This window comes from Scomber scombrus, chromosome 16 (genome assembly GCF_963691925.1).
Source record: "Scomber scombrus chromosome 16, fScoSco1.1, whole genome shotgun sequence".
Lineage (NCBI taxonomy): Eukaryota > Metazoa > Chordata > Actinopteri > Scombriformes > Scombridae > Scomber > Scomber scombrus.
This window is the reverse complement of record NC_084985.1, coordinates 12,475,472-12,543,523: the sequence shown is the minus strand read 5'-3', so window position 1 is coordinate 12,543,523 and position 68,052 is coordinate 12,475,472. Positions and strand designations below refer to the sequence as shown.

General features: G+C 38.6%; 4 protein-coding genes across 6 annotated transcripts; 1 reads left to right on the top strand and 3 right to left on the bottom strand.

Annotated features, from left to right (window-relative positions):
- Positions 1-1,229: 1,229 nt before the first annotated feature.
- LOC133996995 (14-3-3 protein beta/alpha-like) lies at positions 1,230-10,661 on the bottom strand. The gene is made up of 6 exons (XM_062436526.1): positions 10,568-10,661; positions 7,893-8,200; positions 6,015-6,138; positions 4,684-4,847; positions 4,125-4,220; positions 1,230-2,783 (listed from the first exon to the last, which is right to left on the bottom strand). Exons 2-6 carry the CDS (start codon positions 8,184-8,186, stop codon positions 2,709-2,711), a joined length of 753 nt encoding a protein of 250 aa, XP_062292510.1. The 5' UTR covers positions 8,187-8,200; positions 10,568-10,661; the 3' UTR covers positions 1,230-2,708.
- Positions 10,662-15,479: 4,818 nt separating this feature from the next.
- znf706 (zinc finger protein 706) lies at positions 15,480-18,916 on the bottom strand. The gene is made up of 3 exons (XM_062436320.1): positions 18,832-18,916; positions 16,576-16,721; positions 15,480-16,438 (listed from the first exon to the last, which is right to left on the bottom strand). The coding sequence occupies exons 2-3, from the start codon at positions 16,708-16,710 to the stop codon at positions 16,343-16,345; spliced, it is 231 nt and encodes a 76-aa protein (XP_062292304.1). The 5' UTR covers positions 16,711-16,721; positions 18,832-18,916; the 3' UTR covers positions 15,480-16,342.
- An 11,502-nt stretch (positions 18,917-30,418) lies between these two features.
- grhl2b (grainyhead-like transcription factor 2b) lies at positions 30,419-48,681 on the top strand. Its single transcript, XM_062435414.1, has 16 exons — positions 30,419-30,438; positions 32,761-32,950; positions 33,486-33,577; positions 34,519-34,873; positions 35,866-35,924; positions 36,462-36,618; positions 37,667-37,778; positions 41,525-41,619; positions 43,554-43,712; positions 45,087-45,162; positions 45,290-45,429; positions 45,711-45,748; positions 45,929-46,020; positions 47,390-47,475; positions 47,560-47,624; positions 48,567-48,681. The coding sequence occupies exons 1-16, from the start codon at positions 30,419-30,421 to the stop codon at positions 48,679-48,681; spliced, it is 1,851 nt and encodes a 616-aa protein (XP_062291398.1).
- Positions 48,682-50,060: 1,379 nt separating this feature from the next.
- Positions 50,061-67,690, bottom strand: LOC133996380 (neurocalcin-delta B). Of its 3 annotated transcripts, none has more exons than XM_062435937.1 (4): positions 67,448-67,690; positions 54,611-55,047; positions 52,898-53,003; positions 50,061-52,267 (listed from the first exon to the last, which is right to left on the bottom strand). In XM_062435937.1, the coding sequence occupies exons 2-4, from the start codon at positions 54,986-54,988 to the stop codon at positions 52,173-52,175; spliced, it is 579 nt and encodes a 192-aa protein (XP_062291921.1). In that variant the 5' UTR covers positions 54,989-55,047; positions 67,448-67,690; the 3' UTR covers positions 50,061-52,172. The 3 variants fall into 3 exon arrangements, with proteins under 3 accessions (XP_062291921.1, XP_062291922.1, XP_062291923.1); XM_062435938.1 differs by having other exon boundaries at positions 54,611-55,044; XM_062435939.1 differs by lacking the exon at positions 67,448-67,690 and adding an exon at positions 66,867-66,902.
- Positions 67,691-68,052: the final 362 nt, after the last annotated feature.

Here is a 68,052-nt window from a genome sequence, read left to right as displayed (position 1 = left end):
CAGTGGTTAGGATCCAAATGCATGAGCCAATAATCACTCAACCAACCCAACTACTTATATAGCCTACAGTGTTGGGACTGTCATGGGTTAGTCATTCCTTGACATTTACTGTAACACGTGTGACATTTCTCATTTAATAAGAGTAGGGCCATTCAGCATCACATACACAAGACTGCACACATTGAATTTTCCCCCATATTTTTTCCTAAGTGTAGTGCTTAGCCTTTATGCTGATTAACATTGAAGGGCCTCATCAGCTGTTATCATAGAGAGAATGAACGACAGAGCCTTTCAATGGCCACTGATCAAAGCTGAAGTGCCATTGAAATCAGCAAATGATTGCAGAGCGACCCCTTTGACATAAAACTGCAGTGTAATGTGATGGGACTCACTATTGCTCACAAGTATTAGGCTAACAGTGTGCTCATGATCTGCATGGCTGAGGAATAGATTAGGATTTGACATGTATGCAAAAATTCAATCAAGAGACTTTGTGCTTTGACAGTGCTCATATGAGTTAAATTTGGTTTTAACAGCCAAGGGTAGGACAAATAATTTGTACGTTTATGTAGAGACAGTTATCTGTGAAGCACCAGATAATCTGTAATGGGTTCACTAATGCACACCACAGGTTAAATTAGATGTAATGATTTTTTTGTTGTTGCAATGTCTCACTGTATAAATTCAGCATGGCCTTTCCTAGCCATTACCATCTGCAGAGGGCAGTGTTGTCAGTGAAATTCATGGTTCCCAACTGATCAACTATGCAGTGCTGACACTTTTAATTCAACAAAACCAAGACATATCATGGAAATAACCATTTATGTGAAGCAGTAACATTTTATCATACTCAAGCATCTCTGCAACTACTGGAAGTCAATCTCACCCCAGGATTGTACTTTTAAGATTTGAGTTTTTGATTCAGAACAGGTTTAAAGTCATGAGGGTGCAGAGGGAATTTATGCCTCAATAACAATACACCAACATAAACAAACTGTCCTTTCATTTCTGTTATAAATCAAAGTTTGGGTCCCATGTACCAATCTAGATTTAAAGATTAAACCAACCGTACCTTTAAACGAGTCATTGTTGGGGTTCTTGATGGCCTTTCTTTGCTTCTCAGTGACAACAGTGTACCCATTTCCCGCCTCGTATGCGTTTAACATTGTCAAGGTGTCATTGCACATGTGCAGAGAATAAACATACACAGTAAGCACAGCACACTTGATTTTAATGTTTTAATTCCACTTACATGAAAGCACATAACCAAATAACGTACTCAGAGTGTAACTTGCAAATTCCGAATCCTGCATCCAATCTTTTTTTTCTCTTTAAAACCAAGATACTGTAATTATATGAAACTGGCACTACTTTGTGTCTACTAAATGGTCGTAACGCAGCTCTCTACCAAGTTACTTTTATAATCAGTTTATATTTTAGCATTGTTTTAGTTCATCTTTTCACAATGTACTTTCAAGGAAGGTAAATGTTACTGTAAACCACCTGGTTCAAGCTAAATCCTAAGCAAAAACTGCCAGTTTCGAAGCACGCCTAACCCTCACACCATACTACTGAGAACCACATACATTCCAGGAGTCAAAAATCAAGAGTCAAAGGGAATAAAGTACACAAAAGAAAATACAAAAACACCTGAATAGAAAAAGAGTAGAAAGCCACATAAAAGCACATGGCAAAAGTATCCTCTGCACTGCTGAAAAGATAAAATATCAAAAGTTACAGTATTGAGCCGTTTTGTCAAGTTGTTCACTTTATCTTAGGCTGTCTATACCTTGTCATATGGTATGGAAAATTGCAGGAAATTATAGTCTACACACATTTCACAAAGAGTGAGAAGATGTCTGTAAAATGGAATGTGATGCTCTCAACAAAACTATCCAACCAAAAAGTTTGACTAGTTTTCGCAGGTGGCCAGAAAACCTTTCCTACGCCTGAATGCACATAGAACCCACTGAGCCATGAAACATGTACCATCCATAAAAACACTACCTGCTACACTTGACACACCGACACAGCAGGATGGATACAAGCAATATGGTTATAGATCTTTACCAAGGTAAAATTCTGCCATCTATATGATCACCGCTGTTGTCAGATGGAGCCTAAAATTTCGTGAGACAGCCTCGGATTCAGACTGCTGTGACCTTTTTTTTTATTTTACTTTTTATGGTTTACATGCTTCAAAGGTGTTTTGTGGACTCAAGTGTCACAAAGGTTGTAAATGTTCAAGTAAAAACATACAAATCATCAAAATACAGTTAGAGGTTTTTTGTTTAGTTTTTTTTTTTTTCTGCAACCACCGCAGTTTGCTACAGTGAACAAGGTTAAAGAGCATGGGGGCTGATTTGGATCTAAAGGAGGGATTTCATCAGGACTAAACGATGGACAAAAAACAAACAAACCAAAAAAAAAAGAAAAATCCACTGGTTCACACAATGAGTAATGTTCAATAATAAAAATAAAAAAAACAGATCTATTCCATTCTTTTCTCTGTGGAGGTGCTCATACAATTAACACACACACTTCAATGTATCTGCACACACATACTGTACTTTACACATTGTGAGTGGAGTGTAAACATACATATCTGTACATGTATGTGCACACACAACCACACACACAACTTAGGCTGGTGAGAGGTAAAAAATGTGTGTTTTTGTTTTGTTCTGTTTTTTTTTCTCTCTGAAGTTTCAGTTCTTCTCGGCTGCCTGCTCCGTCTCCTCTCCCTCGCCCTCGCCCTCACCCTGGGCTTCTGACATCCACAGCTGCGATAAAGCACAGGATACCAGTATTAATACACACTCAGAAGCACCAGGGGGAAAAAACACCCTTGTCAGAATAGGCAACATTCATTTATATAAGGGAAACATCATCAATGTTACACATCAAAGTCCGGTTGCAGGTCTTGGGGAGTGCTACTGCATGTGTGTAAAAAGCTTTTTGTGGTTCAGATAAAATGCCTCGCTCCTCATTTCTGCTTGAGGCTAGCAGCTCGAGGCTAAGCCAGCCGCTACGAGCATAAATCTGACCAAACTATTGGCAAGTGAGTAGAAAAGGAACAAGAATGTACAGCAAAAGAAAGTGATCTCTGTGGTCCTGCTGCAATGATTTTTTTTTTTTTTTAAAGAAACAATCCATCGTGAGTCCAACCATGTTACAGGAGTGCAAAATCAGTTGAGTACTTTTTTTAAATGATGACTTTCTAACAGTTAGACATCAGTGGCATTACTTAACAGGACCTTTACTGAAAGAGCCTTAAACCTTTTTTATTTGGCACCTGGTGCACAAGAGGGAGCAGTGGCAACACTAGAGAACAGCAGTTAGTTGAGGAGCAATGACAGTTAAGGAAGAAGAGAAGTGCCCTTAGGATGCTTGATCACCCCTTTTCTCATTTAAATACATAATACTTTTATCTCATCAATTTTATCATTTGACATGATTTGATAGCAAATTCTGTTCCTGGTTTTATAATGTTCGACAATGAACAAACAAAAGCTGTTAAATTGGGACCATAGATTAATTTGTATTTGCTTTACAAGCTTTTGAGGATATTTATCTATTCATCCATGTAGCTGACATGGTTGAAAGTATAGAGAGGAAATGCTGGTCTCATTACTATTGCAGTTGTAAGAGGCTTATTTGGGGGTTCTTTTAACTTCTTCTGCCTCACTGCGAGGGGTAAAATGATTTTCACAGACCGATCTAACATGATAAGAATCACTTCAACAATGTAAAATTGGCTCATTCACATCTACTGATTTTATTTTTTTTTTGAAGATATAATTCCCCATCATAAGGAAGTAAGGCAGGCTTTTAATTTCTATTTGTGCGTATTTAATCCTTTGCTGCTGCTGCATTCATGACAATCATTCGTTTCAGATTTGTGCTATGATGGATGTTTTACAGAAATGTTACAGGTCCGACCTAGTAAGATGGCCTTATTAGACTTGACATACTTTCTACAATGAGGTGCGTTTCGGAAAGGGGCTTCAGTTAAGTCAAACAAGTACTGTGAATCTCAAAGAGACCGGAAATGAAGCAGAGCAAAAAAAGTGAGAGTATAAGACAGAAGCTGACATGCAGGAAGACGAAGATAAAACACTCACTGTCAGATTGTCACGGAGAAGCTGCATGATCAAGGTGCTGTCTTTGTAGGAGTCACTGTTGAGGGAGTCCAGCATGGCAATGGCTTCGTCAAAGGCCTGGAGGAGGGAAAGACAGCCATAATTACTTTTAAAACCAGTGTGAGGATTTCCAAAAGTGACTGAAAACACCAACATTAAATAGATTAAAATAAATAATGTCTTGCTTTTTTTTAAAAAAATTTAAAACATCATCAAGCAGCCCTTCATAGGGGTCATGTGTATAATGGTACATTTATGCTGTGCTTGACAGGCATAGATTTGGGTAAGTATGTAGTAGCGTGCTTAATGTGCAGTACGTCATAAAAAAACTGAACGAACAGCTCCAAATTCATTTAACAGACCACCACAATCAATTTAACCTCATATTGTACTATTCAGGGAAAATAAAGGAACAGAAAAAACGGACACAAGCCAAATAAGAATGAAGCAAAGCCAGTGAGAAACGGATGTTAAGATAAGAGAAGAGGAAGTGAGTCGATGTAAAGAGAAGCTCGAATGTGAGAAGAGGAAGTGTTCTTACCGTCTTGGCCAGTTGGCAGGCCTTCTCAGGTGAGTTGACGATCTCGTAGTAGAAGACGGAGAAGTTAAGAGCGAGGCCGAGGCGGATGGGATGAGTAGGCTGCATTTCGTTGTAGCTGATTTCCAAGGCCTTCTGGTAGGCTTCTTGTGAGTTGTTGATAATGGCTTAGGACAGAACAAGCAGAAAGAAGACGTTTAAATGGAAGCAATAAGATTTCACGAGGTTTGTTCACAGCTTTGTAATTGCTTTGGGCAGGACAACAATCACAGCCATCCATGCCAAGATTTACACATATTAAAAGTTTAAAAAAACAGAAATTTAACAGACTGCATACAGATCAACTCCTACAAACATGAGTTAGTTTAAAGCAGTCTGAACAAGCTGTATACCAAGACTCTTTTTAGGTTTGGACCAGGATGTTACAAAACATCATAAAAACCTTTGAATCAAGTTATTCCAGCAACATGACCCATGAACAGCAAACAATAAAACTGCAATGAATAAGTAGGAACAAAAACAGGATTCAATTGAGAAAAATTATTCTCAAAACCAAAATTTGTTCAGATGTGATTTTAAAAAAATGTTCCTTTTTGTCTATTAACAGCCAAACATCAGACTAACTAAACTAAAGGCTCACAAGCATAGGCAAAAAAAACATTAAAAAAGGAGGTTATTATGAATTTCCCATGGGAATAAAAACTTGTGCTCTAAATTCTTTCAGATTTTTATGGCAGATCTGCTGAAAGTCACAACACGACCTATAACACAACCAGCGATTAAAGAGAAAAAGGGAAAAAAAAACATCATCCAGACAGTTTGGGTTGCCACAGCCACCGAAGAAACTCTAAAAAATGCCTCCAGGCAACCAGTAGCAGCCAACACCCTGGTGCTGCTCCTGTTGCCATGACAACATGGCAGCAGCCCTAGCCTGCATTTAGGCTGACAGTACTAGGTCAAGGACTAGTAGCATGTCAGTATTCTGGCCACAAACAAAAACCTGAAGCGAGCATGGTCTCCTCAACCTAAAGAGGATTTTAAGGACCATTCATCTCATCCTCCAGCAGATGTGCGATAGGCCATCGCCATAGAAACATGAACATGAAGCGACTGATCTCACAGCACAGCAGCTATGTGTTTTTTAGCGTTGAGGGGCAACTTTCACATGTGTTTCAAGTGTTCTGCGCTCTGCTCATGAACCCTGGGTATAATAACCCCATTGTCTGTTCTGATTTGCTTGAGTGATTGCACGAGAGATGGACAGGTTATTATCGATGTACGATTATGGGGGGGGGTTAGGCTTCACAGGAGACAAAGAGTTCTGTTTTACTCACCCTCTTTGTCCTCTCCAATGGCCACCTCAGCCAGGTAGCGGAAGTAGTCTCCCTTCATCTTCAGGTAGAAGACTTTACTGTCAGCGGGCGTAGCGTTGGGAATCAGATGTTTGTCGAGCAGGTCCTGCAGGTGAGAGCGTGCACAAGATTGAAATGTGTGGAACTCGACCACGCAAATAATTACACCTCTGAATTACATAACACTGACAACAGTCTGCTGAGTATGCAACCTAAACCCTGCAACATAATAGCTAACATACTTTAAGAACAACGCCATCGTCAATGTCAGTGACGGAGTGACAATGTGATTCCAGCGAGCATCAGATTTTTTAAATTCAGATAAAATATATCATAAATTAGTTTCCCCCTTCATATTCATCATGTACAAATTGATATGAAACAGTCAGCAGAGGAGATGGCCTCTTGTTAATAAATTTGTCTCTGAATGGGAGTGAATGAGCCCAACAGATTAATTTACATAGTGGAGCAAAAAGACAAAAAATACACTAAGTAGTTGTAATTTAAGTGCACCAGTTTTCTTCTTTCTGGCTGGCAGTGAATGTGTGAATACAGGATGTATCCAAGTTATCCTCTAATGTTTATCTGCAGAATATTCAAACATCTGTTGGGTCAGGAAGGCTTCATTTGCATAACGGATAGCTTCTCTACATGGCATGATGACTGTAGACCTGAGGCTTTAGTCTCAGACATGTTAATATCAGTTATTACAACGGCACAGACGATGGATTTTCTCAGTGAGTTGAATTATCTGTGACGCACACAAAGCTAGACAACATTTGAATTGTACTCTTACTTATTCTTCCTCCATTTTTTAAGGTGATCCAACACACCACACACTACAGTCCTCTTGATTTGCTGGGTGGGTGTCGACTGTAACACCGCCACCCTCAAATCTCTAACCCGTTCACGTTGGACACACAACCAACTAATAGGTGACAGTCATGATCCCTCACTGGCTTCCCACTGACCATTGTGTGGTTGCAGCTTATCGATTTGAGTACGGGACACCACACTACTGATGACACACATTTATTTGAAGTTTTTTTTTTTTTAAATTACTCGTCTTTCTTCCTGGTTTATTTCTGCACATGCGCATTAGTGTTTCTCTCGCTGGCCCCGCCTGCTTAGACCAGCTTGTCCCATAGACTTTACACTGGGATGACATCATGCACATCCAAAATAGCTTTTATATGTTCTCCATAGTTTTACAAACACAAAACCTTCATAGTTTAAAAATTCATAACACAAGGTATTGACTGACCTTGTCTACAAGTTTGAGAAGTCCTTTTAACAGATTTAAAGACGTCTCCTTTATGATAGCGGTCTATAGGAAAAATTCTTTTTGGGCCACATTGGATTTTTTTGTTGCTGCAGTATTGCGGTTCGCCACCGGGGCAAACAGCCAGCAGGGCTGACTGGCCAGTGGCCACAACATATCCAGCTCTCTTAATACATCCATGTCTCTGCCAGGCCAGAGGCACTGCAGTCAGGGACTGAACACAAGTTGCCGCAGTGGCTCTGTACTTTTCTTCTTTGCCACATGGCACTGAGAGAAAAAAATTCAGCAAGCAAAGATATTTGGAAGTGTTTTCAGATGAGAATCACTTCTTGGTTCTGCTATATAACTGAGTATAGCTATGTAACGATAGTTTGCTGTGTGGATTTCCACATAAAAACATTTGTAAAATTATAAAAGATTATAAAATCATTGCCAATTATTGTTATTTTAAAATCAACTAATCATTTTAGTTCTAATGTTACACCGCTCATTTGTTTTTTCACCCATCTATCTCGATTCAAGCATTTACTCTCCTTCCTTCCACCAGTCCCCCCCTCTCCAACGCCTCTGCTCCTTACCAGCACTTCCTTGCAGATGTCATTCAGCTCCTTTTCGATCTTCTCTCTATACTCCTTGGCCAGTGTGGTCTTCCCACTGTCATCAGATTTCTGCTCCATGCTGGAGACCACCCTCCAGGAGGACCTCCGAGCCCCCACCACGTTCTTATAAGCTACAGAAAGCAGGTTGCGCTCCTCATTGCTGAGCTCCGAGCCCTCCTCCGTGACAGCCTTCATGGCTGCGGCCATGTCATCGTAGCGCTCGGCCTGCTCAGCCAGTTTGGCTTTCTGTACCTGCTCCTCCTTGTCTGCCATGGCTCCTGTGTGGGCTGCGGAAGGAAGGAAGGACGGAAGAGAGGGAGTCGGGAAGGACAAAACAAAGGGGACAGGAGACGGATTAGGAAGACAGAGGAAAGAGAAAGAGAGAGAGAGAGCCAGAGAGTTGGGGGAGGGCAGGAACAAGGAGAGAGGAGCAACATGATGGGGAAGGGGGGAGGGATATGATTATTTCACTTGGACGAAAGAGAACTACAATGCATGTAAACGCCCTGTCCTTCCTGCGTAACCTGAAATCTCTGAAGCGGTTTCTTGTGTGTATGTGTTGACTCTCGAACACTTTACATTATATTCTGACATAAATTTGATGACACAAAAAATAGCAATCAGTGAGTCCGCAGGGAGAAAATCTGAGTTAATGGACAGAAAGTCCAAGTCACATAAAACATTTGGTACATTGGTCAGTTTCATTATTTTCTGCTGTAATCCAAGCAGCGTTACGGTCTCTCGCAAAGCTTGGGAACATTTCTGAATTGTAAGCCTGTCGTCGGTGTGTATGCACCAGCCTCTTTGAAGTGTTTTTGGATTTCAACCAAATTGGCTCATCTTAACTCTGGCACAGACTTGAAATACCGATGACTTAAGTTACTTGAAATCTAAGTCATTAGAAATACGACTAGAGAAAGTGGTTGTTTGTGCAGACAAGTTTTAATTCACAAATAATTGTGTATATGGAAATATTAATCGGCATCATAATGGAAACAGCATGATGAATTAAACACTGTCAGCAGAGTGTGGCTGTATAAGACTGATTGTTCAGGCTGCTTTAGGGCCACAATATTAAAATAGGAACTTACATTATGGATGCAATTAATGATGATTTTAATTATTTATCAATATGCTAATTATATTCTCAAATGTTTTGTTAAAATTCAGGCAAATAATGAATATCCAAGGTGACTTGTTTAAGACTTTTCATTTGTCCAACCAAAACCCAAAGATATTCATTTCTCATGTGTCATATGAGCTATAAAGTGTTAGATAATCAATCATAAGAAAGCAAATCACAATTTCCCAGAGTCCAAAGTGACATCTTGTCATTGCTTGTTATTGATGACCAACAGTCCAGCTCAGTTAACCATCATATGTGACACAAAAAAGCAAGAAATTCATATGTCTGTCTAATTTAAGACTAGGGCTGCAACCAATTATTATTTTGAGTATCAATTAACAGTCGATTGTTTTCTTGATTCAATAAATTAGTTGTTTGGTCCATAAAATATCAGAAAATGATGAAAAATTGCATACTGTTGTTTCCCAAAGCCCAAGGTGAAATCCTCATATGTCTGATTTTGTCCACAAATATATCTAGTGTACTGTCATTAAAGATTATATTCGCATTTGAAGAATTTTGAATTTTTTTTCTTAACCAATGACTCCAAACAATCAATCGATTATCAGAATAGTTGACAACTAATCGATTAAATCTAAGACAAACATATATTTAATGGCAGGACAGAAAGTCTGCTGCATTTCGACTGATACAAGCATGATAATCAGTATAGTATTGTTATTATTCTGATCAGACGCCTGCAGGCTTCATTTTTACAATTTTCTTGCTTTAAGGATGGCTGCACGATTATTGCAATGCATGAACAATAACATCATAAAATTCATTTGCAGATCGTGGCTTACCGGCTGTCTTGTTTAAACGAAGAAACACCAAATCTAAGAGACCAGAATTTACCAAAAAAAAAAGGAGAAAAAAAAAATCACACGATCAGTGAGTCAGATCTGCAGACACCTGCACCCTTCAGAGGAATGTCGGCCACCCAGTTTCACGTCACACACACACCTGCCCGCACACAGACAAGGACATAAAACCGCCCAAAAATAGCCTTCCTGGACAATTTGGCTTAAAAGCTTTTAAATATTTAGAGTGAAAATGCTTTCATAACGCGGGATAAGGAGCGGTAAGAGCTGCTAATAGAGTCACCGGCTCAGTAAAGCTGCAATGAAAGGAGACTAGCTTAGTACAGTCCACAGTGAACGCCCTTTTTCGTTTCCCGGAAAGCAGACCAGAGCTGTCGGTTTTTGCGAGCATTAAGCATTAATTTTACGTTGCTCCATTTACAAAGGCTTACTCGGTACGTCCAAAATCTGCCCTCCAAACGGAGCGAGCGAAAGAAACGGATGGGTGAACGCTAAAGAGCAGCAGCGCTTCCCCATTCAACGAGCGCCGAACAATGACTGAGCAGCGGAGCATCACTGGTTTCAACTGCACGGTCCCCCCCAACCACCTCACCAAAAGGAAGCGGCGATTCGCGCTGGATTAAAAGCGTCCTCGAAACACACAGAGCAATTTAACGATTCACCGTCGAAAATAACACCGAGTATCAGTTAAATAAAGGAGAACTGACCTGTGAGCGTCGTAAAACGATGTTGTTCCTGATTCCCGGCAGCACAGCTGATGATCTATCCCGCTCATCCACGGGGTTTCCCTCCAATCAAAGACACAGCAGCAGGGTCGCACCGGGACGGGTGACGTCACGATCGGGTTGCTAGGGTAACAAAATCGAAAGGCAAATTTTTTTTTCTTCTTTTACCGCCACTTAATGCAACTTTTAAAGATACTTCCCGTTTTATAAAACAGAATATTTTAACTAGCAACTTAAACATTGTATCCATGTTTCTCTCTAAATGAAGTAAATAGTGCGTACAGAACACACTATTTCTTCAATGTTCATTTTCTGAGAGCTTCAAACTGTTAAAATGTGCAAAGTTTTACTCTCGTATGAAAGTAAAACAATACGTTTCGCCCGCAAAGACTCACGGGAGATGTAGTTTTTGTATTCAATCTTCAGTATGACAAGGGGTTCGTATTTTACCACTTGATCTCGAAAATAGATACTAATTCTTTGGCCAGGAAATCCCATCACACGTTTTATCTTTGTATCTTTTTATTTTTTTAATGAGGTAATCTAGGAAAACGTAAATTAACCTGGAAGTGGGGCGTGACTAATCGTTTTCTTTCCCTTCCTCTACTGTGCAATTAATTATGTTACTTGTACAGAAGGTAAACTATGTTTTACCTCGTTGTATTACAATTAGTTACTGCATAACTGTGTTTAATCTACTTGTACATACCTGCCGAACAAGTAAAGTACAAGTTAAATAGGTTGGTAGCTAATGGTTGCTATGGAAATTATATTTCTGTCAGGGGGTAAACTAATATATATTTTAATTCAGTTCATTACATATAGAAAAACTGTCATTATTTCATTTCCAGTCAGAGCTCCATACACACAAGTGCACAGGCAGAAATATTAAGTTTATCTACATAATGAAGAGATTACATGAATTAACAATCCAAATTAATACATTTGTCTGTAATAATTCAGTTGTTTCCTCTTAATATGTGTAAGTTACCATGTCATGCCATTTAAATGCAGTAATTAAAATTCTGTCAATGTATATGCCCTTGTAGGCTAATATAACAGCAATACAGCTGGAGAGATCAATGGCCCAACAGTATAGTTACAGACTGACATACAATAAATGTATTATAAACATTACTGATGTTCAGTGTGTACAAGAGCATGCAGTGGTGGAAGAGTATGCAGATCCTTTCCTTTATAAAAAAAAAAGTAGCAATGCCACAATGTAGAATACTCCAATATCATATCCAACTTAAGTAAAAGTACATAAGCATTATCCACTAAATTTACTTTAAGTGTTAAAAGTAGTTTTGTAGAAAATCGGGAACAGTGACTGAAATATTAAACACATTAAGTACATTAGTAATACTGAGCATGTATAAACAGCATTTAACTGTTGTATCTGCTTGACGTGGAGCTAGTTTGAACTACTTTATATACTTTTAAATAGTTTAATGCTGTTAACTCCCACATAGGCCCCCTCCATATGGTCTAAAGCTGTAAGATGTAGTGTAAAAAGTACAATATTACCCTCTGAAATGCAGTGAAGTAGAAGTAGAAAGTAGCTTTAAAATTGAAATAATCAAGTACACGTACCTTAAAATTGTACCTGAATAGAGCACTTGAGTAAATGTACGTTGTGATGTTCCACCTCTAATATTAAATTATTTTTAGACCCACTGTCAGGCCTTTCGGTGACTTTGTGGTCATAAATCTAATAAGGCTTCTTTCTGTAATTCTGACCAAACTTACTTTTAAACTGTCTTCCTTGTCCAAGCAAAGAGCTGATACTGAGCTGCTTAATCAGGCTTTATCTCCACAATGTATCTGCTTAGGTTGCATTACATTGGCTGGCCTCACTGGTTTGATGGGCCCTTCAGTTGTCCAGTCACTGCCCCTGTTTATCGAGTTCCACTAGTTCTACAAATAAACACTATCTGGCAAACCCACCGGTATCAGACACCATGCATTCTCTGATATATTGTTAATTTAAACCACCTTTGAATCCAACCCTGACAAAGAGAGGACATTCAGTTGGGTAAACAGTTCTTACATATACAGCATGTTGTGTCTGCTTTAGCTTGAGGCTACAATAGTTGATACCACTGGCCTGATAGGCAGTATCACCTGAAAGTCACAGCCCAGTCTTACAGACAGCCACTCATTATCATAAACCTTTCCACACTGTTGAGCCTTCTCTATGTCGTGAGCTCAATCCAACAGCATACCAGTTATTGAGAGATGACTCACTTACACTGAGCTTCAAGATGAAGCGATTTTCCCTTTTTTTCCTCAAATAAAGCAGGTCAAAGAACATGATTTATGTGCTCAAATGTTTCTGTTGCATAGGCCCTGAAGGCTCCATCAAGTGTCTACCTTCAAATACACCATCAAGAAATAAAATTACAAGATTTAAAGACACGACTGGAATAATCAGCTATTAACATGTTGGAGAAAATGTGCTCAGTTATCAGGTTTTCAACAGGGTTTGCCTTAGTGCCAGTGACTTGTGGGTGTGGTTTTAAGTTGTTCTGAGGTCAGCCAGCAGATGGCAACGGATTTCTGTGCTGACCGTAGACTGAAAAAAATAGTAGTGACTTTGAAAAAAAAGACAGTTTTGGTACCAGACCAGAGACAGACATGATACTGCATTATCATTTACCATAGTGACCGGTATGATACCATACATTGTTTTTGATGATAATAGTTTATATTATTGCTGACAAAAATGTAGATTTTAGCTGTCAGTGTGAACAACAACTTGAGTTTCTTTATATTTTGTTCTAAATTAATCTTAGACGTTCATGAGAGCTGAGAAGCCACAGTATGAGCAGCTATTTTCATCTCTTCAAACTGAGATGTGTGTCTGGAAATAGATGATCTATAGCCTGTGGGAATCAATTAAGTCCTTCACCTAATTAAGATGACTCATTTCTTCCTTCTTTTCTTTTCTTTTCTTTTTTGCTATTGCTTTTTCCTGTCCGTCATGTGCTTGAATTCAAACAGAAAAAGGAGAACTAGGAGATGTGTGTGTGTGTGTGTGTGTGTGTGTGTGTGTGTGTGTGTGTGTGTGTGTGTGTGTGTGTGTGTGTGTGTGTGTGTCTGTTAGTATGAATGAATGAGCGTATCTTGTGGTTTTTCATTCACACGTTTACACATGGGAAGGAAGAGGTGGATTGTGAAGAGAAAGAGAAACAATAGGCTTGGCTATGACTCATTCATAGCTGAGCCTGTTGTTCCTCTTTCTGCTATAGACCTATAACAGCATTTTACAGCCTGTTGATACCATTATACATTTTTTTTAAAAGCAGCATGGCAGCAGCTCTGTTTTTTCTGCTCCTCTGAGTGCCTTATTCCCTCTCAATTATGACACATTTTGTGACCTTCTTTGGCCTGTATTCTTAAGTGAATACACAGCGAGGAGCTTGTAACATCAGTAAAAGCAGTGCTCGTCCACTCACTGAATCTGAGCTAAGCTGATGTGTCTCTGTCACAGCTGGGAAAATGGGTTCAGATAGGATTAATTGCTTTAATTGACTGGAGAAACACTGTGCTGTGTTTTTCTGTTGTTTGCTTCAAGTCGTGATTTCCACTTGCAATAATTTTCCCTTTCCCATTCCTCACAGATTTGTGTGAAAGATTTTTAAAGCAATGGAACACAAAATCCAGAATCTTGAGTTGATCTCTTATGTAAAATTATTCATTTTTTAAATCTAGAACATTGTTGGTACTTTTAAAATAATATCTTTTCCCAATTCAGCCTTGGTTTAACCACGATTTTCTCCAAAAGGCAAAAGAACAAAGAGTTACCAAAAAAAGGTAATTCTGTATTTAATTTAAATTTTATTTTATGATCATATCCAAAACCTTTTCTGAGTAATTTGTTAGTATTTTACAGTTAACTTTAGGACATTTTACAGAGAGGGTGGTGCAATTTGGTCCAAAAAATGTCAAGCTGTTAAGTTTTCAGTGTGTGTCAAACTACATATTGAATTAGACTGTTTCTTAAAACTCCATAATGAGCACATTTCCAATATAAATACCAAATTACATAACCACTTCAAAGAAATTAAATACACAGAGGCTACTTTTAGGAAATTATTGAAGAAACCTAATGTGCCAATATATTGTTTGGCACACAAAACTACACATTGAAAACTTAAGGAGTACGGTTTAAACCTGCTCTATGTGTAAAGTGCCTTGAGATTACTTTTGTTGTGATTTGGCGCTATATAAATAAAGATTGATTGAAAACTTCTGTCAGTTAAAGAGCTGTCAGGATTTTTGCAAATGAATAACTAAGTATGAACCCAAACATATTGAATGGGCTCTTACCAACATAACCCTTTTTTTCCTTTTCTTACAATTTGTACCAAACTGAACCACCATTTCTATGAAATGACCCAAAAATGAACCATTAAATAACTTCAAGTTACTCAAAAATGTCAAGAAAATGAGTGTAAAATCAAGCTGTACCTAAAAAAAAGACCAGCTGACATTCAGGTGCACACCTCCAAGTGCAGTAAATGTACGAGCTAGTTTCTGTGAAGCGTGTGTATATTTAGTTTGATCAAAGTGGCTGGAGATTAATTTATTTATATCAAAATGTCAAGGATTATTAACGAGGCCTCCTGGGATGATTTCAAACTCAGCTGTCAACTACTCTCTGTGAATCTACCCCTTTCTCCCCTTCAGCCACATATTCATGTTTCCGAGTGGCAAAATGCATCACTGTGTCTAAAAAGTCATTATTCATTAGTTATTACACATTTATAAAGCTAAGTAACAGCTGATGTCTACAAGAAGATTTACACTCACATTATGTGATAAGAGAAGTGATGAGAAGTAAATTTGGGCAACACTTTGAAAGAAAAAGGGGGGAAAAAAGCAGCCATACCACAAAGTAAAGTTTAATAAAATGCTATAATACATCATTGGAGCATACATTCATGTTCCTGTCAAGCTCCGCTAAAATTTTATTAACTTGCATTTCAATGTAGCAGCTTGGCAATAGCTGGCAAAATTTCACATTTCGATGACCCCAACATGAAATTATGATTAACTAATGATGAAAAGATTACAGTACAAACCAGGCAGACAGCACTGTGGTGGAATTTCATACTGAACGACGATGATATGACACCCAAAAAAAATTATAAAATAAAACAATGTCACAGACTCCTTTTGATTCAACGCTCAGCATTCAAAGAAATTAAATTTAATTACTACTAAAAAAATAGATGAGGTCACATTTGTCATTGCCCTGATTGCAACAAACTAAAAAAAAAAAAATATTAAAACTTCTTCCTTTTTTGTCTCCCACCAATGCCGAATCCCTGCTTTGTAAAGGATGCACTTTTGTGTTATAACAATTTAATCAGACAATCAATCCATAAGAGATTCAGATGAAGGCGTGTAAGTGATAGTAGCAAGAATTATTCCTATGTGCAGAACACATCAGGGCAGTGAGGAGTCTGTTTCATTCACTACTTGGATTGTTCATGGATCATACAGGTCTTTAGCGGCCTTCAAATAAAAAAAACAGGCCTTCGGGGGTTTATTTACATACACAGACGAGCGCCAGGACTGGATGGGAGGAAGCATTGTGTGTGTCAAAGGCAACCGGGCCTGTTAAAGCCTAAATTAAGGAAAATGCCTTCATGTTGGTTACATCAATCCAATGCTGTCAGACTGAGACAAGTGCAGAGTTGGTGCAGGGCCTTGAGGAAGTCGGTTTGGTTATCCAGGAGCAGCCGTTTATGCCTCCACTCCCTCTAGTTCGGGGGGCATAGGGGATTTGGGATGCTTGCTCTCAAAGTGTTGCTTAAAAGTTTTGGGGTCAGGCATCTGGGACTGCAGGAGGAGACAACACATACAACATGTTAGAATTTATAGCTTTGGATTTGGTTGAAAAGTACGACTCATCAGTATATATTTTTTCTGTCCTCAACTCTGTCTGTGGGTTGTCAGAGTTGAGGACTGATACTCACCCTGCACACAGCGCAGGTGAACACTAGCGCTGCCTTGGCCGCCGTCTTCTGATCGTGACCCTTCGCCTTCTTCATCTCGGCCTGTTTCTTGGCATTCTTCTGCTGGGACTGAAGCTTCTGATGCCCGCGTGCCATGTTGGTGAAGCCTAGAGGCGCGGACACAAAAACAAAGGGCTTAGAATGATGAGATTTTTTATTATTGCTGATACACACCCACCACCAATAAGTCAGTCAGTAAAAGCCCAATAATTTTTTTTAATGCCTGCTGATAAGGGTTGAATCATAACATGTTTACTGTGAGACCAAAGATAAAGTAGTGCTGTATGAGAGGCAGCGTTGTCCTTACTGTATGTTCCATCAGTCTTTTAAAAAAGGGGCCAACACTAAGCCTTTCTTACCAGCAGATAAATGTTTAACGAGTATTAAAACCATACAAAAAGGAAGCAAAGAACTAATAAGTGCCAGCCATCCAAGGTCGGGCAGAGTAAACAAGATAAAGCTCCAGTCTGACTTCACAGAAAGGTGCTTCAGGTAAAAACGCAGACAGGAGGCCGACCCATAAAACCTTGATTTTACATAAAAGGTAAAGTACTTTCATGAGAGGCACTCAGGATGACAAAACTAAAACAGTAGAAATGCACAACTTAGTGACTGTGTAGCAGCTTTTTTTGTTTCTTTTTAATTTCAATAAGAAAATCATTGCATTATCTAGATAATTTTGCTGAATTAATCCTGCAACCACCACCATAAAAAACCTGATTCTAAAACAGGACCAAAAGCTAAAAAACATGTCCTTTAAATGAAGAGGATGTAAGCTTTTGTAAGCAATTGTGTGACATAAGTCACATTATAACAATACTTTTTTACTACTGAAACAAGTGTTCAGATTAAATGTTATTCAGAATACATTAATATATAAGGATGGTATTTTCTAATTGGTTTTAAGCTTAGACCTGTCCAAAGCTGTATAACATGTATAATATAAATAACATGCTAGATTGATAGTAATTAGTCATGTATATTCTAAATATCTGGTACAAACTGGAAAGTGTACGAGTAAAATCCTTGCAGAAAGAGTATTCATTATTCAAAATGTATTTCACACTTTAGTTTGTAGAGAGGGACATTAGCATTGGGTTACTTAATGATTACAAAATGCCAAAAAAATACAGAAAATTGAAGAAATATGTTTTCTATTACAGAGATGTTTGCAAGTAGATTCTAGTCAGTACAAACGTGTTGTTTGCCTTATATTTTGAGTCAAATTATAACATGTTAATCTTAATTGTCCATGTATCCTTTCAACCAAACATGGATCATTGTTCTCTGCTGAGAAGAAGAGAGGGGGCATTAAATGTATCAGGTGCCGTTTATAGTTCTTCTCCCCTGCCTCTCAGACAGCCAGAGTTCACCCCTGGGTTAGGTGTATAAATGGGAAGAGGTAGGAGTGGGAACTAAGGGACACACACTTATGTAACAACGCAGGACCCCTCTTCGGCTTTTATTGGGCTTTAGTGCTGCATATTCCCACATAAATTAGCATTAGTCTTATAAACAATGTGTAATTGGGCTCTCAAGACCCCTGAATGTATATTAGGACCCACTTACTGGTACACTCAGCTTTGCTTACAACTCCTATAAATAGCCTGGTGTCCGTCAGCAATGTATTCAGAGTTAGGTTTGTGTTTGGTTTGCCTCATAAAAACCTGATTAGCCTGATAAGCACCTGGTATGCTCATTTCTGTCTACACTATATTTGAACTATCTGGTTAAAACAAGCCGGTTTCGTTGTTTCCTGTGTGTGTGGGGTATAGGAGAAGCACAAGTAGGGCATATCAGTGGTTTCCCGTGTTCGCTATTATTCTCCCAACGTGGGAACAACGAGAAACAAGACACTTAGCAGCTAGCAGGATAGTTAGCTTGGCCGCTACTGTTTTGATCTGGCGTCGTCTTCTCGCTTTTACAGGAGGGGTAAACACCAGAAAAGTCCTGCCATGTTGTGCAGATTTAGATAAAACGTCCCATCTGGCGAATACGGGTCCTTGATGTGACTTTAGTTTAGTTTTAGTGCTCACAAATCACACTCTTACATGAAGCTAAAACCAGCTGTAACGTGGGTTAGCATCGCAGGCTAGCGTCGGTTCAACCCGGCTACCCCCATGGCGGATATTAGCTCCAACCTGAGGCTAAAGGTGTTATCTCGTACCGTTTTATATGTTACAGCATATAACTAGTTTAAAAGACGACAATACTTACCTTTTGACACTACAAGTACGTGTCGTTAGTCGGAAGCGCGCACACACAAGTTGTGACAGCTGCTCGATTCCCACTGACAAGTGAACGTCAAAGGTGCGTTCAGTGGCTCTCTGTAAACTCTGGTTTTTATAGTACAGTTCCGTACAGCACAGTGAGCAGTGGTGGAAGAAGTATACAGATCCTTTATCTAAGTAATAACATTCTAGGCTTTACTTTTTTTCTGTTCGTGTTTTATTGTATTTAACTTTGAAACGTAAGCCTATGTACAAGCAGACTTTTGAATATGAAATGAAATCAAGACTGATTTCTTAAAATCATTTGTTTTTTTGTTTTTGTTTCGTTTTTTTAAATGAATTTAAATGTCCACAAGTTGCTGTGGTAACTTTAATCTGTACTGTAATTTGTATTTGCAGCATTGGAAATTGTTTAACCAGTCTCATTTATACAAATCATGTGATGCTGTGTGATGTGTTATAAAGCTATTTTATGTATATAAATTTGCCTTGTTTAACCTTGAAGGTGGTCTAGTTGCCTGCTGCCTACCATTTAGGTTGCATCATGCTTTATACATATAATTTCAAAGATGAAATAGCCATTCTTCAGTTATTCATTTCCAGTCCTTATCTACTCAGTAAAAAATATTTCTGGGAGAGGAACCTGCTACACCCCACCTATTATGTATTACTGAAAGTATGCTCCCCCTCTGAAAAACATAAGCAGGTGCTCGTGACCCCAAACTACACATTGCTTTTTGTAAGACGTCAAAAGAAAAAAGGGTTGGAAACCACTGGTTTCATCTTTAATGATGTGTTGTATTTTAAAAGCATGTTATATTATCCATTGTATTATCAAAAAGTAACCAAAGGTGGAGTAGAAAGTACAATATTTCCCTCTGAAATGTAGTGGAGTAGCATAAAATGAAAATACTCAAGTAAAATACAAGTACCTTAAAGTTTTACTTGAGTTAATGTACTTAGTTACTCTCCAGCACTGCAACCAAGTTTATATTTTAGATCTTGGTATAAATACAATGATCTTAGTTTGATTTAATTGAATGAGAGGATAACAAGAACAACTGAATAACCAGATTGGTGATTGACGAGAATGACTGTTTTCTTATAGATAGATAGATAGATAGATAGATAGATAGATAGATAGATAGATAGATAGATAGATAGATAGATAGATAGATAGATAGATAGATAGATAGATAGATAGATAGATAGATAGATTTGTATAATTCTGAAATGGTAACACCCAATCACAACACTACTCAGGCTAAATGAACATATTATTATTATTATTAGAGATACTTCTTTTCTTAGTTGTAGAGAAAATGTAACTGATAATAATAGTTATAACAATAGTAGTTCGCGGAACTGACAACAACACGTCAGGAAATAGATATTTTATAACTAAGGGAGGGTTCCTGAAAGCACCATCCTGGCAGAGTGACGTCACTATGCTGCAGAGACACATGACCCTGAAAATGTCTCCCCCACGTGGCTCAATGAGGTTAATACACTCTCATAAACACTAACACAAGCTGCTGTTTGATACTAAAACTGGTACAAATGATCAGACATTGTTGCAGTGGTGAAGAAATAATCCGATCCTTTACTAAAGTAAAAATACTGTAGTAGAAAAATACTCCATTAGAAGTAGAAGTCCTGAGAAGAAGAAGTATTATCAACTAAGTAAAAGTCCTCATTATGAATACTGGCTTCTTTTAGAGTGTTATATTATTATTAGGGCCCGAGCGGCGACTGCAAGTCGCCTGGCGAAAGCCCTATTGAAATTGTAATGTTTATTAGGGCCCGAGCGGCGACTGCAAGTCGCCTGGCGAAAGCCCTATTGAAATTGTAATGTTTATTAGGGCCCGAGCGGCGACTGCAAGTCGCCTGGCGAAAGCCCTATTGAAATTGTAATGTTTATTATTATTATTATTATTATTATTATTATTATTATTATTATTATTATTATTATTATTCCGACATTTCGTGCCCCAATTTCGCCCCTTTCCCAAATGCGAAATGCTTATACTTTTGCATGGACGTCCGGCCTCATCCGAAATTCGATATTTTTGGGTTTTCGTACATGGTCAACGCAGAATGGCGGAATAGCGCCCCCTACAAAGTCCAAAAATGCCCATAGGGAATTTTGCTAACTTTGTCCTATGCTCACAAAATTCGGTACACATATGTATTATACCCACATATGCAAAAAAGCCTCTTGACCTCATGACCTCAACCCAACAGGAAGTCGGCCATTTTGGTTTTGATTTTTCCCGCCTAAAATTAACTCCTCCCACAGCGTTCGTCCGATCCAGTTCAAATTAGGTACGCAACATCTTCAGACCTAGCTGAGCTTAAGTTGTGCTCTGCGCATCCGTAGGTCAAAGGGCGTGTCTGCCAGGGCTCAACTAACTTTGGCGTGCTCGCCATGTACAAACGAGTGGCTCTCACGCCCACATACTTCATTCAATCAGCTTCAAACTTGCTGGACATGATGATGGCTCCGCCCTGAACGTCTCGATATATTAACTTCCCACGTAACTCATAGCGCCCCCCGGTGGTAACAGGAAGTGAACTTAAATTCATGAAAAATACATAGTTGACCCCATCAACTTCATTCCACTTCTAAAACATGCAGAACCAGTTGGTGAAGCTACATTATGAACACTGTGAAGCTACGAGTAATGGCGTCCCTGTGGCTACCATCAATTCCTCGCCATGAAAATACGTTTGGCTTTTTGATGGCTTTATTGAACTCGTATCATCATGAAAATTGGTACACAGGTCCAGGGTGGAGACCTCTTCCATCTGATAGGGGTGTCGCTCATGTCGCCCCCTAGTGGAAACAGGAAGTGCCATTTTTTGCATCAACATTGTCCGATTTCCATGAAACTTCACATGTGTGATGAGGGACTGACCCTGAACACACCTGCATGCATCCCATTACTGCCCCCTGGTGGATGAACCATCAACCTCTCATAACTCCTTCATGCTTTGTCCAATTCACTCCAAACTTCACATGACTGATGAGTGGCCGCCCTGAACACACCAGACCACACCAGACCATATGTGTAACTACCTGTGACTGCCCCCTACTGGATGAACGAAACATTGCATTTTTGGCCTCCTTCCAGGTTTTTTCTCACTTTCTGCTTCACGCCACAGCCCCGCCATGCCTCAGGCCCCGCGGTGGCATGGGTGAGCGAGGGCCCGCCATCGCCGCTTGCGGCTTTAATATTATAATATAGTTTGTTGTATCACTAATAAATAAATGCAAGAACATTTTAATACTGTAGTTCATCAGTGTGGAGCCAATTTTAAAAACTCTGGTATATTAATAGTAATAGTACTGTATCATATTATATACGTCTGTCATGTGGGTGTGTTTTATAATAATAATAATAATACATTTGATTTATATAGCAACTTTCACATACACATGCAACTGAAAGTGCTTAACAGACACATTAACAATTTTAAAAAAAAAATACATTATTCATGTAAAATCTTAATCTAAAAAGTAATTACTAGTTGAGTAGAAACACAAAGTAAATGTTCTACTTAAGTACAATTATTGTGTAAATGTAAGTAGTTACATTTCACCACTGCATTTTGATTGTATTATATTTGATTGTATTTAATGTATTCATCACAAGTTATAGTTATCCTTACTTTCTACTCTACCATAGTATATATGATGATGATGAGCATAATGCTGTTATGCCTGTTGGTAAATGATCTGTGGACTCATAGTTGATGTTTCATTATTTATTTAGAATCAGCACACGAAAAAACTTTGATTATTTGTATCTACAGTTTTCACACATTCATTTCAGCATGACTGGAGCAGTGTACTTTGACTTAAAGACACTATGTACAAACTTAATACCTCTTTCTACTTGGTGATAGTTATGTACAGTATTAAGGAAAAGAAATCCTTATATCAGTGAGAAAACACTATTAATTAGTTTTATTACTATATTTTTTATTATCTAATTATACATCTTACAGATCTATATAACTTGTACTGCCAAATTGTCTTCATTGTAAAGTATTTTATACCATTATCTTTGTATGATTTTACCAAAATTGTACCAAAAAATAAAATGTGCAACTCCAATTATATATGTTCATGGACATTTTTAATTGTACTGCTTGTCAAATTATTTGCTATTTATTGAGCTTTTTGTACATTATTCTGTGTTAACTTGTACTTCGTTTTTTCTTTTTTCTTTTTTTTTTTAGCTAAACAGCTCCATTCTACTGGTATTACTGGTATCAACGCACAGCACCAAAACTCTTAATTTTGAGAAATAATTGATGAACGAGCTGTTCCCTCAGAGTAACACTAGAGGGCAGGTACAGTGTACAGTACTGTGAGGGAGAAAACAGTCAAACATCAGGGTTTACTCATGCTGCGAGCGCTGCTGTGCCACCAGCATACAAATGATGTGCATCGCTTCATATCTGCAACACTGATACTGATATAACCATCATACTAATAATGGTTGTAATGTTAAAAAAAAAGCTGAAAACAATCTCAAATTAAAGACTCAACACATTTAAACATTCACTAACTAACATTTATTTTTAATCTCTGCTACAAAAATACTACAGCTGTACGGTGAGTTCACACCCTAATGTGGGTCATGGGAAAGTATTAGATCCCTTTTATCTTTTCTGATCTGTAACTGTGGTTTTGCCGTCAGATGGGAACAGTAGAGCTGTTCACCTCCGCTCGTTATTTGACTAAATTCAGCTAATATGCAAACAACCTGCGACTCCAGTTATCTCGTGATGCCAACGCAAACTATCAAGCTGTCCCAGAAACCAAAATATCGATCAGTATATAAAAGTACAAAATGAAATCATAGTTTTTATTTGACTAGTTGAGAAAGAAGTAAGCCAAAGTTCAGAGAGCAGTATTTATATATGTTTTATTCTCTCGTTCTTGCTGTAAATCGTCCTGACAGTATCGTGTCATGACTTTCTTGAGAGAAATCTTATCGTTGTGAGAAAAGTCCCTGGCAAGCCATTGTGTCCTCCTCACCTTCCTACTTTTTTCCCATCATAAGAACAGAGAGACAATCCCTTCACTCTTTTGTGAAAGGGGGGGAAATATCTCTCAAGAGAGAAGGATGTGATTATGCTTTCAGAAGGGGGTAAAAAAGTAAAGGAAAGAGGGGGGGAGATGGAAAAAAAGACCTTATGACAAAAGCCACACATTGCTCAAGTTCCCCCACCCTGGAGGTTGTTGTGCAGGGACTTGCTAGCTTAAGTTTGGGGTGGGGTTGTCCAGCCTTAGGGCCTGTGTGAAAACAAATCTTCCAGGTGTCAGCTTTTCAATAGCAGAAGAGAATATTATCTGGCTGTTCATTGTGTGTATGAATACGCAGGGGTTTGCCGCAGACAGACTGAGATTTTATTCTGGTTTGGGTCCTTCTCCACCCACCAAAAAGGGGGGCTTTCAGGTTCACTTTCGGCTGAGCTAAGCTGTTTCTGAGGGATCCTTTTGTTGTAAGTGATCTTGTAGCTGTCACGCTGCAGTTTCTGGTTTGTGTTTCTCAATACTCGACCACATATCTGAAGTCAGCTAGTTTCCAAGAGGTTAAGCCAGGATCAAGGAAGGTTTCTAAAGATGCATTTCAGGGTTGAGAAACTTGTCTGAGCGACAGAGCACAGTGAAGAACGGGGGCGAGCATGACCTTGTTTCGGTGGAGGCTGTTGAGGGAAGAGGAAGTTGGATTTCATCTTCCCCATCAGTCACTTCCTCTCCCTGCACTCCCCCCCTCATGCTTTCCCTTTATTTTCCAAACCAACAGGTTTTGCCACAGTCGGCTGCTGCTGCAGCACCGTGACGTGCCACAATGTTGCCAGACCAGTCGGACTGTACACAAGCCGAGACACAGTCACAACACATCCACATGCTGGTAACTTTCACTGACTTCAGAGGGCTTGTGTCATGTGACTTTATTGACACATAGAGCACATTTTAACAGGGTTTGTTGGAGCGTAGTGTCTTTTGAGAAAGAAAACGTCATACAGATCTCTGCGGTAGACCTCTCCTCTGAGAAAGAAAAACAAAACCTAGTGAAGCCTGAGAGTTTATTTGCTATAATGCAAAGCAAACGCCTCATTGTTTAATTAAAACTGACCCTGAGGTGCCCCTTAGAAACCACATCAAGAGTGTGAACCGTGCCTCCAGGGTGGAAAAAAGTTAATTTCTTACCAAGACACACACTTGCACACACACACACAGAGTGCAACTGAAGGAGAGGTGAGGTCTGGGGTCGGGCGGACCTGAGCCGCTCAGACAGAGGCTGATTGTGAAGGTGCTGACAGCTCACTAACAGCAGCAGCTCTCTGATATTTGGGCCAACTGTGACTGTTAGCGAGTGCAGTCAACAACATTGGATCAAATGTCAGTTTTAACACATGTGATGGACGTTATTTAACCATTTAGCTGCTGTACTGACTGGTCAACAAGTATTTTAAACTGAATTTGTGGTCATTTGAGGTTTAAATCAGCTCACAAAGAAGTTTGTGTGACAGAAAGAAGATGGTATATAATTTCTAAGAGTAATACACAACTAGTGCAAATGGATTTCCAATAGAAGTAACTCGATGAATAATTACTTTAATAGAAATAGTGCAAACATTAACTTAACAAAAAACAACACCAAACATCTCAAATAAAGGCCCACTTTCTAGTTTTTATGGTCGCTTAAGTGAGTTTAAGTTAATGACATGACAATTGAGCGATCTCCATGACAACTGACTGAGCAAACTCCCTCTGTTGAGGAGGAGTGCAAGATGTTATTGAAAGCTCTGGGAACGAGCTTTAAAAAAAAGTGTACATTGAGTTAGTTTTCAAGGTACTGGTACCAAATTCATGACCTTTCTCTATAATGCTGACAGTGACATTCATATCAATTCTGACACTAAAGCTTATATTAATTTCACAACTGAAACTACAAGAAACTACAGCCAAAAGTTTCTCAAGAATTAGAAATGTATATAACCAGTATATTACTCGTACTAATAGTATACAAATACTTTACATTTGCCTTCCTGGTCGAGCCCCTTAACGTGTATTTCAAAACAGAGAGACTCAATAAATGAGTTGAGATTTAGAAGATTGAAAGAAAATTAATTTGTATCTAAAATGATAATTTCAGTAATTTTTCAAGCAAAAACTGTTAATGTTCTCCTGATTAATGTTATTGTTTTCCTCCTTTGGTTATTGTGAGTGATGTATTGTTTTGTTTCGTCTTCTGTTTTCTTCACTGATATTAATCTAATATGATTTTTAAATCATTATCTTGTTCATTAAGTGATACATTTAGTACTTTTAGTCATTTTTCTTCATAATTATACACATATTTGTCTTCTTGGTGTTTAGCCCTCAACGACCCAGAGAGACCCCTCTTTCTAAATATCTCAAATAAACACGGCCTTTGCTCTAAACACCAATCAAGTGAATATATTTTGGAAGAATTGTGAGCAGATTACAGACTTGTAGAGTCTTTGTGCTAAACTAAGACACTTAATGTCATCTTCTTCTTGGATTTGTCACCAATCTGCTGATATATAAACACACTTTAACCTGTTGTTTACCTTTTTAAAAGATTTTCATGTGCCTGCAAATCTACCCAATTACCACTAATCTGTCCCCAAATGTCATTACCCCCTCCTCCTCCTCCTCCTCTTCTTCCTCCATCCCATCCTCCTCTGTTCCCCCTCACATCTGTCCATCTGGAGGATGGCACATCCCCTCTCACCTCCTCTCTGTCTGTTCCTCAGCTGCTGCGTGTTTCTCGCGCTTACTTGTGTTCTCTCAGCTGCCAAACAGGTAGATGCAGACATCTAATCCTGGCCAAGTCCAGACAAGCTGCTTCTCCTTGCGAAAAAACGCCTGGTATGTAAGATACACCTTTCACCTCTCTCACAGAGTGGGACACACACACAAACACACACACACACACACACAAACCGAGGAAGGTATTCTGTGGCTATTGGCCCTCAACTTTCCAGTCTTGCCCATGCCTGCTTGTGGCAGCTTGTACGGTAGCCCTTGCATTATTGCAGCTGTCATGCTGCCATATGGAAGACATTCCATTGGGGAAAAGTCATGTAGGGAAAGGTGCAGATAAGACAAACATTTATATGTAACTTGTTTTCACCAAGTCAAACACTCTCTTCTTTTCTGTTTTCTTAGTAGATTCATGAGGGTTAAAACAAAGCTGTAATAAAGTGAAAAGAAATTAAAATAAGCCTGGAATTCATCAACTATTCACCTTTTTGTTATCTTCTACAACTCTCTGTTTTTTTGTCTCCCCTTCTCTTTTGTTTGTGTCTGTGTATTGTTGGGAGAAAAGAACCCCACCTGTATTTATCTAGCAGACACTCAGAGAAAGAAAGAGAGAGAGAGAGGGAGAGAGAGAGAGAGATAGAGCTGAGCAAAGGCCTGGATCTGTAAAACAAATTAGACGAGGGAGGATAGTAGTGATCATCCGCAGGGCACGCAAACAACACGCTTACTTCTCTCAAACACACGCAGACAGACACAACTGACGGTTAAACTGAATCTGAAACGTAATTTTTAGATTTCCATAGAAGAGTACCTCGAGGCAATCATAAGCAAATTCTCACATTTTGTCATGCAAACCGCTTCGTAAAGACATCAGACCGGTTTTGAAAATAGCATCCTAACTTTTTCTCAAAGTCCAGATGAAATTCAGCTGAAGGGGTTTTTATCTTTTATTCATTGTCTGTAAAAATTTACAGTGACGGAAGACGTATGAAGACATTTTACATAAGTAAACGTCCAAATACCACAATGTAAAAATGCTCCATTAAAGTTGTGCATTCAAACTCTTACTTCAGTAAAAGTACAAAAGTATTATCAGCTAAATATACTTGAAGTTTTAATACTCTGTGTGTGATATATTGGTCATATATTACATCATTAGATTATTGTTGTAGCTTGTCAATGTGCAGCCTATTTATCTACTTTATAGACAGTCAGTGTTTCTGATCCCTGCAGAGGGTCACAAGATAAATCTGGAGGATCTTCAGATGATTAATTAACGCTTTGCTACATACATTTGGATCATTTTTGGGACTTTTTTCTCTTCATACATCTACTTTTGTCATCCTTTTTTTCTGTGCCATATTCCTGTACTTTTTCAATCTTGATCTATTCTGTTCAAACATCTTCTGCACATCTGTCCAGCCTCACAAATCTCTGTGTATGTTTCAGGTGCATCAGAAGAAGGCGCAGCTTGAAAACAATCAGAAGATCTCCTTCACGCTACTGAAAAATGTATTAGATCACAGAGTTCTTCTTGTCCTCTGTCGCTCTCCTGAGAATTCTCCCATTATTTCCTCATTAAAAGGATTTTGAGGGGTATGTAATGTAATGTAAGGTCTAAGATTGGAGGATGTTGTATTGATGTTAAGATTTTAAAGCCACCCTGAGGCAAATTTGTGATTTGTAATATTGGACTGTACAAATAAAACTTACTTGACTTGATTTTGGGCCTTGTACAATAATTTAAATAAAACCAGTTTATCTTTAGTGAAACTTCTCACAGACACCTGTAACATGACAAGGACTTGCAACTAAGTTTTTAAAGTTATAGCAAGTGTAAAAGGCTGGAAAACACTGGTTTATTCTTTAACAATGTGATATATTTAATAATCTTATGGTTTTTTTTTTAATGTGAAATCTTAATCTGAAGTAACTACTGACCACAGCTGTCAAATAAATGTAGTGGAGGTAAAAAAGTACAAAGGACTGACGTAGTGTTAAATGGATATACTCAATTTAAGTAGAAGTAATTGAGTAAATGTACTTAGTTACTTTCCACCACTGAAAATGTTAGTTTATTTAAAATCGAGTATTTGAATTGCATTGTTTCGGTTGTCTTCACATTTCTAAACTGAACTGAATGAGTCAATGAATGAATGAATGAATAAATGAATGAATGAATGAATGAATGAATAAATGAATGAATGCATCTTTGAAGCACCTTCTCACTTACACAGTAATAAAACAACATAATTAATTATCTGCTAGACTTACTCTAATCATGTATTAACAGGCACTATGATCGTATATATTAAGAGTATCATAGCCTTTAATTTGACTTCTGTTTCTAATTCAGCTTTTAGTCAATCCACAGGTAATTCATTTTGATCATCCATATTTAAAAAAAATCATACAATCTCTTGTTTTAGGTTCTCAAATATGAACATTTGCTGATTTATTTTGCAGAGTAGTAATAAATGTAATAATTGGGGGGTTTTAATTGGTGGTTGAACAAAACAAGACATTTAATAACATCACTTTGAGCTCCAGGAAATGGGTTGCAACTGGTGTTTTCTGATGTTTTAGAGGCCATATGACATACAATTACATTATAAATTAGTAACAGAGTCCTCTTTAAACTTTATACTTACTTATTTCAATCTGTACTGATAAAACAGAAGCAAAAAATGAGTTTTTAAGGTCAGTGGTCACTAATGACCACAGTGGTGCCACATCATTTTAGGAGACACACACACAGACACACACACACTCATCATTGTTTGCTCTGGCGGGGTAATCCCAAACACTGTGATCTCCTCTTACAATGGCTTCATTAAGTGGACAATGGCATTGTGTGAGCTAATGACCCGGCTCCTCCCTGCCTTCTGTCTGCCCGCTCTGAAATACACACACACACACACACACACACACACACACACACACACACACACACACGCACACACACACACACACACACACACACACACACACACACACACACACACACACACACACACACACACACACAGCAGAGAGAAGTCATTATTAAAATCAGAGGGAGAAAGGTTAAATCAGAGGTGCATGGTCAGTCTGAGGCCCCCCTGTGAGCCTGTGCAATCATGCATCTCATCCTCTCATTCCTCCATTTAACTTTTAACCTTCCTTGTTTTTCTTTTCTTTCTTTTTTTATTTTGTAATATTAAATACCCAGAGGTGAATTTTCTAAAAAAACAAAAAAAAAACAACCTTGCCTTGATTGCCCTGTTTTCTGTGTCACTGCGGTGTATTTAATGCAGTCTGTTGGTTTGCTTGCAGGTGAGGTGGGTCTTTACCTGCCTCTCTCACCGGGCAGCCAATCAGAGCCCAGCCCCGCGCTGAAACAGCCAATCAACGACAGGCTCGCCCTCACCTTCAATTCTTTCACAGTGGAAGAATTTGCAGCCAAAGTTGACCCGCTGCCATTAAGCACGCCAAGACAAATAATATAATGCAAGACAGCAGGATGTGTTAATATTTGTAATAATCCGCTGTGCTAATTGACCAGCAGGCGGGCGCTGTGATTGGCTGTCCGGGGACAAAAGCAGCTTCACCTGCCAGGTGGAGCGGAGGAGAGACAAGAGAGACGGGGCAGGGAGAAAAGAAGCGGGGCGAGAAAAAGTCGACTTACCTGTAGACCAACTTCTGGCAACTTGCTCTCTCTAGTACCTGCTCCGACTTGAAAGTCCAGTTTCACAAGGAAGAACCGTAGAGGAAGCAAAATATGTCACAGGAGACAGACAAGTAAGTGGTCGAGCCAGCGTAGAGGATCTTTGATGATTTCTGCTTGAATGAGGGGAAAAAAATCTTTTTCATGTGTTTTCTTTAGTCTTTAATTAAAGAGGGGAAAAAGCTGGTATAAAATCGGGATTGGTTGGAAAAACAGTGGCTCTTGTTATGGTTGTGTTAGTTTTTGGATAATTTCTGACAGATGTGAAACTTTTTAGGCCTGGAGGAAAAAAGTTGACAAGCAAACGTATTGGCGCCGTGGATTTCGTTAGAGCTGAATTCGCCATTTTTGACTGATGGAAAAGCCTGCAAAGTGCAAGACGTGGATTTTCTAAACAACTTTATTTCTCTCAGTGATATTAGAGTTTAAGTGCTACTTTTGCATTGCATTGGGCGATTTTTTTTTTGCTTGTGAATGAGGACAGTTTTGGCCTTCTGTGTTGTTTTGTAACATTAGAAATCTTCTTTAATCATATTACTGAAGAAATTAAAACCTTTGGACTTAAATCATAGCTGCTTATAGAGATAAATTAAGCTTTTTATCATTTTAATTTACTAGGAAAGGCTGTGCTCTTGAAAATAATCACATTATACCAAATTTTTGTATATATTACCTCATTAAATATTAAAAAAATATTAAGCTTTTGTTGATTGAAATCATTTAAATTGTGGCATCTCATGAGTTTTAGTTTGAGAAAATCACACCTTTAACTTTTTAGTTAATATTATTGTTATTAATAGGTAATATGTATTCTCTGGTTAATAATGATATAGATTCTGATGTGCTGTTATCTAAATTCTTAAGGAAAATGTGTAATATATAAAATATATAAATTATATTATTATTATTCATATTAGAAGAAGAAGTAATAACTGTGGCATAAAAACAGTTGTGTGTATCTAAATATGAGACGACTAACTGTCTCTATGTGTACAAACATGTTGGCTTGTAGTTGATTTGATGTTTCAAGCTGCAGAGGAAACAGCAGGTTCCCACCACAACTATCATTATTCACTGTGGCAATATGTAGTCAGATCCACCAGAGTGGAGCTGTTCAAATCATCCTAATCACCTGCTGTGTTTTATTTCTCTCTGTGATTATCAGCTCATGGTGTGGTTGCCATGGAGAAGTGTCCAAAAGTTGACCAGGATTTGCAAAAGATGGAAGATCAATACAAGATAATGAGTTTGATTAGCAGATATAGATTATATTCAATTCACTGCAGCAGAATAAGAACAACATCCTGCAAAATGAGAAAAAATGAGGACTTAAATGTGTGATTTGGGTATTAATGAAAATGAGTCACTTTAAAACAGCTTTGTCCTTTCAGCTGCGTGTTTCTGCCTCTTTCCTCCTTTTTAATGACTTCTTTGCATCAGTATGACATCAGAGACGAGAGGCGTGTATCTGGCAGGTAGATCTGGCACGCAGTAGTTGAAAGGAACCACACAATAAAAATTTGTTAGCCTATTACATGTCATCAATTTGTTATTTTGAATTGCCGCAGATGTTTTCGATTTCCTGTTTACATTGATTCAATTATTTGATTCAAACTCTTCACACAAAAAAAAAAAAAACTGAAAATGAACTTGATGCTACGACATTCCCGCTGACTTCTCACACTGAAAGAAGTCTTTGCAGTAGTTTTGCCGCTGATGTCGCTCACTGTTTAACATTTTCTAAGTGCAAGTTGACACATTCGGAGCCAGTCTTGTGATTGGCTGCGTGCAGAGAGATGTTGTGACAACACTGTGTGTTTAACTGGTCTGTGATCTCCTCTTAAGTGGGTCTATAGAGAGGAGACATAAACATGTCAACAAAACAACAAAAGTGCTACAGCAGCAGTTTTTCCAGTTTATTTATTTATTATTATTTGATCACTTGTTTAAGATAGACAATGGTTAAGTTTCGACTTCAGTATCCCCCATTTTCTTTGTAATAGTAAGACATAAAGGAAATTAGGATTGCAACTAATGAATATTTCCACTATTGATAAATCTGCAGATTATTTTCTTGATTATTTGGTGTTTAAAATGTAAAAAAACAATGAAAAATTACAATCATAATATCCTGGAAGACAAAGTTTCAAGCAAAACGTGTTTAAAAGCTTATTTTATTCGTCATATATGTCATATTTGGACTGTTGGTCAGACAAGACATTCGAATATATCTTCTTGAGGTGTCAGAAGTGAAGAGTTTTCTCTATTTTCCAACAATTCATTGACTAAACGATTAATTGATAATAAAAAATTATTTGTAAATCTAAAACCAGGATATATCTAATCTAATGTCCACATGTTGAATTCACACGTTTTTGTTCCTGCGTGTCTCTCAGTAAGCGTGTGGTGGTGGTGGTCCCCAACGACAGCTCCTACCCTGCGGTGCGGCGGGCCTACACCAGCGAGGATGAGGCGTGGAGGTCGTACCTGGAGAACCCGCTGACAGCCGCCACCAAGGCCATGATGAGCATCAACGGGGACGAGGACAGCGCCAACGCCCTGGGCCTGCTCTACGACTACTACAAGGTGCAGAGATAGAACGTATTTTGTGATGCGAGATGGTTTTTAGTGACTTAAAGGGGGATTTCACCTCAAATAACATTTAAATAAAGCATTACTTAAGTTTTAACAGCTGTAGCTGACAGAAAGGGTGCAGTGTCACAAGTGTCTGAGACCCCAGAATTACCTCAGACATAAACTGAATGTTCAACAGAAATCCTCGAGGACTAGATCAAACACTTCTTTACGACTCTAATTACTCGGTTGAGCAGTTTTCTGTTTTTAATGGCCTTCAGAGAAAAGGCAAAAGTGGATGCAGACATTCAGAGCTCTGAAGTAAAATAGTGAAAGTCTAACTTAATCTGCTCGCAGGATTATACTAGTCTGTGTAAATTGAACAAATGAAAGCACACACATTATTATCCTATTTAACCACAATTTTAACAGCACCACAGCTAAAATACATGGTGCAGAGGCTGAACATAAAGAGAAAATTGCTATTTTGTATAGGTATAAAGAGAAAATTGTCAAATATTAACATGCACTCCTTTTTCCCCTCCAGGTGCCGAAAGAAAAGAGGCTTCTGCAAGTCCCCAAAGTGGTTGAGGTTACAGAGGATCAGGAAAAAAGGTCAGTGAATTTGGGTTTCTCCTCGTCTCGCTCAAGGATGCACATGTACAGACAGAAAGACCGCGAAAAAATGCCAAACATGTAGTTGCTGGCAGACGCTTTGATTGCTTGCAGTTAAATCATTAGTAATTGTAGTATTTGACATGTTAGACCTGCGGTTAAAAGGATTACATAAAAAAGCAGTTTAATATTAAAAGCTTTCACATTTTCTAAATGCAATTTACGTAACATGATAAAGAACTTTGTACCAGAGATAATAGCGATATGAGAAGAGTGCTGTAAGTATGCATGCGGGCAAATATCACAGATGAGTGAGTGTTGTTTTTCTTGAAGTGCTGATAATGAGTGAAAGAAGCTGGAACCGGGCCAACGAGAGGCTCCTTATGCCCTCAGAAAAAGAGAAAGTACAAAAGATTGTCATGATATAATGTATCTCTGATGTTAGATAAAACTTCATTTACAAAAAAAAGGGAAATTATTTGGTTGAAATGGAAAAAATCCAGTTCTGTGTACGGACATGTCCTTTGGCTGTAGCCTGATTTAGCCCAGGGCGACACTGATTGTATATGACATGATATTGTAAGGATCTTTACATAAAAACAGATGTAAAACAGGTTTAAATTTCACATCTTAAAGGCCATTATTTTTTATTATGTTACTCATCAGTGGACAGATGTTTCCTTATCCTGCCTGTGGCACTTGAACTGAAGACTTAGATTTTTAAAATTACATCAACAATTATTTGAAGTAGTAATAGTAATAGTAGTGGTAACATTTACTAAGTCAGCTTGGAAATGTAGCAAACATTACTCAAACAGTAATAAAAATAGAGCATTTGTTTAGGATTTATACATATATGGAGTATTTATGACAGCAGGAAAGTGTATGTAGGACTAAAAAATAAAGAAATGAGGGAAAATGTTCTAACCCTTGTTTTTCAGGTCTGCTTTGCATAGCAACCCCAGCAGCCAAAGCGAGGTGGAGACAGTGGACAACCGTGTTCAGGTCCTCAAATCTGTCCCTGTCAACCTGTCACTCAACACGGAGCACCCAGAGACCAAACGGGAGCAGTTCAACAGCACGGCGGGGGCGGGTTCAGGGGACGGAGGCTCGCCAGCCGTTGCCGTGGTAAAGGCCGAGGTGTACGCGCCCGTCTTCATGACGGGAAGCGGGATTCACTACAGGATGGATGGGGAGGAGTCAGCGAGGGTGATCTACGAGCAGAGTCCGTATGAGGTGACCACCGTCAGTCACAGCTCCTATGTGAAAGAAGACCAGCAGAGTCCGCCTGACAGTCCGTATGAGGAGGAGAGAGATGGGGTGAGAAGAGATGCCTTGAAGTCTGTAGATACTGTGTCATGAGAAAAATATATACTCTAAAACCATTTTATGACACTTCTCTAACAATGAAATTTCCACTTTTTGCAAAATTATGCAATTGCAGTAATTCAGAACTCTTTTTTGACTCAGACATATGAAACCTAACACAACTGGACTCATTTAAGAGGATACAAGCCCAAAATGTTGGGTACCACTGCCCTAAAACACGCTATAACTTACAGTAACTTAGAAGAACTGGTTTTCTTTGCATTTCTGGACCGAAGAGCAAAAGTTTTGAACAAATGTGTAGTAATTATAAAGAGAGAAATCCCTCTTAAAAGATGCAACAAAAGCAACTTTGCAAAATCCTCAATACACCAGAATGCAATGCAGTCACAAGATATGTTTTACTTGGAGAAAAGGGCTCAGCTTTCACTTTTTCTTGCCTTTCTCGCCGCTCTTTTGCCGTTATTAGTTTGTTGCTGTCATCTTTTATTTCGAAGTAGAAATCACAGCTGAATGATGATCAGGCACAGTGTGGAGGTTGTTAAAAGACAGTCTGGAGAATGTAGGAAGATTGAAGACGTAGAAGAAAAGAAGACAGATTTAAACAACACAAGAAAAACAAAACGTCTTCATTTGAACGCATTATGACGGCTGGAAACCACTGAACGTCACAGGCTGATGATCTGTAACAGGATATGCTGGGTGGAGTTTTTGTTTAATGAGACGTAAAGACAGAGATGTTTAAATATGATTCACCAAGAGTCCAAAGGTTCCTAAACCTGAACAGGAATCTACAAGTGGTTTCTGAGTTTGATTCCTGTTAGTCTGAGATGTCCATGATGTTATTATGTCAATTATCTGTTTATTTTTTCTCACTTGCAGCATTGTTTAACCAGTTCCTCTCACACTAAGTATACTTTTCTCTGTCACAAAATAATTTCCTCTTTCTCTGTTTTTGTTTTTTGTTTTTGTTGCATTCTCAACAGAAATACCACACACCTTCCTCTCTGGCTACAGATGACTTCTTATTTCAACAGGAGGGAGTGTAAGTCAACGGCATCACACTCACAATACAAAGACTTGCCAAGTTGTTGTTACAGCGCAATAATCCCTGTATGATATCCTGTAAATACACAAACTCATGACATTTTGAAGTCAAAACACTCACCAGAAGTGATCCAGAAAGTAATGAAAAAGAATAAAAAATTACGCTGTGTTGTTGTACCTCCATCCTAACTTGTATAAGTCTCGCGGAGATCTTGCTTTGGCAGCCCTGAAACAGTCTCCCAATAGGTTTGAGGACCTTGGACACTTAAAAATCAACTAAAAACCCATCTGTTCAGACAGGCATTTAGGTAGCATGTGTTGTCTTATGTTTTAACTTGTTTCTTATGTCTGTTCCCCTTGTATATTTTATATGGTGTCTTTATTTGATTTGATTGTATATGTAAGCACTTTGTGACTGATGTCTGTGAAAGCAGCTATATAAATAAACTTTGCTTGCTTGCTTGTTATGTATAATCACATATTCTCTTCGTGTGTGTGTGTGTGTGTTTGTGTCTGTGTGTGTGTGTGTGGACAGTGACAGCTTCCAGTACACGCTGGATGCCACTCGCTCACTGCGTCAGAAGCAGGGCGAGGGGCCTATGACCTACCTGAACAAAGGCCAGTTCTACGCCGTGACGCTCAACGAGCTCAGCGCCAACAAACGCCTCCGTCACCCCATCAGCAAAGTCCGGGTGAGCAAATCAGTTCAACCTCTGTGGGACTTTTTCTTCTTTTAATTAGGCTGATTTTGATTTAGCTGTAGTTAATATATTTCCAGGGCTGCAACTAATGATTATTTTAGTTATCAGGTGACCTGTTAATTATTTTCTCCATTAATCAATTAATCTCATATGTGTATTATGAAATATCTATATGTCTATGTAATATAATATTTTTAAAAACGACAGATTAATATTAAAAATGCTGTCACAATTTTGCAAAATCCACTTAACATATTCAAAAGTTGTCTTTCATAAATTTTCATAGATGATTAAATGATTAATTGTTTCAACTTTATATAATTAACTTTATATAATACACACAGAAAATACCAAGAAATGGTTGTGAAGTATGACATTTAAGTCTACCTAAAGTCAAACATTAAGACTGCATGTTTTCCAAAGTGGCAATAATCAATATTTTTATATCAACAACGGTTTAAATGACTATGTGTAATGTGCAGAGTGTTCTGCAGGTCTGATAACTAGCTCTGATAAACCTAATGTACATTATGGCAGACGACTCTAAAGCAATGCTGATGTGCTGCTACTAACACAAGTCATTAGTATTGAATAAACTGAATTAAATGTTAATGTGAGTGCACCTGAAATGTTGGTAATAATCTGTAACAGAATGTGAAAACTGTGTGCACAACCATGCCTAGAACAGTAGGACAAATTTGGTCTTTTTGGGTATCAAATTTTACTGTGTGCCTTTATTGTTTCTTCTAAATAAATCTGACTAAGCTCTGAGGTTTGTTAAAAACATCTGGGATCATCTGACTTCTGTTTATTGATATTGCTGCTTTCCCAGATCTCAGCGATTAACAAATGCAGTGTTGTTATCACTGGGTTGAAATAAAATGGAATTGAAAGAAAGACGTAGAAGACAAGAATCTGGTGCAGATTTGTCTTAAACCCAGGAACTATCTTGATAATCGCACAACCTTAATCCAAAACTTGACCATCATTTGGTTGAGGCTCATCTTCATTTTTGTCCCGTCTTGTTCTCCTTTCTCAGAGCGTGATCATGGTGGTGTTCAGCGAAGATAAGAACCGAGACGAGCAGCTTAAATACTGGAAGTACTGGCACTCTCGGCAGCACACGGCCAAACAGAGAGTCCTCGACATCGGTAAGACTACAACTTCCCTTCTTCTCCTTCCTCCTCGTCCTCCTCCTCTGTGTTTACAGGTGAAAAGAGCGTAATGAGCGAATCAAAACACTTGAACTGAAAGACAATGGCAGATTTATGTTATTGCAAATGCTGGAATGCACTTAGCTAACAAACAAGGCATGACCAAACTGAGAGCAAACAAGCCCCCACCCAACTGCCTGCCAGGGGCTGTTCAGCTGCCCACCAACATCCACCTTCATAACAGTAGGCTGCAATTCACACACACACACACACCCACACACACACACACACACACACACACACACACACACACACACACACACACACACACACACACACACACACACACACATAGATCTTTTAATGTTTAGGTGTTGCTGGGACACACAACTTAAATCCTCTAATCTCTGCAACATTACCTGGGAGATTCAACAAAACACTGCTGTGAAAAAAGATACTGGCAACAACTTGGAAAACTTTCTCTCTTACAGCATTTCTCACGCTGCTTCATATTTGTTTCTCAAAACTTTTGACCTTTTGCATGCCTTTTTTTTGTTTTGATGGTGTATGAATCTGGATTTGAATGGAGCCTTTTCTACGCCTCGTTGAATGTGAGTGAGTGTGTGAGAAGTTTGTAGGCGGTTTGTTTTTGACAAGCTTGGGCCTGCTAACCGAGCAAAGAGTCAGAGGTATGTGGGAGACTCAGGGTGGATGATGGTGGGATACACACACACACACACACATACATAGAAGCAGCACACCTATACACAGCCTGTCGAGACAGGGATAGGAATGCCAGACATTACTTCGGTTGGTCTTATTGGTCTGTTGAAAGTTATTCCTGCCCAATTTAGATCTTAATCTTAATTATCATCTTAACATTCACCTAAACAAATCCTGATCAGACTACAACTCATACAAAGATCTTTATACTCACTGTCACATGATTACTGACCTAGAAAAAAATCAGCAAATCAAAATTATGTTTATTTTTTGGACTTTTCCCCTAATCTTTACAGAAACTGTGCCCTCAATACGGTCTCCTGAAGGGCGGGGGTTAGGGTCAGACAAATGAACAAACAAACAGGTGTGAAAACATTACCTCATTGGTGGAGGAACTGATCTGAGAGAACATAGACACGCTCCCTATAACGCCCCCCAGGAAACCAGGTAGCTTGGCTGTGTCCAAAGATAAAAACAAAATTGTCTACCAGCACCTCTAAAAGTCACTAATTGACACATTAACTAGAAATAGTCCGGCATGTAATCCCCCATGAAACCACAAATTGTGTTATTAACCTTCAGTTTTTGTATTAATCTTATCTCTGAAAATGTTCGACTATGTTGAAAATGTTGAACTATTTGATTATTATTCCAATTTTGAAAAAGTCCAGCAAAAATGTTGGAAATTAATTTGCTTGAAAATCAAATAATTTCTGTTGTTTTGCTGTCGAACAGTATCTGGATACTGGTGGATCCTGATAAGAGGAAGTGTGCTATCTTTTTCTGCACGATTCCCTTCGGCATTTGCATTCGTAATGAGTACATTTGTGTGTATGAGCCACAGATACATACAGATACTTCTACAGTATAGCTCAACCCGCAGGGCAAAAATATTTTTCCATCACACCCATACCTGTGTGACGTACCCATATCTGGACACACATGCAGTAGATATACACACACAATCTTACAAACAAAGTGAAAGATGTACTGCAAATGAGGATGCTGAAAAACTGCTATGTACCTTATATATCATATAGTATAACAAAAATATGATGGATGGAAAAACTACTTATATCATCCTGATAGTTCTAGTAATTAGTTCTACCTGTTTTATGTATTCATAATTTCTATTAGGTCACAGTTTCCAAAAACCCAGGCTTCAGACCAGCAAATATTCACATTAGAGCTCCAAGAATTAGGCTATTAGTTGCCAACTATTAAACTAATTGCCATCTATTTAATTCATTAATTGGTTGGAGTCATTCTGTAAGGCAAAAATGTCTCAATTCTCTGTTTCTGCTTCTCAAATATTTAGTTTCTATGATTATACACTGAATATTTTGGAGTTCTGGGCTGTCGTGCAGGACAAAAGAAGACATTTAAAGGCGTCATCGTGGCCTCTGGAAAACATGTTATGGACCAAACAAGTAATGGACAGAAAATAATCATTAGTTGTAGTCCTAATTTACATTTGTGGCCATAAAACAGAATTTTGTAATCTACACGCTTCATCAAAACTGTTTCTTTCTCTCAACTAACTAATCAGCCTTTCAGCTTTAATTTATGTGCATGTAGTTAGACTGTAGGTTAAAGTGGGGTATACTCTGACTGGCCTCCACTCAGCTCCGCTGAGTCGAATCAGCCTGTATCTGGATGCAGACTGTAACCTGAGGCTGCTCATTTGAATAGCGGTGGAGGAGGGTTGTGTGTGTGTGTGTGTGTGTGTGTGTGTGTGTGTGTGTGTGTGTGTGTGTGTGTGTGTGTGTGTGTGTGTGTGTGTGTGTGTGTGTGTGTTGAGGGTTAGCTGGGTTGAGGGTGGTGGTGGGGGGTACATCATGCCCTTGGGCCACATCTCTGAATGGATCATTTGAATGGGGTCTATTTAATGGGGGATACTAGCAGGGAGGCATGTTGCTGCCTGCCCTGCTGCTTTATGCACCTGCTGAGGATCCAGGAAGTGTCACTGTGACGGTGGTTAGGATGACGAAGGAGGTCAGAGGTCACAGAAAGAGAGGTTCGATGCTCTGAGACGAGAACAGCAGAACCAATCAGCATCTCTTACACTTTTATACATATTTGATTTCACTTGAGAACTACAGCAGGTGATTTCATTAATAGTTTAACCTGTAGCCGTCATCAGTTAAATGATAAGACTGGTGTTATTTTATATATTTTTTTGTTAATATGATCAAAAAAATGCCATAAAAAATCCAAAACTGCCTAATGCTTTCCCACTCTTCTGTCATGTCTGCAGCTTGTTTGATCCTACTGATGAATATTTTCATGTTTTTAAAGTTTTGGGACCAACAATAAAATCTAACCAGCTTTGTTCTTTAAATCGGCTGTTTTTGCTTAAACTTTTGACATCATGAGAGTTTAGCTGTGGAAAAGAAATCATGAATCTCCAAAAATCTTACTTTTCCATAAACTGAGAAAATCAGTCTGGCTTCCTGCTTGACAGCATGTGTTTTTCAGGTTTTTCATTTTTTTCCCAAAGTGAAGAAAAGTAAACAAACTAAATAAAGTCACAAGGCACTTAAAAGCTTTTTCCACAGCATACCAGTGTACTTGACCCTGTATTTTCAGAGCCCCTCCTGTTTGCAGTAACACAGGTTAACAATACCCAGCCGATGCGCTCATCTGAATGGCTTTTAATAAGGTCCAGAGAGCCGAATGGCCTCCTCTGTTTCCTCTCGCTGCCTTTGAAGCCAGAGAGTTTGTTTGCTGAAGCAGATAAGGTTTTATCTTATAAAATTGAAGCGTGCCATTTGATTGCTTATCTTAACAAACAATAGCTACCTGCTTTTCTAATTTATTGACCAATCTCTGCTGTGTGTGGAGGGTTTTTTCAGAGGGGAGGTCTGATGTTTGGTGAGAACAGCAGATTTCTGCAAACAAAAAAACAAAAAAACTCATTCTGGGGACACGTTTTCAGTGTGTTTTTGTAGCAGCAGTTAAATCTGAGGGGTTATTATGATAGCAGACATAAACCATCTCTGTTCTGTTTGTGCTTTCAGCTGATTACAAGGAGAGCTTCAACACAATCGGCAACATCGAAGAAATCGCCTACAATGCCATTTCCTTCACCTGGGATGTGAATGAAGAGGCAAAGGTAAAGAAAAAAAAACATCAAATATTGCAGTCATTCTTCTAAGGAAATAAATGTCACTGTAATTTTCCCAGAAACCCATTTGTTATGTTTACTCTCGCTGGAGGCGTTTCCGTGAATGTTATAAAAAGCAGTGGGACAGGTTTTTTCTTTTTTCTTTTTGCTGATTCAGTTGTCGGCAAACAAATGCACTCGCTTGACAAATGAACCGGCTTTTAACTGTGAGGCAATCGCTCCAGAGCTCATCTAAACATGAAATCATCCATATTTTGTTGCAAGAGAAGAATTAAAAGCCAAAACGCTTCAATTTTTGTTGTTTCTGACTGTCTGTGATAAAAACTGATGGTCAGTGTTGTGTACTTTTCCTCTTGTTTATCTTCTTTGTGTTTGTGAAGCCCACTCCTTTGTGGCCGCTCCTTAAATGCAGCCATGTCACTGTTTGAACTCCAGAGTCCCCCAGGGGCCAACACACACCAATCCCCGTCTCCACCCTCTGTTGTTTGTTTTGCCCTCATTTCTGTGTGAATGTGACTGTGACTGTGTGTGTGTGACTGTGACTGTGTGTGTGTGTGACTGTGACTGTGTGTGTGTGACTGTGTGTGTGTGTGTGTGTGTGTGTGTGTGTGTGTGTGTGTCTGTGTGTGTGTGTGTGTGTGTGTGTGTGTGTGAGTCACTGTGTATGTGTGTGTTTCATTGTAATAGCAGCCCGGAGACAAAGACATTGTTGGAGCAAATCCAAGCACCCTTCTCTTGGCCAATATTGACTCTTCTTCTCTCTACATCTTTCCCTCTCTTTCTCTTAATCTGTGACTATTGAGCATGAGTATAATGTACCTGTTGCAGGAGCAGGTGTAATATCCAGGTAGTTTATTGGACATGCTGCGCCTGGTGTAGGTCTAAAAATTTCCTCTCAAATTTCTACAAAAGAAAGAGAAAGAGAAAGTTCAAATATGTTTTGGGGGATTGTTTTTATGCCAAAGACAAACTTATTTATGCTACAATTTTATCCTGAAAAGTTTGTAGAAAAGAGGCCTAAATATCTGAACTATACCTGTAAATGGATCAGTTTATTCCTCTCAATAATGTGCAAAATATGTGGTCAAAACTGCTTCATCTGAGTGCAGAATATAGAACCACAAGATCCAGAGTTGTTATATTTTAAGTCGATGACCAACTTTCTCAGCTTTTATTGTAGAGTGCATTAATGTTCAAATACAAAACCCAGAGGTGGATGATGAGGTGAGCAGAGACAAACAAGAGATGTGAAATACAACCCTGTTATGTTACAATAAACCCTGCAATAAGCTGCAAAAGTTAGCAGTGGTTGCCAGTTTATTAAAGGGCCAATTCACATGATTAAAAAACACTTCTCTGTAGTGTGATCTAGCCTCGCAGCTACATGGAGTTTTGGATTTTATCTACCAGAATTTTACGATATCTGAAACTTATGCTGCTAGCTAGATACAAAGGAGGTGAAAGGCATTTTTTGTATAATATAAAAACTTTAACAGCAGTGTATATCTGCAGAAATAACGTCTTGACTTCTTCACAGTCCTCCTTCAGACTGTTTGTCCTCTGTAAAAAGTATTTATTGAGTATTTCTTCCTTTAATACCGACGTTAAAGGATGCAGTGCTGCATCTGAAAGCAGCATTTGTCTCTAACAGAGAATGAAGGACCCACTCATGTTTTAGAAATGAACGTCATTTTTCAAACACAAACAAACTGAGAAAAAAATATTTCGTTTGTCGCCACGTTGTTCAAGGACCAGCTTCTAGTCTGTATGTTTGAGTTGTCACAAAGGTTTTGGAGTCTTAAATTGTGTGCTAAAGAATGAAAACAGTCCTCTAAGCAAAATATGTTTTATTCACGCAGGCAAGCTGAAATCGAAAGAAAAAACGTGTGTATGTGTAAACCTCTCCATCATCTTCCTGGCAGATCTTCATCACGGTCAACTGTCTGAGCACAGACTTCTCCTCTCAGAAGGGGGTGAAGGGTCTCCCTCTGATGATCCAGATCGACACCTACAGCTACAACAACCGCAGCAACAAGCCACTGCACAGGGCATACTCGCAGATCAAGGTCTTCTGTGACAAGGTGACCTGCCCTTGATTATTATATATAAGTATATTAAGTACACTCTGGGGATTTACAGTGGTGAGGGTTGTTGCCCCCTGTTGTCATTGTGAAACTATATTTTTAAGTTGATCCTAATGTTGTGTGTCACCCTAAAACAGAGATGACAGTCGGTTTTGACTTCCTCATGTGCTCTAATGTAAAACTGCAGTTTACATGTAAACAAGACAATGTAGTAAGCATGTTGTATCCTCCCAGTTACTTGCAAAGCTGGTTTATATGACATTACGGTAACGCTTTATTATACAGGTCCCTTAATTTCATACAAATATCTTTAAAAATTTCAGGGAATTTGCAAATATTTAAATTTGAGGACAGTTTACAGAGAGTGTTAAATTGGTTTAGTTTGTATGTATCCACTCACTTAGTTTGTAGGGATGACTATTGGTGCTTTCACTAAATATTGACATAATGAGATGTTTGATGAATAATCACCAGTAATGTGACTATAATGACTAAGTGGGTAAAGACAAATAATAGAACAGCTAAACCGGTCTGGTAAGTTCAGAAAATTACATCAATTTACTCTAATGCAACATTTATAACCAGGAGACAAAACTTATGGTGTATCATGATGTTACGATATCCAAAATACAAGACGAGTCTCATGTCTAGTCTCATGTCACGATATTGATATTGATATGATCTCGATATATTGCTCAGGCTTAATACCATCTTATTGTAAGAAAGGCTCAGTTTTGACTCGTTCATCTTCTGTGCAACACAATGTGAAAGACTTACGACAGAAAATGTGCATTCATGGTGATTTCTTTGCTAATAGAGCTTTTTATGGGAAGAATATGTCAAAATTGGCTTAATATGCCAAACTGTCAATTTACCGTACGTTAGTAAAACAGTGTATTGACTTCCCTCTGTTAGATTTTGAACAGCTGTCTGGATTTATAGGAAAGTCTAAATCCATATGACAAGAATGTGAATTTATGAAGTTTCTGTTTCTTTATCTTACTTAAAGTTTCCAAGATGTTATAAGCTGTTGGGATCTTCACCATTAATGCAACTGCAGAAATACTCAGATTTATACTTTACTACTGGCTGCCAAGTATTCAGACCTGCAGGTGGCAGTGAAATAATGACATCAGTCCTCCCTCTAGTGGACTCACCTGTGCAGTGAGCCTCCTGACACACCTGAACATAAACACAGTGTGTACTGTACAGAGTGTGCAGGATGTTTTTATACATGAAAAACAAACAAAGCTCCTGTAAGATTGAGACTTCTCTGTCCAACAAGAGTTTTATCAGGGTAGCTATATGTTTATTTAATGCTGCACCAACTGATGATGTGTCTAATCTTAATTTTTTTCCCGTCTTTATCAGGGAGCAGAGAGGAAGATAAGAGATGAGGAGAGAAAACTGTTTCGCAAGAAGTCAAAAGGTTTGAGCTGCAATTTTAGCATCAAAATCTGAGAAAATTAAAGTTCCAGTGTGTGACCCAATCACAAGTTTGAATGCCAAGAAAATGAATCGTTAATAACAGCTTTCTCTCATCTACCTGTCCTTTTTTTCCCACTGCTGTCCAGGAAAAGACGGAGGCGTAGGTGTGATAACCGCTTCCAAGAAGTCCGACACCACCCATTTCAAGACCATGACTGACTTGGAAGCGCAGCCCGTCCTTTTCATCCCCGACGTTCACTTTGGCAACCTGCAGAGGGCCGGACAGGTACGTAGATCACTGCAGCACCTTCACTCCTCCTCCTCCTCACTTGTTGCTAGAAATGGGAAAAAAAAGAGTATCAGCTGGGTTCATCTGCTCAAAAGTGAAATTGAAGCCGAAGCTCAGTTTCACACCTGATGGCATTTCGGCTCCATTACAAAACATTTAACCAGTTTTTCTTGTTTCTGTGACACGATTCAGTGTTGCTCATTCATGCTTTTGTCATTACATATTGAATATTCTATTTATTTATTTTTTTTACTGTGTGTTCTTTGATTCATTTCCAGGTGTTTACCTTCAACACAGAGGAGATCGAGAGAGAAGGGTGAGTATGAATCAACAGGAAACAAGCCTTTTTCATTTACATCAGGTCATACAAATGTAAGGGATGCAAATGGAAGCAAGTGCTGATAACAAACGTGCATGTTACCACATATGCAAACAATATGAGTTATGTGTATGGCACGTGACATTTGTTTTTGTGTTTGTTGTGTTTTTTTCCCAGGAGTGTGCTGGTGAAGAGGATGTTCAGGCCGTCAGATGAAGATCTGTGTCCGTCACCTCAGAAACAGATCAAAGAAGAGACACACAAGAGAGGTAGAGAATGGCACCCTCTTCTTCCTCCTCCTCTCTCTCTCTCCGTTATCTCCTTCATTGAGCTTCAAGACGTCATTCAGTACAGGCAGAGCTGAAATCAGACTATATCTCACTTTCAACACTTTCTGCTTTCTGCGTCTCATATGTTTTTGTCTATTTCATATCAGTGTAGTCATTATTTTCCTCATCTTAGGGTTAGGTAAGGGTTAGGGGTTAAGGGTTTAGGGTTAGGGTTCTCATCTGTATGGGTCTAAATTAGTCAGGCTAATGGGTATTTGGATAAAATTCTCTGTGTGTAGTAATAAATAGCATTCATAGGAATATAATCTTATAATTCATATTGTGAGGTGCTGGCTAAATTGATGTGGTGTATGAGGAGTATTCTGTCTAAAATCATGCAATTGTCACACAAAAAAAATAAAATAAAGGAAAGTAGATCACACACAAGGTCAAATTTATAAATAAGTGCTCAAATAAGTGCTAATGTTAAAACTGTGAGAGACAGAGTGTAGGAGGAGGGGTAGGGGTTAGGAAGGTCGGGGTTAAGGTCAGGGTAAGGGAAGGGGGTTGGGGTTAGGCTTTAGGGTTAGGGTTCAAGTAGTAGCTGATTTTTGCCCATTTTCAAGAGTATTTCTACGATTAATCTGCACATTATTTGATTTGATTTATGAATATAAAATACATTGAAGCCATGTAAAAGTGAGTTACACCTCAATATAAAAACAACAAACCTGAAACTTCAATCCCTGTCATAGTATCTTGGATTTTTGATTTCGTCTCGAAAATGTTACTTAATAGTGAAAAATGTTCATCACAGTTGTCCAGAGCCCAAGATGATGTCTTCAAATTGCTTGTTAAGTCTGACAAACAGTCAAAAACACAAAATATTCAGTTTATAGTTAAATAAATTCAAGAGAAAAGCTGCAAATCCTCACATCATAGATGCTGAAAACAGTGAACGTTTAGCATTATTGTTGATTGCAAAAAAGTAAAGATTTTTCAAAATATCTAGTCTCAGCACTTCTGTAAATTATATCAAATTGTAATGTGGACAAAATGAAAATAAATCACTTATTGTTCTCTGGTAATTTATGTAAGCATTTGCCATGATTTGTGGCCATATATCGATTTAATCAAGCGATTTATCAAGCCATGAAAAAAGATGAATCGATAATGAAAATGAACTTACTGCCCCCTATGTGTAAAGTGCCTTCAGATGACTTTTGTTGTGATTTAATGCTATATAGAGAATGATTGATTGATATAATAAATGTGACATCCATATACACTCAGTGCTCCACAGGTGAAACACATGTATGAAATGATGTTAACAGTCAAACGTGACTCTCCTTCCTGCTCCTCTCTGCAGTGCTGTTGTATGTAAGAAAAGAGATGGACGAGGTCTTTGACGCTCTGATGCTCAAGTCTCCAACACTCAGAGGCCTGATGGATGCAGTGAGTGATGCCTTCCTGTTAAAAGTGATGTGAAGAGTTTTTTTGTTTACCTGTTTACAAACTGCTTTCATTTGTCGTCTGCAGATATCAGAAAAATACGGCTTGCCGACGGAGAGGATAGCCAAAGTGTACAAGAAGAGTAAAAAGGGGTGAGTGAGGAAACTTTGTGAAAATGAGATAAAGAAATAAACAATGGTGGAAAGTAAGTACATTTACTCAAGTACTGTACTTAAGTACGATTTTGTGGTACTTATACATTACTTGAGTATTTCCATTTTATGGGAAATGTTGTACCGTCTACTCTACTACATTTATCCGAGCTTTAGTTACTTTTCAGATGAAGATTTGACACAATCTATATTATAACAAGCTTTTACACAACACATTGTTAAAGATAAATAAGCAGTGGTTTCCAACCTTTTTGTCTTTTGACATCTTACAAAAAGAAGTGTTTAGTCAGAGTCACATCTCAGATGTCTTAGTTGTTAACAATTCCACCATATAGTGATTTTTCCCCCTAAATTTCTCAAATGGTTTCATTTCAATAAATGTTCAAATGATCCAATATTTCAACAAAAATAAAAGATTAGATAAAAAGTCTAAAAACTTAAACAAGATTTGTGTATCGGAATTTTCTTTTCTTTCCTCTCCCATTAATCATCTCACAACCCCTCAGATTTATCTGCTGACCCTTTGGAGGGGCCTGACCCGTAGATTGAGAACCACTGGACTAAATTAAACTACTGTATATAAAGTAGTGTAAACTAGCTCCACCTCCAGCAGCTAAAACAGTAACATGCTGCTCTAACACTGATGCTTCAGTATTATTAATCTAATGGTTTCATGTATAATAATATATCAGTCAGAGGGACCAAACCACTTTTACTGTAATACTTGGTGTAGGATTTTTCCTGCATGTCTTGTACTTATAATGGAGTATTTTAACTTTGCTGTATTGATACTTTCACTTAAGTAAAGGACCTGAGTACTTCTTCCACCACTGGAATACATGTCTTTAGAAGACTGATATGGTCTTGCAGTTTTAAAAACACACATATATAACTTACGGTGTCTTTTGTGCTTTGCCTCAGGATCCTGGTGAACATGGACGATAACATCATCGAGCATTACTCCAACGAAGACACTTTCATCCTCAACATTGAGAGCTACGCGGACGCCTACAAGATCACACTGACGGAGATCTGACAGCTCAGTCAGCCGACCTGAAGGACGGCAGGCTGAGACGAAAGAGATGCTGTGACTGCTGGTTGGCTGAAATCTACGAGGCTGCTATCGACTGGCTGATAAGCTGACTGACAATCCTGGAGACATTTTACTGGTGGAGTTGCTGTGACGCTGCCGCTCTCCGACACTGTTACACTATGAAGCATTTTCTGTGCAGGAGGAGGACCGTGACATTAATAAAAAAAAGAGGAACTGAAACAAATTGACATTTCAATTGTTATGAACTGGTTATATTTACTCTTCCTCTGCGCTGTGAGGAGAAATGACAGAGCACAGATCTATCTATCCACTCCACTTAATGACCCGTGCTGAATATTTTTATTGTATAAAAGAATTTGTACTTTTATTCTCATCCTGTACAGTCTTGTGTTTTTGCCAAATACACATCAGGAGTAGCCTCATGAAAACACCTGATGTACAATAACATAGCCACAGCTTCAATTAGTCATCTTTAAGTAAGTTAGCAGCTTCTTTGCATGACAGCCTTTTGTTTTTGTTAGTTGTATAATTATTTATTAATGCTTTAAATGACCCTTTGTTTGCATTTCTTTAGCAGTTTGTCCAAGAATTTCAAGTACTTTACATTTCAGTGGTCCTCTATAAGGGAGCTGGAGGAGTTTTTAAACAGCCTATCTCTATATTTCAGCTGTGTTGTAATGCTTTAATGTCAATAAATATACTGTTTCTGAAATGACTCAAAAATACTGTAAACAACTTCTGAGGGGTGACAAATGGCACTTGGTTGTTACGTAGCTCTCGTACAGTTGGCTGTGTTTTAAAAGAAATTAATAAAAAATATAAACATTGAGATGTCATCGTTTGGTAAAACAAAAAGTCTACAGCCATGGTGGCAGCTCTGTGAGGCTACACCATTTTCTTTGAGCTAAATGCAAACATGCTCATTCATTCAACATCTATAACGGGTTTATATTATAATATATATATATATACACACATAAATTATACATTATTTACAGGTGATTATACAATGGTTTTACCGGTCTGGCCCTCTTAAGATGAAATTGGGCTGTATGTGGCCCATGAACTAAAATGAATTTGATACCCCTTGTCTACCATCTTAGTTTAGGGTGTTTGTAAAACATTTCAATCAAAACTACAAATGTGAACATCATTAAAATCACCAGGATTTATCCTCTTAAGACAATAACTATCTGTAGAAAGTTTTATGGAAATATATCCAATAGCTGTTGAGATATTTCAGTCTGGATCAAAACTACAGCCATCCTTCTAGCATATCTAATTATGTGTATTAAATTCATATTATTCCTGTTTTAAAAAGAAAACAATCAGACAATCAGCTTTTTTCCCACTTTGTCTTTATTTGAATAACAAAATGGACATTCTACACAGAACACATAATGCAAGTTAACAATACAAAATCTACAAAATGATAGTGATAAAGTTTTTCTTTTTTTTGTTCGACAGGTAACTGTACAGTATAAATGGATACAATACTGTGTTTTCTTTTTCTTTTTTTAATTATTCATCTATATTTGGCACTTGACCACAAGATGCTATTGAAGTGAAATGTGGGACTGAAGTACCTGAAGTTATCACTTACAAGAAATGTGCAGAAGCTCAGAAAAATTGATCACAGTTGTCACATTCAATCAACCACCAGTAAAAATGACTGTGTCTCGTGTTGTTTTCAGACCAGTGAGGGTAAATAAGCAGGATAGAAACAGCAAAGAGCTATCAGTAAATCCTGTGAAATCCCTGTGGGGTTTTGGTGGAAGCTGCTGTTACTCACTACCAGTGTCAGTGCTTTTTAAGAGATTTTTGTTCTGTTAGTTTAATATCCAATACTGTGCGTCAAAGTTGTGTAATTTCCATCAACACAAGTTTTTTCTAAGAGTGCATATTCAAGATGTGTGACATCTGCCAAAGATGGTAAGATTTGTAGATGTTACTTTTGTACTTTAATGATGCGTACACCATTTTGGAGGCTGTAAACACACAGACGGACAGTACAGGAAAAACAAGCGGCTTCCTGGGAAACACGAAGTCAGTGGGGATGAAGCTGTGTAGCCATTTTTCTCACTTGTTGAAAAAGGGGGGAAAAAAAGAAGCTAAACACAATAATTGTATAAGTGAATGTTCAAAGCTGAGTTCATAGCAATACGTGTGGTCCTCTCCTCTTTTAACATCTCTATCATAAATATGAGTGAATATACTGTACAACTTTCTTTCATATCATAATTGTCAAGTAAAAGAAAAATAAAATTGTCACATTTCCAATAATTTATACGTCAAAATTCTTAAAGTGAATTTCTTCCGTTGCGGCGAACGGCCACAATGTTATCACAGAGTAAAAGAATATACAAGTACATACTATATATTCATATAACATCTAACTTTCTCTCTTTTTTTGCTTATACATTTGTTGAATCATATTTGGAGAAAGAGAATCACAGCTCGGTTTACATGCATATGTCAAGTTCATGTATTCATCAGTGTGTGTGTAGATATGTGGGTGTTTATGTGGAGTGTGTGTGTGCGCATGTGTTTGAATGTATGTTTGTGTGTGTGTGTGTGTGTGTGTGTGTGTGTGGATACAGAACTTGGCATAAAAAGTCACTTTCAATAACAACAGATGGTGTAATCTGTAGTCAAAATATTCCCCTTCATTTAAAAAGTCATTTTGGTTTGATGTAACATTCCTCCAAAATATACATTAAAAAAAGAAGAAAAAAAGGGGGAAAAAAAGCATTGTTCATGCCATCTAAAAAGCTTCTCTGTTAAAAAAAACTACATTTCCCAGATCTCCTGTCTACATAGCCACACTGCAAGCTGTGAACACTGGCCGTCCCAGACTCACATACTTCATTTCATCCAGTGTTAACACGCCGTTAAGACTGCAATACTTTGTAAAGATCTGTCCATCGTCACAGAACAGACGTGAGTCGGTTACACAGAGAATGAAACGAGCATAATTCCCTTTCACTCAGGAACAATGCTGTCAAAAAATAAAAAAATAAAAAGAAACAGCAAACTTGGACTCGGCTCAAATCTGAGGGGACCGATCGTACCTCGTGAATGTTGGATTATCCTCGCTGGCTGTCTTCTCAGACAGAGTTAGCACAGCTTTGATTCAGTGTTGAACAAGTCTTTGATGGGATTGGAGTCTTTTGAGTTATATTTGTACCGCAGGAGACTCGTGTTGACTGGAGCTTCAGCCCGGGCATAGAGGCGCATGTACTGTATGTGCATGTGAGCATCTGAGAGATTATTTACGCATTGGGGGCTTTGGTATTATTTTGTATGTACAGTAGCATGTTGTGTATGTGTCTGTACGTGTGTGTGTCGTTGCATGCACCTCTATAGCTCAGGTGAACAAATGTCAAAGATATCAGGTGGATCAGCCAAGAGAGATTCTGAAAACCTTGTTAAATTAAATCAAACTGCAACAGGGGGGAAAAATGTCCAGGCGTCTACTGTCCAGCGCTGCTGGGGTCGCACTGAAGCAGCCGGACGATGGAGGGGTCGTTCTTCGCTCCCTCGACAAACTCCTCCAGGGAGAGTTTACCTGAAAGAGACACAGAGAGAAGCAGGGATTAGAGTTCACAATCTTATTATCTTGTTTATTCATTGTAGGAAATCAAAAATAGATAAAATCAGAACAAAGATCAAAATTTTCCCAGAGGTGATGTAACACATAAAATTCATTCTTTCAGTCCTTTAAAACAATTATTATTCTCTCTTTTTTCCAGTTTATTTATTTAAAAATGCTGACTGGCTGGGAGGCAGGCACCTTCCAGTCTATTGCTTGTTTTTGCAACAAAAAGCAATATCTGATGTGTGTGTGTGTTCGGAAACAGAATTTTTCTTTAATTATGTTCAATTATTACCTTTTGAGGCAGCTTGATTAGCGAGAATATGCTTCAAGTTATGTGCTTGGGGTCAAATCAATCAGCTACCTGTGAGGATTCTCACGTGATCTCATGAATCCAGCTGCCTCGCAAGGTAAGACGGTGAAACAGTATTTTTTTTGAAAGCTCCTGCCCCTTTTCCAAACACAACTCTCCAGATTTGTTTGTTTGTTTCTGTGTAACAAACCATCTGGGGCGTCAGGTTAGTTCAGTCGCAGGCTGTAAAGAACCTACAGTTTCAACAACAAGCCCTGCAGCGGTAGTTAGACACAGCGAAGACATCTTACCATCTCGATTTGTGTCCATCTGCCTGAAGATCTTATCTGTGCGTTTCTCAGGTGTGGACTCATCCTCAGGCATCTTCATCACAGATGACACCATCTTGTAAATGGCCTGTAGACAGAGGGAGCAGAGAGGGACACAGAATAAGTATGATTGACTCAAAACCTGTATGCATCTGTAAAAAATAGCAGTTTCAGCGAGTAAAGTCCTTACATGTAAGAATGTTTAATGCATTTCAAGAAGTAGATCAAACTTTTACAGTTAGACTGAGTCATATCTGACACCGATGATGAAGAGAGTGTGTCCTCTAATCTTATTTAACATCAGAGTTGCTCTGGCCAGAAGCACAACTGCGAGCAACGCTGTATTGTTGCAAAGCAGAGGAAAAAGAAACTCTCAGTGAAATATTTATGGCCTATCAGTCAACTTATCTCTGCTGGGAGGAAGAGAGATAACCGAGGCTCAGAAGCCTGATATGACTGCAAAGAAACAAACAGGAAGTATTTGCAATGAAAAAAAACAAAACGGTTAATTTTGTTTTTTTCAGTAGATAATCAAAAAACATGACCATGTTTGCCTGGCTGTTTATGTTTTTGAGATATTTAAAGCAGCAGCTGTCAGCATTCTTACAATCTCTCTGATTGAGACTTAAAAACAACAGTCCTCACAATCAATGTCATCTTCTCTCTGACCCGCGATGCTAACCCGATCAGCTGTGTGCACGAGCATCCATGACACAGACATTTAGATCCTGATCAGGAGTGCAGGTCGTTAGTTAGTGAGTGTATTGACTTAGTTTTTAATTAGCTGATCAATCACTTTGTCTATAAGGTGAATAAAGTTGCAGCAACAAAATCTACTAAAACTATTTAATTACATTTAACGATAAGAAGGTGAAGGAGAAAGTAGTAACTGATATTTATACTTATATTCACATATTATAGGTGAAGTTGTACCAGATCTACTCTCTACTCTGCTTCTAAGACGAGTAACTTGAAAACAGTTTTTGACATTTTATAGAGAAAAAATGTATCAGTTAATGTAAAAAATGATTAAACGCAGCCCTGTACTGGCCTGACTGTTCATCAATCATATGAGAGCATCCCTACACATCAACCAGCTGCTAACTATATATACGAAGAAAGGGATTACACTTTCTTTGGCATTATTCTCGGTTTAACGCCGTCACGTGTGATGTAAATGTGTAAATGATTGCTGGGTGGTGTGTGTGTGTGTGTCTGAAGTCTCATCCAAAAAGTCGAGGAGCCTGCTTGAAACAGTTTATTATAAAGTGACACTGGAGGAAACGGTGGGGGGGACGGGGGGACGTTTCACTTGAACTGCACAGCTGTTGGATGTAACGCTGAGTCAAACTGAGGATCAGAGGAGGAGGGCCGCTCCCTTCTAGAAATACACAGCGGCTCTGGCTTATTTTGAGACGTCTGAGGACCTGAGAGGAACTGCTGGTTTCTAAAATTACACAGCGGCCGGTTTTCCTGCTGTGGGCAGTCAAATGGCGCAGAACACAGAAGCAGATGGATATATGATGTAGCAGCTGGTGTGGAAGGCTGAGCAAAATGTTGCTTCACTGCGCGAGTAGTTCATGACCGGGGAGCATGCCGCTAACATGATGGTATGCAATGGCCACTGGAAGATGGAGGGATATTGAAAGATAGAGATTAAAGAATATAAACAAGAGAAATACACATCAGACCCACCGATACAATCTCCAGCATCTCTGCCTTGCTGATGTACCCGTTGCCATCCAGGTCGTACATACTAAACGCCCACTTCAGCTTCTGGTCCAGGCGGCCACGTGAGGTCACACTCAGGGCGATGATGAACTCCCTGAAGTCGATAGTCCCGTCTCCGTTGGCGTCAAACGTGCGGAAGACGTGCTCGGCGAACTTGGAGGCGTCGCCGTATGGGAAGAAGTTGGCGTAGATCTTCTTGAACTCCTCCATGGAGAGCGCACCGCTGGGGCAGTCCCTCAAGAAGCCCTTGTACCACTCCGTGATCTCATGCTCGGTGAAGTCCGTGTTGTCCATCAGGTCCTGCATCACGTCGGGACGGAGCTTGCTGTTCTGTTTGCCCATGGTCGTTGCTTGTGTTGAGGCGGTGGGTGATTTGAGAGCGTTGGTGGCGATTTAGACTGCTGACATTGAGAAAGAAAGAAAGAGAGAGAGAGAGGAGAGAGAGAGAGAGAGAGAGAGAGAGAGAGAGAGAGAGAGAGAGAGAGAGAGAGAGAGAGAGAGAGGTCATTATAATTCCTCTTAAATGACCTTCATCATACAAGAAAATAAATAATTCAGGGAGAAAGGACGGTGACATAAAAAGGAAATAAAAAGCACAGTCTTCATGTATTTTCACACCTTAAATGTGCAAAAAAAGTTGGTTTCACATCTCTTATAAAAAGGTAGAAACAAATCCATTCATAAAACACCGAAAATACAGTTTAAACCTGCAATAACTGATTTTGACTATGTGGGAGCAGCAGAAACAGGCTGTAGACACAACATTGACACATTATCACTTTTTAAGTCTGTTTATATCTCCAGCAGTCCCAGTCTTTCTTTTTTTTTTCCTCTTAAGGAGACTTAAATAGGGTTAGTTTAGTTTGGTATAAGCCTTGAACAACATCATTCTTTTTCATTTATTTTGTTTCCGTCTCGCAACAAAACTCAAACTAACGTGACCCCAACATCACAGCGATGACTGGTGGAAAAGCAAGACTGATTGAGTTGTTGAGCATGTGGTCTCGGGCAGATGCAGAGCCAAGTCCTCCTACATGCACTTGAAAGGCGAGACCACCAAATGTTTTCATGGTGCAGAGCCACCACAGACCTACAACCACACCCAACACGCTCACGGTGTAACGCACACGCTGAAACGCTGCAGATGCAACTTCCATTTCCTGCAGGAACTCACATGAAATCCACATCCTCTGTATTAATAGTCTAAATTGTTTATTGACCCAGTTTTGATGAGGTATTCATCAGTGTTATAAAAAGAAATCACTTCTCTGTAGCCAACGAGCTCTTTGCATGAAGTGAACAGGGAGTCTTAACCCTCAGCTGAGGACACAGTGCATCATCTAACCCTGCAGCTAATGTGCTTAGCACTTCTCTTGTCAGGCCGCTAGCTGCTGCTGAGCTCTCCACACTAAAGACAAGAGGGAAGCTGTTCTAAGCTTAGCCGAGGATAATGACAGATAAAATCAGCAAGGTCGGTCCAGGCCAAAGCAAATTAGGGTGCAGGTAGCTTGTTCCAGGAAGGGAAAGTAAGATGTCGCCTCTGTGTTCCCAGCTAATTATTGGACTTTATTTGAAGATGATGCATCTTAATTATTAAACAGGATCATTCATAAAACGTGAAGAAATAAAGATTTTTTTCACCTCATGACATCTACTTACTAAATTTAGCTCTAAACCACTTCAGGATCAATTATGTATTTACTGACTGAGCAACTCTCATACAGGTACATACTCATTGATTTCACTGTATGCATTATAGACTGTTACCATGACAACTGAGTGTTGCTCATTAAGCTGATCCATTAATTGATAAAAAAGAGAAAAGAGCCATCGTGTTTACTTCCCTGGAAAAGTGGCTGCTTAAGTGGAGATAAATATATGCTCTTCTTGCCAGTAACAACGAAGTTTAATGAAAATGCACTCAGAGCTTCTCGAACTGAACAGGAACCGAACAAATATGGAGGCAAATACACAAACGGGGGGTGTGTGGGGGGGGGGTTGTCAGGGAAACATGACGACACCAATTCAGCAAAACTGGAATTAAACTTGCTCCCTTTTCATTAGTTTTGTTAACATATTTGTCTCTCTTTATGTCTCTAACACTTTAATACTCTATAAACAGACGGTTAAAATCCTTTAATTAACTCAGAGTAAACATTGTGGTGGCAACCTCTATAATTAGTTCCTCGCTGGCTACCTGAAGTTCACTTTAACAGTACTGTGAATGCTAGAGCTGCGTGAATAGGAGATTAACACCTGTTTACACACTCCTCATTCTCCTTCTCCTCCTCATCATCATCATCATCAGCAGTGATCCACCACTGTGAAGAGCTAATACTGGTTCAGACTGTCTACCTTTAAATGAGACTGAATATTGACCTGATACTGACAGAGTTTGGGGGCTCACAGGTGTAGTTTAAGGAAATAGTACACACAGGTGTTTTCACTTATTTTATTTAATAATTAAGATTTCTGTTGAAATGTTGAAACTGATTCACATCTCTTTCACTTTTCTGCTAAGGAGGGCAGTTTATTTGCAATGATTAGTTGTTTAATTAAGTAGACAATCTACAGAACATTAATTGGCAACTATGTTGATCAACTGAATGCTGATTAATCTTTTAATGAGCAAAAATGCAAAATATTCAGAGGTTGGAGCTTCACAAATGTGAAATTTTAAGGTTTTTCTGTCATACATGATAGTAAACTGGGAAAAGATATTTTCCTTTATTTAAAATGACAAAACAAATAATTGATGGTTTACACATTTATAGTTCTTTCTCACATATTATATTTTGACAAGTCAGTCAGAAAAAGCCAATAAAAATAAACAAATTAACGCTTTCTATTTCTGCTTTCAGAGTGCTGGTGTTGTACATGCTGGTCACATTATCACTGGGGCAGAAGGAACAGACGGAGCCATCGTTAATGTTATTAGGAACACCTGCACCTTCCCCTCAACAAGAAGTCAAAATGCTTGGTGAGAAGCTTGTCATTGCCCTCCCAGTTTCAACCTGAGCAGGAGTTTCCCCAGGTGTTTTGTTAAAGACAGGAGATTCATATCATCCCATTGCTGAATGGAATAATATGAAAATCTAATTTTCAGATTGTCAAATCGAGTTATATCGCTCCTGTTTTAGACAGATAGAAAAAGTAAACAAGCAAACACTTGTGGATCACTTGTCAGCTGATTTCACGGGTGAATCTGGAGCGTGTCAAATTAGATTTGCCGTATGACGATGACAGAGACCGCTCTGCTGCAGCACAGCACGAGTAATACCAGCTCGCACAAGGAAAGGAAGATGTGGCATTTTGTTCAACTTCAATCTCAACTTTATTGAGCCAGAGGGGAAATTTAAGTTACAGCCAAACATGAAATAAGGAAAAGAAGGGCTGCAACTAACTATCACTTAATTTACTGATTTAACCTGCCAGATTAATAATTGTATCTTTTAAAAATATCCAGAACTAGTGAAAAATGTTTTTTAAATATTGCTACAAAGGTAGTGGTGACCTCTTGTTTGGTCTGATTAACAATCCAAATCTAAAGATATTCAGTTTAGTGTCACATATGACACAGAAAATCCTCACATCTGAGAAGCTACAACCAGTACTTTTTCTTTTTTTTTTTAAATGATGAAAATGATTATTCAGTTATTAAAACAGTTGCAGATTACTTTCATGTCGATCAACTAATCAACTTATCATTGCAGGTCTACACAAAACACACTAAAATACACAAAGTATGCTGTAAATATAAACCATGCTAAAACCTGCTACATATAAATCGCATGAACTACAAAATACAGTATGTAAAATATTTTAAGATGACACCTTTCTGCTTTTAATGAGCTTCCAAATGATATACTCATACTTCTGAAAGATCTAAATAAGTCCTTAAAACTCAAATTCAAAGTCAAAACATTTAATGTGCAGTAACATGGATAGTATTTGATTTTTCTACCACAAGCCAGCTTCACTTTGAGGAACTGGTTTTAACTCACAACAGAGCATCTCACACACACACACACACACACACACACACACACACACACACACACACACACACACACACACACACACACACACACACACACACACACACACACACACACACACACACACACACACACACACACACACACACACACACACACACACACACACACACACACACACACACACACACACACACACACACACAAACACCCAGTTAATCAACTGCTTGGACGCATCCTGACTACCTCCATTAATTTCATTCATAAACTCAATTATTGGTGTGATGCAGTGAGCGGGACCACCACATAGTCTGCAATCTGCATTTTTAATTGCTTAATGGATTGTGGAGCGTTTCTATGATTATTGAGGCTGTGTTGTCATGACGACTGGCCTTACAATAACTTGTTTTTGGCAGCATGCAGACTTAAAATCAACCCAACATATTACTTTACATAGTGCCTTTTATTCACAATAGCATTTAATTACAGTTTCTGCGAAGGCTGGCGGCTTGTGTAATTGTTTTGCTTTTAGCTGCCGTGCTAATCATTCGGACTCCTTCCAGCCAGACTGTTTACACATTAACGTGGAGCACAGCACCGACTACAATTTTCTATCTCTCTCTCCATTACATCTAAATGAGGTTGGAAAGGTTAATTAGTGCTGTTCTTAATGGCTTTGCAACAACAGGACACGAGTTACAGTGTCTATTAAGTCCAATGTCTGACATTTCAAATATGTTTTAAACTACAGCTGGAACAAAACAGCTTCCATTATTGATCAGATGATGATGATGATTTTTTTCAGATTATTTGATTGTTTAGTCTATAAAATGTCAGAAAATTGCTTATCATTATTTCCCAGATTGCTTTTTTCCTCAGAACAGGAATTCAAAACACAAACATATTGAATTTATAACTGCATGAAACAAAGAAAAGCAGCAAATCTTCACACATAGCAGGCAGGAAGCTTCTAATGTTTGAACAATAAATTACTAATAATCCCTATGGATTCATTTTCTGTCTATCTACTAAACCTTTCAGCAGTATTTGTAACTAATAACAAATATTAGAGTTAAAAATGACTTAGATGTAATGTGTCATAGAGTCAATTAGTCGATTAACCGCTCGATCTATTAATCATTTCAAATATTTTTAAGCAAAATTTGCAAAACATTTCCTTGTTCCAGCTGCTAAAAGCTGAGGAATTGTTGTATTTTCTTCTTTATATATTACTTTTCAGTAACTGAAAGCCTATTAGAGCAAATTTCCACGTCTACTTTTCCTATCATTCCCTTCTACTTCTCCTTTGATGGTCAGTTATTCATATAAAATTGAATCAAGTGCAATTCGTCTCACAATTAAAGCTCAGCTCATTGGCTGTTAGTCATCATGTCCAAAATGTGCTTGATAAAGATAAAGAACCCTTCATTTCTGTGTGTGTGTGTGTGTGTGTGTGTGTGTGTGTGTGTGTGTGTGTGTGTGTGTGTGTGTGTGTGTGTGTGTGTGTGTGTGTGTGTGTGTGTGTGTGTGTGTGTGCCCTGTGCCTGGGTACAAATATAACTTGCTTTGGACAAAAGCAGCTTAATGTGTACTTTAAAAGAAGAAATGACGGGATGAGAGCTCAGACCTCCACATAACATCAAGTACCCTAAGAACTCTGCTATTTCTGGCAGCCGTAGTCTCTGAGATCACTGCCTACAATTAACCGTTAAGACTCTTACCTCCTGCTGCTGCTGGCAGACCTGTGGTGGCACCGTTACGTAACAAAGGCTTTAATAAGTGGACAGGTCACATGGTTAAGTGACACCCTGAACGACCACCTTCTTAGGGTCAGGACAAGCGAGACAGAGTCGTCACCTCCTCGGACTGAGTAGTATTATCCAGAACAGAACAGACTGTCACTTTCCGTTTCTAATGAGAGCGTGCACATGTCCACCTCCCCTCGGACATTTTGTGTTCAGAGTTTGACGCCTTTAGTAGGAGACGAGATGAGCTTTGAGACAGATTTAACTCCGGGAACCATTAACTGAATTATTAATACAGCTACTGATCCTTTCCTTTAACTAAATAATCAATTAACCAGCTAATCATTTCAGCTCTAATTCCTATAAAATATGAATGATATCAAATAGGAGACAAAAAGCATTAAAACACACCCACTAATGGCAGAGTAATATTGTTAGATCAGGAAATATCTGATCATAGAACATGTTAACATGCCGAAAAATCAGACCAAGCATTCAACACTTAGATACTTTCAATACTTTATCAATACACTATTCGGCTGTTGCGGTTTCAGTATCCACTGAATGTGTTCTCAGGTTTTTTTCTTTTAAAAGACACTCATCTATTTACTACTTCAATACTGACATTAAACAAGATTTCTGCATTTTCCTAAACTTTGAGCAACCCAGACAAAAATCCCACACACACACACACACACACACACACACACACACACACACACACACACACACACACACACACACACACACACACACACACACACACACACACACACACACACACACACACACACCGCCTCATCCTCGCTGCCACTATTTTAGCTGAACGGCTGAATCATTCTTCTCTGCTTGAATCAGATGTCCTCCACGCAGCTTTCAGCCCAGAACATCTTGTTGCTCTCTTATGTAACAGGCAGAAGTCTCCATTTAAATCCTGCAGGTAAATCTCAACCTAAGAGTCCTACAGATAATCCAAAGAACATAGATAGCAAAAGAGAGCTGGAGGACAGGAGGAGGGGTCAACAGTGAGTGAAAGAGTCCTGATCACAGATAGCAAGCTTATAGATGAAGCCTTCATAATGCAACATGATCCGTGTGTGACAGCTGTGAGAGGCCGCAAAGCTGAGGCCGCTTATTCTTGACCTAACAGACGAGCAGTTATTACACCTGCAGGATGCGCAACCTGATACTCGCCCACGGCTCAGAAATTAGATCATTATGTTTCATTTCGGCTGTGATAAGACAGAGGAACGACAACTTTACCCGTCTTCAGATTATAGCCGAGGACTAATTTGAACAACATGAGACGCTGTGGTTTGAGTCAACATTTGATGTGTGGCTCGTGTGTGTGTGTGTGTTTCCACATCTGATTAACAGCGTGATGAGCACCATAAACATCTGTTGCTGTTTTAATCTTTAAATTTATCTTGTATTTACATCTGCTAGAAAACTGACACTTTTATCATTTCTGATGCATAATCTGAGATTAAAATTAAAACTGAAAAGGGTTAGGTTTACATGTTTAGTCATCTGTTGTGGTAGAGTGTTGTAAGATGTGAACACACAGTCACTGTAAATGGACTTTTTATACACACTAATAAGTCTTAAAAATGCCAAATAAGTCTGTTTAAAGGTCAATAACATGATGCAACACAGTGTCACAGTGTAACCAGTATTTCTTCATAAAAATCTGATTATACACAGGAAAATAAATGTGGACTAAAATGTGGAATAAATATAATCCACTTTTGCGTCCCAAGCACTGTGGTTTTTAACATATTTTACATCATTCATCACAACTTATTTAGAAAAAAATGGTTGGTTTTAGGATATGTCCTGCTTAATATTATATATATATATATATATATATATATATATATATATATATATATATATATATATATATATATATATATATATATATATATATATATATATATATATATATATATATATATATATATACAAAATGCTTTAAAATTTAAATGTAGAACTACTCCAAGACTTTTTCTTTTCATTTGATGTTTTAAAATGAAGTAATTATTTTTTATAAGTGCACTTAAATACACTGTAGGTGGATACAATACTTAATATTGATCATTCTGTTGTGGTTACACCATTTGATATCAGCATCCAGTCTTACATTTTGTAAAAAACATACATTTCAAATTAAATAAAACCAACAAAAATACTAAATATACCTTTTAACAAACCTGATGCTGCTTTTAAGACATTTTAAACCAGCAACATTAACATATGTTAGTGTGAAATTACTCTTATATTGCAAAGCCCATGTCATCTCATGCTCCTTAAGTGCATCTTGTTAGCAAATAAATTATTAAAGATGTGACCTTTCATACAGCGTAGATTGCTCTGACTGCTCCAAAGATCAAAAATCATTTTAATTGCACCTTTCATCAACAACAAGCAGCTAAAAAGTTATGGATTTCGGCTTTAAATACCACTGTAATTACATATTTTGAAAAGAGCTTTTTTAGATTTTGTTAGAAGGGATTTTTTCTGACGTTGCTGCACCACACTCACAGTCAATGTCAAGAGGGATGGAGCAGCTCATATTCCACAGACGGAGAGGAAACACTGGACCTGGTTCAAGCTGGCTGCAGCTATAAGCTCAACAATGTTACTGCAGATTTATGTGGTGTCCTTCGCTCCGTTTCTTTTTATACCAGGTTACATCCTTGCTGTCATGTTTATTTTGTTGTAGATGACAGGGTGGAATGACATTTGATTTAATATAAATGTATCATTTCAGTGCCGTTAATCAAAGCTCTCACCAACAGGAGTAAGATCCTGACAGAGGCTCTTGACTCATGACCACACTTTCTACCTCTCACTTACATTTCCTCAACTGCAGCTTTTGAGCAACTTCTGAGTAAACACCTAAAACTAACCTCTACTGATAAAGGCAGCCGTGCACAAGAAACTCAAATAAAATATGCTACAAAACATAAAATCATGCATCAGAAGCACAGAGAGAGAAAGTAAAAACACATCTCAACAACAACTTGCAGCTCTCCTCAAACATCTCGGCACACACCTACTTGTGGTTACAACCTGTCGGCGATCACCTGTCTGATCAGCAGCCACATTTCAATTCAAACTGGCACCAAAAACGCTGCTGCAGTGTTTAGGCAGCAGCAGCAGCAGCTTTGGGAGCACCCGTGCTCACGTTACAAGTATCGTGACTGACGAGTTCTCTTTGGTACGGCATGCTTGAGTGGCTCCTTGAATATCTGACTGCAATTCTATCTCCTGTGTTATTTAGTGTAAGGTCAGAGCCGGTCCACTGCTGGTCCGGCCTGTACCGGAGTCTGACTGCTGAGGAAAACCACAGATGTTTTGCTGAATGTTTCCTTTTGTAGACGTCAGGAAAATGGGAATCCTAAGCTCTAAATGAAACCCGAGTTAGAGCAATTTATAGCTGGGTCAAAAGGCCTCGGAATAAAGGTTTGTAAAAGTGAGATAAGAGCACAAACGGGCTGAAATCTGAAATTAAATAAAAAGTTTAGCAGCAATAAAAAAAGCAATATTTCTGACTACCTGCTCCAATTGAGTTGAGTCTCATATTACAGACAGCTGTAAATCACAAAAAAATGTTTTGTTTGTGTTTGTGTGTATGGGTTTGTTTGTGGGATGAAGATGTCAACAGTCCTGTGACACATACATCATCTAGTTTTTGTAGCTTCCTAGATGTAGATTCATATCAAAACTCAAAAGGTCAAGTCACTCCTTAAACTTAAACCACAAACTTTTATAGCAAACACTCAACTTTCAAGCCACAACTTCCTCTAACACCTCTTTATGCTTGGGTTTATTACAATACTGCCTTCATTATTGCCTCTATCTGTCATTTCAATGGATGTCAGTAGAATCTGATAGTGGTGCAATTAAGGTGGTTTTCTTATTGTGGAGATTGAAGCAGAAATGTCTAGAAAACAGACCCCCCCTCTCCCACCAAAAAGGAAAAAGAAATGCCCACTTGTCTGTTAACAGCATTTCTCTCTTTCCACAAATGTTTCCAAAAAAATGAAAAAACCCATCCATCCTGCTGTGGAGAAATCCGACGCACAGCAACTTCATCATAATGCAGCACACATGCGCTTCCATTGTCAGCCGGGGAGCTTCGTGCGTCAAAGCGCTGCAGAAAACCACATTCATGACAGAGAAGCTATTATGAGGGAGCGAATGAGAACAAGATAGAAAAAAGAAAAAAAAGAAAGTGTCAATGACAACAACTGCAAGAAGGCAGGAAGGGCTGCAAAAAAAGGGACTCAGGACTGGACAAACACACACACGTCACTGTAAACACACTTGCAGCAAATTGTCACTGATTGCATGCGGAGAGTGATGTTTACTTTACGCCGAACATCTAAATGTGCCTTTCTGTTGAACAGCCGGAGCGCTGTTGTAAAGACAAAAGGCTGCAGAGATGGAAATGTCAATCTGCCCCGATGACTAAACAACTCCCACACCTCTCTCTGCCAGCGATATCTGCTGCACAGCTTGGGAGAAATGCAGCTTCTTCTTTTTTTTTGTTAATCCCAAATATCATCAGGCTTTTCTAATTCTCTCCTCCTTTTTCTTTCATCCTCCAGTCAGTTTCTCGCTGCTGATCTTCCACTAAATCCTTGCGATGCTTGATTTCTCTCGCTCTCCTTTTTTCTCTAAAAAAGCTCTGATTCAATTCAAAGAGAGCACTAACCGCTGCCCAGACGAGCCTTAACTACAAAGGATGCTGCCAATGTGGCCCCAAAACAAACCCGCAGGACACCAACGCCACCAAAAATAGATCTCATGTACAAATTTAGCGTGTATTTGTAAGCATTCTGCATCTTGAAATGTTTGGAGGGATGCTTTTTTACACCAAGGGGGCTATTATCGGCTGACTCCACCCTTATGTCAGCACCTCTACGGGTCTGTAAATGTTCTTGCTATGTTGTGTCGGCTGCCTGAGGTAAAGAGGAGTAGCTGGACAGCGTTTTTCAATTCAATTTTAGTTGAAATCTCCATAAAAAAACATGTAAAGCTTTCTAGATGATGTGGAGCAAAACTAAATAGTGTAATTTCAGTCTTTGTGTGTATTTTTCTCTTATTTTTCTGCGTCTAAAGCTTTCATCTTCTTTCTGCGCCGTCGCCCTTCCCTGATCATCTCATTTTAGTGGGAACGCCAGAGGAAATTCAACCATCATCACAGGGTCTTGATTACATCCCACATCCAAAACCAAAACCAAAACATTCAATTACCACGAGCCACCAGCCAAAAAAAAAAAAAAAAGAAAGGAAAGAAAGTAAATTTGCACAGGGTCAAGTAAGGTCTCTTAATTCTACAAGCCACTTTGAGAGGCAGCAATCTCATCTTCAGTCCATTTAATCCTCAGACCTACTTCAGCTACTTAATTGTCTGCTGGACACCTGAAACCAACATGCTTCACTGATGAAAAGCTATTTAATGTAATAGAAATAATGAGTTTTCTTGTCGATTTGATTGCTTTTTTCCCTGACTAATTGATTCAACATTTATTCTAAAAACTGTCAAATGGTGAGTATTTTCCCCACTGTTGAAACAAAACCAAAATTTATACAATTTCCTGTTATATAAAACTGATAAAAAGATGAAATTTCTCACATGTAGGAAGCAAGACTTGATACATTTGCTTAATAAATTATTTTAAAAACAAATTAATTATCAAAATTGAGTTGTCTGGTCTTCTGATTGTCTCAGTTAGGTCTACAAATTACATTTATTTTCATTATCTACTAATCGTTTGATTTATAAGATGCAAGAAAATAGATAAAAACAGCTGTCAACTTTTATCAGAGCCAAAGGTGACGTCTTCAAACTCTCTGACCAACAGTTTAAAATCCAAAGATCTTAAGTTAGCTTCAATATGAGACAAACACAAGCAGAAAATCTTCACAATAGACAAGCGAGTTCATATTTGGCATTTGTGTTTGAAAATATACTTTAAAGTTACTAATGGATAATCAAGACTAATTTCTGATTTTAAAAAATTCTGTCAAGTGACTGATCGACTGGTTGCTTTGCCATTTCTTTCTTGTGCTGTTACTTTTTTCCAAAGTCATGAAATACATTTAACAGATTTACTTAAATTTAATGCTGCAACAATTAATTGATAAGTTGTCAACTATTAAATAAGTCACCAACTAATTTGATAGTCTAATAATTGTTTAGTTTCTTTAGTCTTATGTGACAGTAAACTGAAGATCTGTGGACTTTTGTGGAAATAACAAGAAATAAAAAGATATCATTCAAGGCTTTAGGAGACAGTGATCAACATTTTTCACAATTTTCTGCCATTTTATGGACTGATCTAATCAATTAACCGAGAATAATAATAACACTAGACTGTGACTGCACACTGACAGGATATGGATGAGAGGGAGGGGAACGACACACACACACTCATTCACAGTAAAATAAACATTTCTGCTCACTTGTCAAAGTGAAGCACCCCCAGGGCAACAATGCTATACCTCCCCTTTCCTGCTTTAAATCCACTGACTGACTGATGTGTATTTGCTGAAATGAGACACCCTGCCTCACTCAGCCCTGTGTGTGTGTGTGTGTGTGTGTGTGTGTGTGTGTGTGTGTGTGTGTGTGTGTGTGTGTGTGTGTGTGTGTGTGTGTGTGTGTGTGTGTGTGTGTGTGTGGTTACAGGACTCTTTCACTTCCTGTATCTCACTCATGCTACACTTTAACAAGGGAGAGAGTGTGCGGACTACAAGCCTCTCTCCGGGCTCATCTGAAAGAGGTTCATATGTAGGACAGGAGGCAGGAGGAGAAGCCTCATCCGATTAGACATGTAGGTAAAGCTGGAGCTGCTGCAGTGCAAAGTTGTGGAGGAGGAAAATGTATTGTGTTCAAAATCCTGTCACATTACATCGTTTTAAACCTGTAAAAGAAACTGCTTCAACCTGCACAGCTTCATCTCACCTGAACATACAAGCAAAACACACACACAAAAAGTAACAGGAAGCGGAGCGAGCGTAACGGGCACAATATAGCGACAACTTACCTCTTAGTTGTGAAGTTAAGGTGTTTTAAAAAGTCTCCTGTTAATAGTCCATAACCTTGCAGCGAAGCAGTCAAAAGTTTTCTGAGACGACAACAGGTTGCAGGAGCCACACACTCACTAACACACTCAAGAGAGGGACAGAGAAGGACAGAGAGCTGTGAGTTTCCCGGCTCCTTTCAGTCCAAACTCCAGCAGGCTTTTTCCTTCAGCTGCAGCTCAGGCTCCGCTTAGCCCTGCAGACTCTGGCCGTGACGTCAACCCTTCGCATCACGTGGGGTGGGGGCGGCGGCCAATGGGAGCCGTCGTTGTCCTGGCAACAAAAACCTAGGCATCTGTATGGCGATAAGCGTGTTAAAGTTTGCACACAAGTTTAACGTTTTCTTTACCAATGAAGTCAATAAAATAGGTTTAAAACGTGATTTTGAGTGTAATTTATTGCACTGTGGAAGTGTTGTGTCCTCTAAATATCTCATGAACATGAGTAAACTATGAGGTTGACATGAAGATAAGATAAGATGTTCCTTTATTAGGCTAGTCCCACAGTGGGGAAATTTACATTAGTGCAGCAGCAAGTGGGTAGCAAAAAAAAAATAGAAAGAGCATCA

What these genes read in the sequence shown, in the direction of transcription:
- LOC133996995 (XM_062436526.1), bottom strand. Translation starts at nt 8,186, where the DNA reads ATGGCAGACAAGGAGGAGCAGGTACAGAAAGCCAAACTGGCTGAGCAG. An exon ending in ACATCTGCAAGGAAGTGCTG is followed by an intron (nt 6,139 to 7,892) that starts GTAAGGAGCAGA and finishes TCTCACCTGCAG; the next exon opens with GACCTGCTCGACAAACATCT. An exon ending in CATTGGAGAGGACAAAGAGG is followed by an intron (nt 4,848 to 6,014) that starts GTGAGTAAAACA and finishes TTCTGTCCTAAG; the next exon opens with CCATTATCAACAACTCACAA.
- znf706 (XM_062436320.1), bottom strand. Translation starts at nt 16,710, where the DNA reads ATGGCACGCGGGCATCAGAAGCTTCAGTCCCAGCAGAAGAATGCCAAG. An exon ending in TCACCTGCGCTGTGTGCAGG is followed by an intron (nt 16,439 to 16,575) that starts GTGAGTATCAGT and finishes CTCCTCCTGCAG; the next exon opens with TCCCAGATGCCTGACCCCAA.
- grhl2b (XM_062435414.1), top strand. Translation starts at nt 30,419, where the DNA reads ATGTCACAGGAGACAGACAA. An exon ending in ATGTCACAGGAGACAGACAA is followed by an intron (nt 30,439 to 32,760) that starts GTAAGTGGTCGA and finishes CGTGTCTCTCAG; the next exon opens with TAAGCGTGTGGTGGTGGTGG. An exon ending in TACAAGAAGAGTAAAAAGGG is followed by an intron (nt 47,625 to 48,566) that starts GTGAGTGAGGAA and finishes GCTTTGCCTCAG; the next exon opens with GATCCTGGTGAACATGGACG.
- LOC133996380 (XM_062435937.1), bottom strand. Translation starts at nt 54,988, where the DNA reads ATGGGCAAACAGAACAGCAAGCTCCGTCCCGACGTGATGCAGGACCTG. An exon ending in AGATGCTGGAGATTGTATCG is followed by an intron (nt 53,004 to 54,610) that starts GTGGGTCTGATG and finishes CTCTGTCTACAG; the next exon opens with GCCATTTACAAGATGGTGTC. An exon ending in GATGGACACAAATCGAGATG is followed by an intron (nt 52,268 to 52,897) that starts GTAAGATGTCTT and finishes TGTCTCTTTCAG; the next exon opens with GTAAACTCTCCCTGGAGGAG.